At 44.5% G+C, this 60,000-nt stretch overlaps 1 protein-coding gene across 1 annotated transcript; it reads right to left on the reverse strand.

Annotated features, from left to right (window-relative positions):
• Positions 1 to 21,293: 21,293 nt before the first annotated feature.
• kif2c (kinesin family member 2C) lies at positions 21,294 to 36,875 on the reverse strand (the record flags this gene model as incomplete). The annotated part of the gene is made up of 20 exons (XM_084458318.1): positions 36,735 to 36,875; positions 36,470 to 36,567; positions 35,528 to 35,611; positions 35,010 to 35,052; positions 34,861 to 34,896; positions 33,695 to 33,811; positions 33,086 to 33,211; positions 32,677 to 32,786; positions 31,996 to 32,091; positions 31,811 to 31,865; positions 31,248 to 31,410; positions 30,945 to 31,035; positions 30,346 to 30,445; positions 30,096 to 30,187; positions 27,386 to 27,528; positions 25,992 to 26,196; positions 25,442 to 25,552; positions 23,207 to 23,274; positions 22,437 to 22,542; positions 21,294 to 21,317 (listed from the first exon to the last, which is right to left on the reverse strand). The coding sequence occupies exons 1-20, from the start codon at positions 36,793 to 36,795 to the stop codon at positions 21,294 to 21,296; spliced, it is 1,929 nt and encodes a 642-aa protein (XP_084314444.1). The 5' UTR covers positions 36,796 to 36,875.
• Positions 36,876 to 60,000: the final 23,125 nt, after the last annotated feature.

Raw genomic sequence — 60,000 nt, forward strand, 5'->3', positions numbered from 1 at the left:
AACCATATTTCACATTCATTGAGGGAATGCCCTTCAAATGGAGCAGGACGCATTTTTGCTTCCCTTTTGAGCGTGACAACTAACAACCCAACGTAGAGCTAAACCTGATGTAATGGCGAAGTAATCTGAACCAGACGTCTCTTATTGCTCTTTATTCATTTAAATACAAATAAAGAACATTGATCTTCAGTTCATTCCGTAATGGATTATTGTAAGAAAAGAAAAAGAAATTGGCTCATATTTTATATTTTTTCTGAAGTACACTAATTCAATAACAGTGTATCTGTGACATGCCGGTTGCCATGTGATGTCGTCCAACCACAACAAACAAACAAACACAAGCAAACAAACAAACAAACAGACACAACTAACTAATAACTCGTCCAGCAAACCCAAACCTAGACAAATACTAGTTAACATGGTGGCCAAATGTACTGTAGACACGGTTATAATACTGGTGTACTGGAGGTCTATCTGAATCTAGGAGAGGTAGAGTAGAGGTCGAGTGAAATACGTCACAGGTTTGACCAGATAATGGTTTGATTTGAATTACAGCAAAAAAAAATTGTGTATTATTTGTAAACTTCAAATAATATGGACCAGGGCCTAGTAAACTAGGGCCTATTTGCCTGTATGCAGATGTCACAAGAAGTAACATCTGTCTTCATGCTACATCAGTCTGAGGTAGCTGGTATTTATCTCCATGTCATTAGTGTATTAGCAGTATGAGGTAGCTAGTATTTATCTGTGTAGCATATGTCATCAATGCCCCAAGCCCCCCCCCCCCTCTGCTCTCTGGTTGCAGGTTTGACTGCCCTCTGCTGGCAGAATGGTAGAATGCAATGGAAACTATCCAGAATATCATTACTTTCTGCTCCAAACATGGAAGAGGCAGGACAATTTATTCTTAAGTCACTGCATTTTAGAATATGACAGGTAAAAAGTACGAGATGCAAAGACAGACAGATTAATAGGGGCGTGGCAGACTGACGCACGGACGTAGAGACAGACGGATGGACAGACAGACGGATGAACAGAACAGGAGAGATAGAGGACAGACGAAGAGAGGAGGGAGCAGGAGGAGGATGAAAGCATGGGTCAGTAGTGTTCCCCTCCCTCTCCTCTCCCCCCCGCTCTCCGCTCCATTCGTTCGCTCTCCTCCGCTGGACTCGCTGGGTGGTTTGTGTGTTTATTTAGTCTGTGGAGGTGATGGGAACAGTGTGCCGGCCACTGCCAATTTTCTCTGCACAGAGAAAATATTCATGTGGACAGCTGGAATCCTGGGAGCAGAGTAAAACAGCGCGAGGGCCAACAGATACAAGCCCTGCTTCACATGACACACAAACACACACACAAACACACACAGGCACACACACATCTACACACACATACACACACACACGCGGGCACACACTTACACACACGCACACACATACACACACACACATGACATTTGGAGGTCGTCTAGAAATGACATTTGAAGGTCGTCTAGAAATTACGTTTGGAGGCGATGGACAAACGTCGAATTCTGAAGTCTGCCAAGTGAGATCAGGTTACATACGCAAACAAACAAACACACACACACATACGCACCCCCTCCAGATTGAAATACCAGGACCTACAGTACCTCTGGCTTTCCTCCTTTCATTAGATTTTTGTTGTTGTTTTTTTGTTGCTACATTTCTGTAAAAACAGGATTCGTGGAGGTTTCCTGGTGAACACGGATCAAGTAAAGCAGAAAAGACTCATGGATGAAATCAGAGTAATATAGCAATCAGAATTTTAACCTGTTGAAGATGGGACGGGAGTTTGGCAAAAAAAACGGACGAACAATGACCCTTAGCTGTGATATAATAACAATATTGTGTAGGCCTTCAACAGCCTGTCGTGAGCTATTGCTTATCTCTCGCGTTCTGTTCTTCCCTTATGCTTCTCTCCTCACTCCCAATCACTTAGGTGTCCGTGTGTGTTTTTTTGTAGCTTTTCTACTCTGTAGGCTATTTGTGTCTTTGGTAGATATTCTGTCTACTCTGTTTGTGGTAGATATTCTGTCTACTCTGTTTGTGGTAGATATTCTGTCTACTCTGTTTGTGGTAGATATTCTGTCTACTCTGTTTGTGGTAGATATTCTGTCTACTCTCTTTGTGGTAGATATTATGTCTACTCTGTTTATGTTAGATATTCTGTCTACTCTGTGGTAGATATTCTGTCTACTCTGTTTGTGGTAGATATTCTGTCTACTCTGTTTGTGGTAGATATTCTGTCTACTCTGTGGTAGATATTCTGTCTACTCTCTTTGTGGTAGATATTATGTCTACTCTGTTTATGTTAGATATTCTGTCTACTCTGTTTGTGGTAGATATTCTGTCTACTCTGTTTGTGGTAGATATTCTGTGTGAGGCTCCTCTGTGTTTGTGTCTTTGGTAGATATTCTGTCTGTAGCTACTCTACTATCTTAACCCGATGCGCCAGATGGTTTGCTTTGCATTAACCATCTGGGAACTCACTTTCACTCGCGCTTTCAAAACTACGTAGAATACTTGGCAGGTGATAGGATGGACCATGAAACAAATCTGAAAAGGTCTATCACACGCTAACTTCAGCCACGCCTCGCTGTCATAAACTGTTATAAACCTTCCCAGTGTAGATGTTTGTAGATGTTTGTATTTCAAATTTCTCAGAACCAACTCTGATTGGTGCGATCGTTTTCCGATCGGGCTTAACATTAAATGTTTTCTCTATGGAGAGTATCCAAAGTAACAAAGTGAGCTCGCGAAATCAGGATGGTGTCCTGAGGCTAACTCTATCTACCAAAGACAAAAACAGACTAGCTACAGGCACACAACCAAAGGCACATATGGTAAATGGACTGCACTTATATAGCGCTTTTCCACCTTAGCGGCACTCAAAGCGCTGTACAATGGCCTCTCATTCACCCATTCACACACACACTCACACACCAATGGCGGCAGCTGCCATGCAAGGCGCTAACCTGGTCATTGGGAGCAATTTGGGGTAAGGTGTCTTGCTCAAGGACACTTCAACATGTGGACAGTCAGAGTTGGGATTCGAACTACTGACCCTTCGATCATTGAACGACCCGCTCTACCAACCGAGCTACAGCCGCCCCACAAATACAGAGTAGCTCTCTCTCTCTAGGTTGTCCTTGGACGAGCCCTTCATCGGTCCTTCTAGTCATCCCAATCTTCTATACATCTGGCTAGCTCACCGGTAGCCTACTTTCCACTCCTGCATTCTTCTTAAGTACGTCCACATACGTATATGTATACGTTAATGTGGGACTCCCACAGCACCAGTTTGCTGGCCGGCAGCGCCTGGTGTCTCTGGCAGTGACCAGCCTGACTGCTATTTTCTTACTCACCCTTGGTGACCCCCCATGCAGATGCTTGTTGGTAACATGCTCACGCTTGTACTGCACGCAGCATTCTGGTGTAGCAGCCATCTAGGGACATCTGCAGGGTGGGCTTCAGGGTCCAGCGGTCACTGCCATATAGGAGAACGGACTCTACCGTCACGTAGAAGAAGCTGAGGCTGATTTATCGGGGGAGGTTGGAGTTCCACACACTGGCCATGCTGTTCAGGGCCCTCCACGCAAGCGCCTTCCTCACTATAAGGTCTTGAGTTGAGTTGACCCATGAGACCAGGTATTTGAAGGCATTGACTTCCTTCAGAGCAGTGCCTCCTGTTGTTAGAGGTGGATGGTTCGGGTGGATGTTATAGGTGATTACCTCTGTCGTCTTGTCATTTAGCTGAAGTATCTTCATCATCATGCCCCTGTGTATCGAGTGACTCGATTCGAGTCACATTCCATGATTTGAAATCGATGGAACACAGCGCCGCTGTCATTGTTTTTCACCTCCTTGATGATCCTCCGTAAGGCCAAGATCTGGGCCACGGTGGTCCTCTCCTCTCCAGAACCATTTTGGTTCTCCCTCAGGTGAGGGTCGATGGCGCATCACATCCGGTTCAGTATCATGCGATTGTACATCTTTCAATGATATGTGTCAGACTGACGCTTGTCTGGTTTCGAGAGATGTAGGTACTGTGATGATGTTAGAGAGAGACCACATATCAGGTTGGTTGTTTTTCATCAGAGCAAGGTTGCGAAACTTTTTTTTTTGAAACCAATCACAATCGTCTTGAGCGGAGCGGTTGCTAGGTCGTTTCACGTAGCCTGGATTGAATCTGATTGGGCCGGGAATCAAATCCGTCGCTACTGATTGGGCAGTTATAAACCAATGACAAGGCTTATCCCCAAAACCTACATCCATTGAGTCAAGCCAGGCTGAACAGCTGCATCCCATTTATGTTCTATCTTGTTTGGTTAAGTAGGGCTCTTTTATTCATACTTTTCTTTGGAAACCTTTCAGTCCTCTTGTGACATATTTGTTTAGTGATAGAAATTATTGCACTTAAGTTCTGGTTCTTGGTTTTGTTTGCTGTTCATCCACATAACAGCCCCCTCATTATGTTTTTTTTAAGCCCTTATTTACCCCAGACAGAAGGGTCGTAACACACATACTTAACCAACAAAGGTACATTCTTTGACAAGTTCATGTGGGAGCAGTACACAGGCAGCACATAAAACATATTTTTTTCAATCAAACTAGCAAGAAAAGAAAAAAAAGAGCAAAGCCGCTTGTCATCAGAAACCAGGAAAGAATAACACCAGCAAAAAAAACAGCTGCTCTCTTATTAACCATTACTGAGTTGAGCAGAGTTCAAAGATAAAGAAAAAAGTTAGCATTTGTGGTTCTTATACAAGGCCACTGGAAAGTGTTTTGCACTGCGGGGCTTGCCTTCCCTGCATGTGAGAATGGGCAGGCCCAGTGACTGCTAGCCGACCAGGGGAGGGAGAGAGGGGGGGTGGGGGTCTGGCAGGGTGGGAAGAGGAGGAGGATACCACCCACTAAGCTAGAGGGGTTGGGAGGGGGGCGGACTGCAGTCATAGGAAACAGTTGTGCTGCTGGGCCTCACACCGAGCAGCCCAGGCCACCCAGTCACTGGCAAAATTTGTTTATTTTGATCCTTTGGGGAAAATGGTTGAGCGCAAGCTGTTTATTGGAGCTTTGATTTGTCATGTGTCAGCTTTTGCTTGCTGGGTATGTGTATACACAAGTCAGACTTGTGTATAGTTGGAGGTTTGGGGTCGCAGAGGAGAAAAGAAGGGTGGAGGAAAGGAGAGGTAAAAAAAAAAAAAAAAGAGGCCTCCCACAGTGATGATGGGTAGAGGAGAGGTGCATGATGGGCCATGGTCCAGCTGTCTTGTGTGATGTCATGGGGCCTAGAATGTGAAGGGGAATGTTCGTACAAGAGCAGAGCAATTTCAGCCTCCAGGATAACTATTAAACTTACATTAGTTACATTACTATTCATGGAAGCCACCACATTTTCAAACTTGGAATTTCAAACTTCAAACCAGTACCCATATTATAAACTATACACAAAGAGAAAAAGAAAATCAACCACAAAAAATGCATATCTAAACGTACGCCTGACAATGCAAGTAATTAGAAGACATACTAAATGAAATAAATGACAAGAGTGGTTAGGTCTGGTTCACTTTGTAGGCTGGAAATGTGCATTTCTGCCATTGTGGGGTGTAGTCCAAAACCCCCATGGGAAAAATGAATGGGATTTGCAGAAAATAAGCTCTGTGTTTAACAGACTCACAGAATAGAGTATGTTTTGTTCTGAAAGTGGAAATACATCATTGAAGATGCGTTTTGTGAATTTTGAAGCCCTTCTCATGTCTGTGTTGTTGCATTTTTACTAACCATGATTGAAACTGGACTACATGAGTCAGACGTCTTTCTGACATGCTGCCATTACCGGACTACCTTAAAAATGCATGTGAAGTTAATGTACGTTGTAGCTAAATCTGTCTACGGTTAACAATACAATAAAAAATCAGCAGCTATCTGTTACATTGTAACAGTTACAAGATTGAACTAGCAAGGCAGTTTTGTGTGGTATTAAATGCCACAGCCTCACCACGCAAATCCCATTCATTTTTCCCATAGGGATTTTGGACTACCTCCCCACGATGGCAGAAATGCTTTATACTTTTCAGCCTACAAAGTGTCAGACCTCACCACTCTCTACATGTATCGAATAACATGGACACATCCATTTATAGGGAGAAAACATAACTTTATTTTTAGTACAAATATTGATGAACTTTAAAATCACATTTTATTTAATTATTTAAAAAAAAATTGTATTTAAAAAATAAATAAATAAATAAACTATTAAAAACCACACATTAAAGTGAGTGAAATTAGTCTTCGTCAGCGGCGTTCCTCATTGGTCTCAGTGTTTGGGGCCATCAGACCCAGGCTCTCTCCGGCTCGTCTCTGTGGACACCATGGAGGTATAATATAAACTGGAGACGGCATTGAAAATGGCTACCTATTCATTTCAATGAAAGTTGCTCACCGGCGCATGAAGCCATTTGACGTAGTGGCCAAAGCTCGGTATTGCAAGTCACGTGACGGCATGCGGCCCAAGACCCTTATTTCCCATGGTTTGTGGATTATGATAGATAGGGCTAGAAAAGGAAAACAACATTTTTCTGGATATCATTCAGCATCAGAGACCAATCTAATCAATATAAACTTTTAATTCAATTGGTTTTTTTTGTTTTTGAAGCATAAAAATGCCATACATACCCCTTATGTTTTTTTTCAGGTGGAAATAATTAAATTTGTCACTGCTCGGCCTAGGACTGGACTAGACACACCTGGGTGGCAGATCTCTGATCAGAATGGCTTGTACTACATGCCTGTGAATGTTCATGAAGATTGTAGATAGAAATACATTTGGTCTGAAAAAAAAAAAGCCATACATACCCCTTATGTTTTTTTTCAGGTGGAAATAATTAAATTTGTCACTGCTCGGCCTAGGACTGGACTAGACACACCTGGGTGGCAGATCTCTGATCAGAATGGCTTGTACTACATACCTGTGAATGTTCATGAAGATTGTAGATAGAAATAAATTTGGTCTGAAAAAAAAAACGCCATACATACCCCTTACGTTTTTTTTCAGGTGGAGATAATTCGATTTGTCACTGCTCGGCCTAGGAATGGACTAGACACACCTGGGTGGCAGATCTCTGATCAGAATGGCTTGTACTACATACCTGTGAATGTTCATGAAGATTGTAGATAGAAATAAATTTGGTCTGAAAAAAAACCCGCCATACATACCCCTTATGTTTTATTTCAGGTGGAGATAATTAAATTTGTCACTGCTTGGCCTAGGACTGGACTAGACACACCTGGGTGGCAGATCTCTGATCAGAATGGCTTGTACTACATACCTGTGAATGTTCATGAAGATTGTAGATAAAAATAAATTTGGTCTGGAAAAAAAAAACGCCATACATACCCCTTACGTTTTATTTCAGGTGGAAATAATTAAATTTGTCACTGCTCGGCCTAGGACTGGACTAGACACCCATAGGTGGCAGATCTCTGATCAGAATGGCTCGTACTACATACCTGTGAATGTTCATGAAGATTGTAAATAAAAATAAATTTGGTCTGGAAAAAAAAAACGCCATACATACCCCTTACGTTTTATTCCAGGTGGAAATAATTACATTTGTCACTGCTCGGCCTAGGACTGGACTAGACACCCATAGGTGGCAGATCTCTGATCAGAATGGCTTGTACTACATACCTGTGAATGTTCATGAAGATTGTAGATAGAAATAAATTTGGTCTGAAAAAAAAAACGCCATACATACCCCTTATGTTTTTTATCAGGTGGAAATAATTAAATTGGTCACTGCTTGGCCTAGGACTGGATTAGACACACCTGGGTGGCAGATCTCTGATCAGAATGGCTTGTACTACATACCTGTGAATGTTCTTGAAGATTGTAGATAGAAATAAATTTTGTCTGAAAAAAAAAACGCCATACATACCCCTTATGTTTTTTTTCAGGTGGAAATAATTACATTTATCACTGCTCGGCCTAGGACTAGACTAGACACACCTGGGTGGCAGATCTCTGATCAGAATGGCTTGTACTACATACCTGTGAATGTTCATGAAGATTGTAGATAGAAATAAATTTGGTCTGAAAAATAAAACGCCATACATACCCCTTATGTTTATTTTCAGGTGGAAATAATTAAATTTGTCACTGCTCGGCCTAGGACTGGACTAGACACACCTGGGTGGCAGATCTCTGATCAGAATGGCTTGTACTACATACCTGTGAATGTTCATGAAGATTGTAGATAGAAATACATTTGGTCTGAAAAAAAAAACGCCATACATACATACCCCTTACGTTTTTTTTCAGGTGGAGATAATTACATTTGTCACTGCTTGGCCTAGGACTGGACTAGACACACCTGGGTGGCAGATCTCTGATCAGAATGGCTTGTACTACATACCTGTGAATGTTCATGAAGATTGTAGATAGAAATAAATTTGGTCTGAAAAAAAAAACACCATACATACCCCTTACGATTTTTTTCAGGTGGAGATAATTAAATATGTCACTGCTTGGCCTAGGACTGGACTAGACACACCTGGGTGGCAGATCTCTGATCAGAATGGCTTGTACTACATACCTGTGAATGTTCATGAAGGTTGTAGATAGAAATAAATTTGGTCTGGAAAAAAAAAAACGCCATACATACCCCTTACGTTTTTTTTCAGGTGGAGATAATTACATTTGTCACTGCTTGGCCTAGGACTGGACTAGACACCCATAGGTGGCAGATCTCTGATCAGAATGGCTTGTACTACATGCCTGTGAATGTTCATGAAGATTGTAGATAGAAATAAATTTGGTCTGAAAAAAAAAACGCCATACATACCCCTTATGTTTTTTTTCAGGTGGAGATAATTCATTTTGTCACTGTTCGGCCTAGGACTGGACTAGACACCCCTGGGTGGCAGATCTCTGATCAGAATGGCTTGTACTACATACCTGTGAATGTTCATGAAGATTGTAGATAGAAATAAATTTGGTCTGAAAAAAAAAACACCATACATACCCCTTACGATTTTTTTCAGGTGGAGATAATTAAATATGTCACTGCTTGGCCTAGGACTGGACTAGACACCTGGGTGGCAGATCTCTGATCAGAATGGCTTGTACTACATACCTGTGAATGTTCATGAAGGTTGTAGATAGAAATAAATTTGGTCTGGAAAAAAAAAAACGCCATACATACCCCTTATGTTTTTTTTCAGGTGGAAATAATTAAATTTGTCACTGCTTGGCCTAGGACTGGACTAGACACACCTGGGTGGCAAATCTCTGATCAGAATGTCTTGTACTACATACCTGTGAATGTTCATGAAGATTGTAGATAGAAATAAATTTGGTCTGGAAAAAAAAACGCCATACATACCCCTTACGTTTTTTTTCAGGTGGAGATAATTCGATTTGTCACTGCTCGGCCTAGGAATGGACTAGACACACCTTGGTGGCAGATCTCTGATCAGAATGGCTTGTACTACATACCTGTGAATGTTCATGAAGATTGTAGATAGAAATAAATTTGGTCTGGAAAAAAAAAACGCCATACATACCCCTTATGTTTTTTTTCAGGTGGAGATAATTAAATTTGTCACTGCTTGTCCTAGGACTGGACTAGACACCCATAGGTGGCAGATCTCTGATCAGAATGGCTTGTACTACATGCCTGTGAATGTTCATGAAGATTGTAGATAGAAATAAATTTGGTCTGAAAAAAAAAACGCCATACATACCCCTTATGTTTTTTTTCAGGGGGAGATAATTCATTTTGTCACTGCTCGGCCTAGGACTGGACTAGACACCCCTGGGTGGCAGATCTCTGATCAGAATGGCTTGTACTACATACCTGTGAATGTTCATGAAGATTGTAGATAGAAATAAATTTAGTCTGAAAAAAAAACCGCCATACATACCCCTTATGTTTTTTTTCAGGTGGAAATAATTAAATTTGTCACTGCTCGGCCTAGGACTGGACTAGACACACCTGGGTGGCAGATCTCTGATCAGAATGGCTTGTACTACATACCTGTGAATGTTCATGAAGATTGTAGATAGAAATAAATTTGGTATGAAAAAAAAAACGCCATACATACCCCTTACGTTTTTTTTCAGGTGGAGATAATTAGGGCCCGAGCACTGGCGGTGCGAGGCCCTATTGAAACTCGAAGGATTATTATTCTCCTTCTCCTTCTCCTTCTCCTTCTTCTCCTTTACTCCAAACAAATGCCTTTTAGGCGGCCTGAACATCGATGAAAACGGATGAAACTTTGCAGATACGTCAGTCCCGGTGAAAAATTTGATAATTCATGGGTGACGGAAATGGGCGTGGCAAAACGGCTCAAGAGCGCCCCCTGGAAAGTTTCAAATGGCGAGCCCCACCTTTCAGTTTGATGTAGGCGAACGAAATTCGGAGGGCATATGTATTTCATCGAGCCACACTTAAATGTCTCTTGGAGCTATACCCAACATGCAACAGGAAGTCCGCCATTTTGCTCTTAATGTGCCATTTTGTCCTTGTTTTGACCATTTCCATGCCTCGTACTTCGACGAACTCCTCCTACAGATTTCATCCGATCAACTTCATATCGGGTCAGCTTCATCTTAAGACCTTTGTGATCAAAAGTTATCAAAAAAATTGAGTTTTCACCAAACACCCTTGCCGTGGCGCCCCGCCAAAGTTTGACATTTCGCCATAAAACACGAAGTCCTCATAACTCCTCCATACATTATCCAATTTGTCCGATATATCTCACGCTTCATGACGGTTCTGTCCTGAACACATCTATGTGTCAGTATTGCATCATACTTATAGCGCCACCTATTGGTGAAACAGGAAGTCCTCATAACTCCTCCATACATTATCCAATTTGTCCGATATATCTCACGCTTCATGACGGTTCTGTCCTGAACACATCTATGTGTCAGTATTGCATCATACTTATAGCGCCACCTATTGGTGAAACAGGAAGTCCTCATAACTCCTCCATACATTATCCGATTTGTCCGATATATCTCACGCTTCATGACGGTTCTGTCCTGAACACATCTATGTGTCAGTATTGCGTCATACTTATAGCGCCACCTATTGGTGAAACAGGAAGTCCTCATAACTCCTCCATACATTATCCAATTTGTCCGATATATCTCACGCTTCATGACGGTTCTGTCCTGAACACATCTATGTGTCAGTATTGCGTCATACTTATAGCGCCACCTATTGGTGAAACAGGAAGTCCTCATAACTCCTCCATACATTATCCAATTTGTCCGATATATCTCACGCTTCATGACGGTTCTGTCCTGAACACATCTATGTTTCAGTATTGCGTCATACTTATAGCGCCACCTATTGGTGAAACAGGAAGTCCTCATAACTCCTCCATACATTATCCAATTTGTCCGATATAGCTCACGCTTCATGATGGTTCTGTCCTGAACACATCTATGTGTCAGTATTGCGTCATACTTATAGCGCCACCTATTGGTGAAACAGGAAGTCCTTATAACTCCTGCATACATCATCCGATTTGCACCAAATTGCTGACGCTTCATGAAGGTCACCTTCTGAACACATCTATGCATCGGTATTGAGTCACACTTACAGCGCCACCTACTGGTGAAACAGGAAGTCCTCATAACTCCTACATACGTTATCCGATTTACTCCAAATTGCTCATGCTTGATGAAGGTTGCATCCTGAACACATCTGTGCGTCAGCATTGAGTCATAATTATAGCGCCACCTACTGCTTACAGGAAGTCCTCATAACTCCTACATACTTTCTCCGATTTACACAACATTTCTCACGCTTCATCAATGTACCGTTCTGTACTAATCTATGCGTCGGTATTGAGTCACGCCTAGAGCGCCACCTACTGGTGACAGGAAGTTTCTCTCAGTACTGCACACCGAAATAGCACAGCCTTTAACGGCGCCACACCCCGACACGCGTGGGGTGCGAGGGCCCGCTCACTGCTGCTCGCAGCCCTAGTTAAATTTGTCACTGCTTGGCCTAGGACTGGACTAGACACACCTGGGTGGCAGATCTCTGATCAGAATGGCTTGTACTACATACCTGTGAATGTTCATGAAGATTGTAGATAGAAATACATTTGGTCTGAAAAAAAAAACACCATACATACCCCTAACGATTTTTTTCAGGTGGAGATAATTAAATATGTCACTGCTTGGCCTAGGACTGGACTAGACACACCTGGGTGGCAGATCTCTGATCAGAATGGCTTGTACTACATACCTGTGAATGTTCATGAAGGTTGTAGATAGAAATAAATTTGGTCTGGAAAAAAAAAAACGCCATACATACCCCTTATGTTTTTTTTCAGGTGGAAATAATTAAATTTGTCACTGCTTGGCCTAGGACTGGACTAGACACACCTGGGTGGCAAATCTCTGATCAGAATGTCTTGTACTACATACCTGTGAATGTTCATGAAGATTGTAGATAGAAATAAATTTGGTCTGGAAAAAAAAACGCCATACATACCCCTTACGTTTTTTTTCAGGTGGAGATAATTCGATTTGTCACTGCTCGGCCTAGGAATGGACTAGACACACCTTGGTGGCAGATCTCTGATCAGAATGGCTTGTACTACATACCTGTGAATGTTCATGAAGATTGTAGATAGAAATAAATTTGGTCTGGAAAAAAAAAACGCCATACATACCCCTTATGTTTTTTTTCAGGTGGAGATAATTAAATTTGTCACTGCTTGGCCTAGGACTGGACTAGACACCCATAGGTGGCAGATCTCTGATCAGAATGGCTTGTACTACATGCCTGTGAATGTTCATGAAGATTGTAGATAGAAATAAATTTGGTCTGAAAAAAAAAACGCCATACATACCCCTTATGTTTTTTTTCAGGTGGAGATAATTCATTTTGTCACTGCTCGGCCTAGGACTGGACTAGACACCCCTGGGTGGCAGATCTCTGATCAGAATGGCTTGTACTACATACCTGTGAATGTTCATGAAGATTGTAGATAGAAATAAATTTAGTCTGAAAAAAAAAACGCCATACATACCCCTTATGTTTTTTTTCAGGTGGAAATAATTAAATTTGTCACTGCTCGGCCTAGGACTGGACTAGACACACCTGGGTGGCAGATCTCTGATCAGAATGGCTTGTACTACATACCTGTGAATGTTCATGAAGATTGTAGATAGAAATAAATTTGGTCTGAAAAAAAAAACACCATACATACCCCTTACGATTTTTTTCAGGTGGAGATAATTAAATATGTCACTGCTTGGCCTAGGACTGGACTAGACACACCTGGGTGGCAGATCTCTGATCAGAATGGCTTGTACTACATACCTGTGAATGTTCATGAAGATTGTAGATAGAAATAAATTTGGTCTGAAAAAAAAAACGGCATACATACCCCTTACGATTTTTTTCAGGTGGAGATAATTAAATATGTCACTGCTTGGCCTAGGACTGGACTAGACACACCTGGGTGGCAGATCTCTGATCAGAATGGCTTGTACTACATACCTGTGAATGTTCATGAAGATTGTAGATAGAAATAAATTTAGTCTGAAAAAAAAAACGCCATACATACCCCTTATGTTTTTTTTCAGGTGGAAATAATTAAATTTGTCACTGCTCGGCCTAGGACTGGACTAGACACACCTGGGTGGCAGATCTCTGATCAGAATGTCTTGTACTACATACCTGTGAATGTTCATGAAGATTGTAGATAGAAATAAATTTGGTCTGGAAAAAAAAACGCCATACATACCCCTTATGTTTTTTTTCAGGTGGAGATAATTAAATTTGTCACTGCTTGGCCTAGGACTGGACTAGACACACCTGGGTGGCAGATCTCTTTTCAGAATGGCTTGTACTACATACCTGTGAATGTTCATGAAGATTGTAGATAGAAATAAATTTGTTCTAAAAAAACGCCATACATACATACCCCTTACGTTTTATTTCAGGTGGAAATAATTAAATTTGTCACTGCTCGGCCTAGGACTGGACTAGACACCCATAGGTGGCAGATCTCTGATCAGAATGGCTTGTACTACATACCTGTGAATGTTCATGAAGATTGTAGATAGAAATAAATTTGGTCTGGAAAAAAAAAACGCCATACATACCCCTTATGTTTTTTTTCAGGTGGAGATAATTAAATTTGTCACTGCTTGGCCTAGGACTGGACTAGACACACCTGGGTGGCAGATCTCTGATCAGAATGGCTTGTACTACATACCTGTGAATGTTCATGAAGATTGTAGATAGAAATAAATTTGTTCTAAAAAAACGCCATACATACCCCTTACGTTTTATTTCAGGTGGAAATAATTAAATTTGTCACTGCTCGGCCTAGGACTGGACTAGACACCCATAGGTGGCAGATCTCTGATCAGAATGGCTTGTACTACATACCTGTGAATGCTCATGAAGATTGTAGATAGAAATAAATTTGGTCTGAAAAAAAAAACGCCATACATACCCCTTACGATTTTTTTCAGGTGGAGATAATTCGATTTGTCACTGCTCGGCCTAGGAATGGACTAGACACACCTTGGTGGCAGATCTCTGATCAGAATGGCTTGTACTACATACCTGTGAATGTTCATGAAGATTGTAGATAGAAATAAATTTGGTCTGGAAAAAAAAAACGCCATACATACCCCTTATGTTTTTTTTCAGGTGGAGATAATTAAATTTGTCACTGCTTGGCCTAGGACTGGACTAGACACACCTGGGTGACAGATCTCTGATCAGAATGGCTTGTACTACATACCTGTGAATGTTCATGAAGATTGTAGATAGAAATAAATTTGGTCTGAAAAAAAAAAACGCCATACATACCCCTTATGTTTTTTTTCAGGTGGAGATAATTAAATTGGTCACTGCTCGGCCTAGGACTGGACTAGACACACCTGGGTGGCAGATCTCTGATCAGAATGGCTTGTACTACATACCTGTGAATGTTCATGAATATTGTAGATAGAAATAAATTTGGTCTGGAAAAAAAAAACGCCATACATATACCCCTTACGTTTTATTTCAGGTGGAAATAATTAAATTTGTCACTGCTCGGCCTACGACTGGACTAGACACCCATAGGTGGCAGATCTCTGATCAGAATGGCTTGTACTACATACCTGTGAATGTTCATGAAGATTGTAGATAGAAATAAATTTGGTCTGGAAAAAAAAACGCCATACATACCCCTTACGATTTTTTTCAGGTGGAGATAATTAAATATGTCACTGCTTGGCCTAGGACTGGACTAGACACACCTGGGTGGCAGATCTCTGATCAGAATGGCTTGTACTACATACCTGTGAATGTTCATGAAGGTTGTAGATAGAAATAAATTTGGTCTGGAAAAAAAAAAACGCCATACATACCCCTTATGTTTTTTTTCAGGTGGAAATAATTAAATTTGTCACTGCTTGGCCTAGGACTGGACTAGACACACCTGGGTGGCAAATCTCTGATCAGAATGTCTTGTACTACATACCTGTGAATGTTCATGAAGATTGTAGATAGAAATAAATTTGGTCTGGAAAAAAAAACGCCATACATACCCCTTACGTTTTTTTTCAGGTGGAGATAATTCGATTTGTCACTGCTCGGCCTAGGAATGGACTAGACACACCTTGGTGGCAGATCTCTGATCAGAATGGCTTGTACTACATACCTGTGAATGTTCATGAAGATTGTAGATAGAAATAAATTTGGTCTGGAAAAAAAAAACGCCATACATACCCCTTATGTTTTTTTTCAGGTGGAGATAATTAAATATGTCACTGCTTGGCCTAGGACTGGACTAGACACACCTGGGTGGCAGATCTCTGATCAGAATGGCTTGTACTACATACCTGTGAATGTTCATGAAGGTTGTAGATAGAAATAAATTTGGTCTGGAAAAAAAAAAACGCCATACATACCCCTTATGTTTTTTTTCAGGTGGAAATAATTAAATTTGTCACTGCTTGGCCTAGGACTGGACTAGACACACCTGGGTGGCAAATCTCTGATCAGAATGTCTTGTACTACATACCTGTGAATGTTCATGAAGATTGTAGATAGAAATAAATTTGGTCTGGAAAAAAAAACGCCATACATACCCCTTACGTTTTTTTTCAGGTGGAGATAATTCGATTTGTCACTGCTCGGCCTAGGAATGGACTAGACACACCTTGGTGGCAGATCTCTGATCAGAATGGCTTGTACTACATACCTGTGAATGTTCATGAAGATTGTAGATAGAAATAAATTTGGTCTGGAAAAAAAAAACGCCATACATACCCCTTATGTTTTTTTTCAGGTGGAGATAATTAAATTTGTCACTGCTTGGCCTAGGACTGGACTAGACACACCTGGGTGGCAGATCTCTGATCAGAATGGCTTGTACTACATACCTGTGAATGTTCATGAAGATTGTAGATAGAAATAAATTTGTTCTAAAAAAACGCCATACATACCCCTTACGTTTTATTTCAGGTGGAAATAATTAAATTTGTCACTGCTCGGCCTAGGACTGGACTAGACACCCATAGGTGGCAGATCTCTGATTAGAATGGCTTGTACTACATACCTGTGAATGTTCATGAAGATTGTAGATAGAAATAAATTTGGTCTGAAAAAAAAAAACGCCATACATACCCCTTATGTTTTTTTTCAGGTGGAGATAATTAAATTGGTCACTGCTCGGCCTAGGACTGGACTAGACACACCTGGGTGGCAGATCTCTGATCAGAATGGCTTGTACTACATACCTGTGAATGTTCATGAAGATTGTAGATAGAAATAAATTTGGTCTGGAAAAAAAAAACGCCATACATATACCCCTTACGTTTTATTTCAGGTGGAAATAATTAAATTTGTCACTGCTCGGCCTAGGACTGGACTAGACACCCATAGGTGGCAGATCTCTGATCAGAATGGCTTGTACTACATACCTGTGAATGTTCATGAAGATTGTAGATAGAAATAAATTTGGTCTGGAAAAAAAAAACGCCATACATACTATCCCTTATGTTTTTTTTCAGGTGGAAATAATTAAATTTGTCACTGCTCGGCCTAGGACTGGACGAGACACACCTGGGTGGCAGATCTCTGATCAGAATAGCTTGTACTACATACCTGTGAATGTTCATGAAGATTGTAGATAAAAATAAATTTGGTCTGGAAAAAAAAAACGCCATACATACCCCTTATGTTTTATTTCAGGTGGAAATAATTAAATTTGTCACTGCTCGGCCTAGGACTGGACTAGACACCCATAGGTGGCAGATCTCTGATCAGAATGGCTTGTACTACATACCTGTGAATGTTCATGAAGATTGTAGATAGAAATAAATTTGGTCTGAAAAAAAAAACGCCATACATACCCCTTATGTTTTTTTTCAGGTGGAAATAATTAAATTTGTCACTGCTCGGCCTAGGACTGGACTAGACACACCTGGGTGGCAGATCTCTGATCAGAATGGCTTGTACTACATACCTGTGAATGTTCATTAAGATTGTAGATACAAATAAATTTGGTCTGGAAAAAAAAAACGCCATACATACCCCTTATGTTTTATTTCAGGTGGAAATAATTAAATTTGTCACTGCTCGGCCTAGGACTGGACTAGACACCCATAGGTGGCAGATCTCTAATCAGAATGGCTTGTACTACATACCTGTGAATGTTTATGAAGATTGTAGATATAAATAAATTTTGTCTGAAAAAAAAAACGCCATACATACCCCTTATGTTTTTTTTCAGGTGGAAATAATTAAATTGGTCACTGCTCGGCCTAGGACTGGACTAGACACCCATAGGTGGCAGATCTCTGATCAGAATGGCTTGTACTACATACCTGTGAATGTTCATGAAGATTGTAGATAGAAATAAATTTGGTCTGGAAAAAAAAAACGCCATACGTTATGCCACGCCACCCTTATGTTAACCAATGGAGCATGTGTGGCGGTTGGGGGAGGGGGGTATAATTATTGGACAGGACACCCGACCATCATCCTCAGTGTTGATTGAGAGCTTGTGGTGGCTGTTTGTTGATCTCTCCCCATGTCAACCTAATGAGACCCTCCTTCATCTTCTTCCACAAGATAGACCGGCTGGCCCCAGTACGCTCCAGCAGACAGGACCAGATACACAGGTGAGGCTTGTCTGTCACGGAGCCACCGCCTCGCTCCGCCTCCGGTGTAACTCGGTTCTTCAGCTTGGCTGCGTACTTGATTGATGTTGCACATGGGTGATTGGAACTAAACTAACCTTGCGTTGCATTTGTCTCTCTCTCTCTCTCTGGCTCTATCGTGTCCACTCTGTTGGCGCTGATGGATGGGTTGGACAGTCAAGGGGAGCCAGCCAGTGGTCCAGTTCCAGTTCATGCTTGGTTGTTGCCTACTCACCTTCCCATCTCCTGCATCACCTGCCACCTGTCTCCGCTCTGCCCAGCTGCATCTCATCCCTCATTACTCTTAGCATTAATACCAGTCAATTTCCCTTGGTTCTCTGTAAGATCATTCAGTCATCTACCTAGTCTGCTCAGCTCTTCTGTCTGCCATATTTTGGAGTTGTTTATTGAAATTGAGTTAAAGTAGTTTGTATGAGTCAAGCATCCTCCAGTTTGTATGACTCAAGAACTGTTTACTGCCATGTATATGGTTCACACATACTAGAAATTTGGCTAGGGTAAAGGCATATGCTGTTGTAGACACAGGACTGGGAGCAGGACAGGACAGTGCAAAGACATGACAGTTTTCTTGCATGTCAAATTGGTCAGTTGGTGACATGTTTTTAATTGTCGTTTTGTGATCACTGTCTTTGTGATATTTTCTGATGACCAAGCCTTTGCACATTATGGAGGAACCATGTCCCTTTCTTTTACCGATCCCTGTGAGCAATGTGAATGTCCTGAACGTGACTTGCAATACCGAGCTTGGCCTGAAAGCCCATGGTGGCTTCATTGCGCCAAGCTGATCCTGGGGGCTTGGTGGACACAGCAGGCAGGGAGGCAGGTGATCAGCACACACCACAACAGTCTGTTGACTTTCCAAAGCAATAACAAATATTCATCTAAAATGTTAGCATCATATATTTTCATGATGATAAAAAAATCAAGACACCAGCCGTGTAAATATTTACAACAACCAAAAGCTATTGATGTAGGCTGCAGACGGTTTTAGATCCACATTCTGGTTACAGGGTAAACCAACAGATATCAACAGATGCAGAAACAGAGGATGGTTATTTTAACTGCTCCTTTAAAGTGAGCGGCCAGACCTAGTAGTGTTGTGGCGTATTCCACCATCTCCAAGGTGCCCTCCTCCCCATCGGCCCCAACAGCTCGACGGCTCTCTAATCAACACACACACACACGTTATGCCACAATGCCGTTGTACAACGTTGATGCTGACCTCTTGTGTCTAGAGGTGTGGGGGTGTTATGGTCAGTGGTTGTCATGTCTGTTTGGAGTTCTGTTATTCATGTTTGTCACCCCCAGGTGTCCATCCTGGGTGTGTCATTCCTCCTGTCAATCATCCTGGTCTCCCATCAATCAACCTCCCCACCTGTGTGCCATCAGCCAATCAGCTTCCCAATCATCCTCCTGTCCTGGTCGTCCAATCAGCGGGCGGCTTGCCCCCTACATATATATATATGCGTGTCATTGTTTCATGTGGAAGAGAGGAGTGTTGTCCTGATGTTGGAGTTAACTTGAGTTTTTTGCCAGTTGAGAACTTCTTTACAGCCTACCAGTTTCTTTTGTTAACCTACCTGTCTCAGTCCTAGTTTGTGTTTAGTTTGTGCTGGGTGTAGTCCTCCATTTTAGTTGGCTTCACCCTGGGACCCTATAGGTAAGACACCCCGGGGTACACACTGCAACACGTAGGTAATCCTCCGTCTATACACCCTAGGTAAGAGTGAGCAGCTGCCACGTCATCTTGTAGCAGATGGGTGAGGTTCCGGGTGTCTCAGATAGTTAGTTAGGGTTGATCAGTTTTCCAGGTAGGGCTGGTTAGGGTTCAGAGGTTAGAGGTGTAAGGAAGCTTAGGGCTGGGCTCCTTCGTGTCACCGCTCACAGGGCTTCTCCTGACCTCTGCTCCTTTGTCCGTTAGTCTTTGTTGTGTTTGTTAACCCTTGGGTTACACTGTGTTTGCACCATTTGACAAGAATAAATCGTTTTGTTGAGAAAGGTACCCTTGTTGTCAGGTCTTGCAGTTCTTGACAGCCCCACACCCCACCTTTTTACTGCCTGGTAACATGGGCCAATGCACAGGCTATTGAGCTAGCAAGGCCATTGTGTGTGTGTGTGTGTGGTATCACTGTATGTAGTTTGGGAAATGCCTAGATCTCACCATGCAAATCCCATTAATTTTTCCCATAGGGATTTTGGACTACCTACTCATGATGGTAGAAATGCTTTATACTTTTCAGCCTACAAAGTGTCAGACCTCACCACTCTCTCCATGTATCAAATAACATGGACACATCCATTTATAGGGAGAAAACTAAACTTTATTATATTTAGTACAAATACTGACCTTTAAAATCACATTTTATTTAATTATTAAAACCACAAAACGGTACATGGTTATTAGTTATGGGAACCGCCTGGATTTGGCGGTCTGCTCAGCAGCGTCGCATGTTGGTAGCGCCATCAGACCCATGCTCTCCTCATCCACCGTGGACTCCAGAGCGCGGCTCAGCTCTGTGGACGCAGGGAGGCAGGTGATCAACACACCACCAGTCGGTTGACTTTCCAAATCAATAAATATTCATCTAAAAATATTAGCATAATATATTTTCATGATGACAAAATAATTACGACGCCGGCTTAATTGTGTAACTGTTTACGTAAACCGAAAGCTATTGATGTACAGAAACAACAATCTATCAAGTCGATCAACAGATGCAGAAACAGAGGATGGTTATTTTAACTGCTCCTTTAAAGTGAGCGTCCAGACCTTGTAGTGTTGTGGCGTATTCCACCATCTCCGAGGTGCCCTCCTTGATGTCGCACCACCTCCTCCCCATCGGCCCCAACAGCTCCACGGCTCTCTAACACACACACACACACACACACGTCATGCCACAATGCCGTTGTACAACGTTACCAAGATGCTGACCTCCTGGGTCTAGAGGTGTGGGGGGTACCTTGTACAGTGTCTCTGCCATGTCGGCCACCTGGGAGATGGCCTCGTAGAGACTCGGCATGGGTACGGGCACAAGAGTGTTCTCCTGGGGACAACGTTGAAACACAAACTCTTGAGGTCAGACCACCAAACGCCTCCAATACTAGAAGGGTAACAGAAGTATTTGGTGAAGTATAGTACCACCAGGATCCTCCGTCTTAAGGAACTATTATATTTTTAGTTTGCTATTCTTGCACTTTGCCTTTAGCACTAGATTATGCTCTTAGTCAGTTGTTTAGAAAGGAGATGTACTTGTGAGTTCCGGTGAGTAGTAGCACACTGACTACCTACCTCAAATGCAATTATTGTAAGTAGCTTTGGATGAAAGTTTCTGCTAAATGACAAGTATTTGATGGCGGTGCGTGCTAGTTACAGTAGTTGTATTTGACGGCGGTGTGTGGTACTGTAGTTGGAGTATTTGACGGCGGTGTGTGGTACTGTAGTTGGAGTATTTGACGGCGGTGTGTGGTACTGTAGTTGGAGTATTTGACGGCGGTGTGTGGTACTGTAGTTGGAGTATTTGACGGCGGTGTGTGGTACTGTAGTTGGAGTATTTCACGGCGGTGTGTGGTACTGTAGTTGGGAGTATTTGATGGCGGTGTGTGGTACTGTAGTTGGGAGTATTTGACGGCGGTGTGTGGTACTGTAGTTGGAGTATTTGATGGCGGTGTGTGGTACTGTAGTTGGAGTATTTGACAGCGGTGTGTGGTACTGTAGTTGGAGTATTTGACGGCGGTGTGTGGTACTGTAGTTGGGAGTAATTGATGGTGGTGTGTGGTACTGTAGTTGGGAGTATTTGACGGCCGTGTGTGGTACTGTAGTTGGGAGTATTTGACGGTGTGTGGTACTGTAGTTTGGAGTATTTGACGGCGGTGTGTGGTACTGTAGTTGGGAGTATTTGACGGCGGTGTGTGGTACTGTAGTTGGGAGTATTTGACGGTGGTGTGTGGTACTGTAGTTGGGAGTATTTGACGGCCGTGTGTGGTACTGTAGTTGGAGTATTTGACGGCGGTGTGTGGTACTGTAGTTGGGAGTATTTGACGGCGGTGTGTGGTACTGTAGTTGGGAGTATTTGACGGCGGTGTGTGGTACTGTAGTTGGGAGTATTTGACGGCGGTGTGTGGTACTGTAGTTGGGAGTATTTGACGGCGGTGTGTGGTATTGTAGTTGGGAGTATTTGACGGTGGTGTGTGGTACTGTAGGTACAATAGTTGGAGCTGACCTCCTCAGAGGAGCTGCTCTCCATGGACTCCTCCTCCTCCTCCTCCTCCTCCCTCTTAGGGATGTCGGCCTCGCTGGTCTTGGAGGATCCGTTCAGCTCCTTCACCCTGAAGACATGATGGAGATCATCCACCACGGAGGGAAATGGGTATTTAAGACGCTATGCGAGTATAGTATGTGAGAGTGTACCTGTCTGGGTATGCGAGTATAGTATGTGAGAGTGAGTATAGTATGTGAGAGAGTAGTATGTGAGAGAGTGAGTATAGTATGTGAGAGTGTAAGTATAGTATGTAGGGGTACCTTTCTGGGTATGTGAGTGTGAGTATAGTATGTGTGTACTTGAGTATGTGAGTGTGTGAGTATAGTTTGTGAGTGAACCTGAGTATGTGAGTATAGTATGTGTTGTGAGAGTATACCCGAGTATGTGAGTGAGTATAGTATGTGAGTATAGTATGTGTTGTGAGAGTATACCCGAGTATGTGAGAGTGAGTATAGTATGTATTGTGAGAGTATACCCGAGTATGTGAGAGTGAGTATAGTATGTGAGTATAGTATGTGTTGTGAGAGTATACCCGAGTATGTGAGAGTGAGTATAGTATGTGAGTATAGTATGTGTTGTGAGAGTATACCCGAGTATGTGAGAGTGAGTATAGTATGTGAGTATAGTATGTGTTGTGAGAGTATACCCGAGTATGTGAGAGTGTGAGTATAGTATGTGTTGTGAGAGTATACCCGAGTATGTGAGAGTGTGAGTATAGTATGTGAAACTACCTGTCTGCGTAGCGCAGTGTGTTGAGAGTGTAGTCACAGGAGGCCATGCCAGGAGAGACCATGGCGATCTGGAGGAGAAGAAAAGAAGAAACAAAACTGAAAACAAGATGGAAACCTCAGAGACCCCCCCTCTGGACCAAATACTGAACCTGAGACCTCCTCTCTGGACCAAATACTGAACCTCAGACCTCCTCTCTGGACCAAATACTGAACCTCAGAGACCTCCTCTCTGGACCAAATACTGAACCTCAAAGACCTGAACCTCAGAGACCCCCTCTCTGGACCAAATACTGAACCTGAGACCTCCTCTCTGGACCAAATACTGAACCTGAGACCTCCTCTCTGGACCAAATACTGAACCTGAGACCTCCTCTCTGGACCAAATACTGAACCTGAGACCTCCTCTCTGGACCAAGTACTGAACCTGAGAGACCTCCTCTCTGGACCAAATACTGAACCTGAGACCTCCTCTCTGGACCAAATACTGAACCTCAGAGACCTCCTCTCTGGACCAAATACTGAACCTGAGACCTCCTCTCTGGACCAAATACTGAACCTGAGACCTCCTCTCTGGACCAAATACTGAACCTGAGACCTCCTCTCTGGACCAAATACTGAACCTGAGACCTCCTCTCTGGACCAAATACTGAACCTGAGACCTCCTCTCTGGACCTAATACTGAACCCGAGACCCCCTCTCTGGACCAAATACTGAACCTGAGACCTCCTCTCTGGACCAAATACTGAACCTGAGACCTCCTCTCTGGACCAAATACTGAACCTGAGACCCCCTCTCTGGACCAAATACTGAACCTGAGACCTCCTCTCTGGACCAAATACTGAACCTGAGACCTCCTCTCTGGACCAAATACTGAACCTGAGACCTCCTCTCTGGACCAAATACTGAACCTGAGACCTCCTCTCTGGACCAAATACTGAACCTGAGACCTCCTCTCTGGACCAAATACTGAACCTGAGACCTCCTCTCTGGACCAAATACTGAACCTGAGACCTCCTCTCTGGACCAAATACTGAACCTCAGAGACCCCCTCTCTGGACCAAATACTGAACCTCAGAGACCTCCTCTCTGGACCAAATACTGAACCTCAGAGACCTGAACCTCAGACCTCCTCTCTGGACCAAATACTGAACCTGAGACCTCCTCTCTGGACCAAATACTGAACCTCAAAGACCTGAACCTCAGAGACCTCCTCTCTGGACCAAATACTGAACCTCAGAGACCTCCTCTCTGGACCAAATACTGAACCTCAAAGACCTGAACCTCAGAGACCTCCTCTCTGGACCAAATACTGAACCTCAGAGACCTCCTCTCTGGACCAAATACTGAACCTCAGAGACCTGAACCTCAGAGACCTCCTCTCTGGACCAAATACTGAACCTCAGACCTCCTCTCTGGACCAAATACTGAACCTCAGAGACCTCCTCTCTGGACCAAATACTGAACCTGAGACCTCCTCTCTGGACCAAATACTGAACCTCAAAGACCTGAACCTCAGAGACCTCCTCTCTGGACCAAATACTGAACCTCAGACCTCCTCTCTGGACCAAATACTGAACCTCAGAGACCTCCTCTCTGGACCAAATACTGAACCTGAGACCTCCTCTCTGGACCAAATACTGAACCTGAGACCTCCTCTCTGGACCAAATACTGAACCTGAGACCTCCTCTCTGGACCAAATACTGAACCTGAGACCTCCTCTCTGGACCAAATACTGAACCTGAGACCTCCTCTCTGGACCAAATACTGAACCTGAGACCTCCTCTCTGGACCAAATACTGAACCTGAGACCTCCTCTCTGGACCAAATACTGAACCTGAGACCTCCTCTCTGGACCAAATACTGAACCTGAGAGACCTCCTCTCTGGACCAAATACTGAACCTGAGACCTCCTCTCTGGACCAAATACTGAACCTGAGACCTCCTCTCTGGACCAAATACTGAACCTGAGACCTCCTCTCTGGACCTAATACTGAACCTGAGAGACCTCCTCTCTGGACCAAATACTGAACCTCTGAGACCTCCTCTCTGGACCAAATACTGAACCTCAGAGACCTCCTCTCTGGACCTAATACTGAACCTCAGAGACCTCCTCTCTGGACCTAATACTGAACCTCAGAGACCTGAACCTCAGACCTCCTCTCTGGTACCGAGGTGTGCGTGTGGGTTCCTATGCGGGGGATGGGAGGTTGGTGTGTGTAGTACCGGGTACCTACCATGCAGGTCCGGGAGTTCTCTCCTATGAAGGAGTCTCGGAGCACCTGGGTCAGCTTGCTCATCCTGAACGGGATGTGGTCGCTGTTCTGGCCCAGAGAGCGAATGCACTCCTGCAGGGACACGACGGGACAGCGTTTCAACCGACGGAGGCTGCCATCTCAACCAGGAAGTACTATTAAACTGGAGTTATGGTGCGTTCGTTTGTGGTCGGAGGTGGCAAGTCGCAAGTGGCAAAATACCTACCTCCGACCTGTGTGCATTCGAGCTATATATCATTATATCACAGTTACCTAGTTATATCTAGTGCATTCGAGCAACTGGGAGCTGAGAAACATATCCGAATTTGCGACGAGGAAGTGCGAGTTCATGCAGTGTTTTATTTAATAATTCCTAGTAGCAAGTCGCAATTTGCCACCTCCCAGTTATAAACGAACGCACCATAAGTTGCAATAGTTAGCAAGCTAGCTAGTTTATCCGCTAGCTGACCTCGAGTGCCAGCGTCCTGTGGTAGTCTGGTAGCTAGTGAATTAGTGTAGGAAGTCAGGTGACCTTGAGCGCCAGCAGGCTGCGGTTGATCTCGGACGTCTCCACCAGGGTGGACTTGTCGTTGCTGCTGACGTCCGTCCCCCTCTCGTTGCCCGCCAGGTCGACCAATGAGAACTTGCCGTGGAGCTTGTTGCGGCGGCGCAGGATGACCTGCAGGATGGCGTGCGATCGAGACGAGTTGGGGTTGGCCGACGTCTGGCCAGACGTCCTGGAGAGGGAGGAGGAGAAGGAGAGGGAGAGAGAGAGAGAGAGAGAGAGAGAGGAGACAGGAAGGAGAGTTAGAGAGAGAGGAGACAGGAAGGAGAGAGAGACAGAGAGAGGAGACAGGAAGGAGAGTTAGAGAGAGAGGAGACAGGAAGGAGAGAGAGACAGAGAGAGGAGACAGGAAGGAGAGAGAGAGAGAGGAGACAGGAAGGAGAGTGAGAGAGAGAGGAGACAGGAAGGAGAGTTAGAGAGAGAGGAGACAGGAAGGAGATTGAGCGAGAGAGGAGACAGGAAGGAGAGTTAGAGAGAGAGGAGACAGGAAGGAGAGTGAGAGAGAGGAGACAGGAAGGAGAGTTAGAGAGAGAGGAGACAGGAAGGAGAGAGGAGATGGGAAGAGAGATTCTCTGACTTCATGCAGTCTTCCCCTATATTTCTGTATTCAGCGTTTCCCCTAGCATTTTTTTCAGGGGGGGGTTAGTTAGACCCCCCGAAACTACTAGTGTTGTTGCGGGGCGGGCATGTCACATGATGTCCACAGTGTCGTCATAGACGCGCACAGTAAGGCGTTTATCGGTGCATTTCTCTACACTGAGCTGAAATGAAACGAGTGCACATAAGTAAATAAATAATTACCAATATTTATTTACAACACATAACATTACTAGAAAAGCTTCTGCAGATAATGTGTGTGAATACTGGTAGGGGAAACACTGGTATTGTATTTAATGGTTTACCGTAGTCAAATGGTGGAAAAGGCATAAAAAAAAATATAATATCCCATTGATAATCATCAATAATCGAGAATCGTTTTGAAATCGAATCGTGACCCTGTACCGATTCCCACCCCTACTAATTACATGGTTTGCTGAGATTGACTATGAAGTGCACTAACACAAATTTGGGTTTGGTAAAATGTTGCCTTAAGTAAAGGCGTTTGACTGATGTGTCAAAGGTGTATTGACCACTACGTTGGGAGGTCAATGCCATGAAGGGACCGTTACAAGGGTCAACTAGGCAACCTGAGTTAATTAAATGGCGTTATTAAAGAATTCACTTTCACAGTGATAGTTTTCCCTTCATCCTTCCCAGCCCAGTGCTAGATGAACCTTTCTGAGTGTTATTATTCAAGCCGGTGTGCGGTCGGCCGGTCAGAACCTTTCTGTGAAGCCGACCCAGACGTGAGCGTGCGGTACCTGCAGGCGCTGCCCGCCTGGATCAGCCCGATGACGTCCTCGGGGCAGGACACGTCCACCTCCACAAGACCCACCACCTGGACCTGCTGCCGGTCGTCCTCCAGGACCCTCAGAAGGGCCTTCTTGTTCAGCAGGTCGTACACCTGCACGCACACACACACGGATACACACGCACACACACACACACGCACACACACACCAGAGGGCAGGGGGGTCAGAAAGAGCAAGCCCCGCTTGATGCGTCTCAAAATGGACCCTCCCTCCCTCCCTGGGAGAAACCACTGGCCTGGGGTGCGTTCAAATTCAGTGAACATAGCGAACGTTAGCAAAATATTTTCCGTTAGCTTTGTGTTCGCCGCAAACGTATGTACATACTAAACCCACGACTGGCCTGGTGTGAGTACATACTAAACCCACGACTGGCCTGGTGAGTACATACTAAACCCACGACCAACCAGCCCTACCATCTCTCCCATCCATCCAACCAGCCCCTCCATCTCTCCCATCCATCCATCCCTCCATCTCTCCCATCCATCCATCTCTCCCATCCATCCATCCCCTCCATCTCTCCCATCCATCCATCCCTCCATCTCTCCCATCCATCCAACCAGCCCCTCCATCTCTCCCATCCATCCATCCCTCCATCTCTCCCATCCATCCATCTCTCCCATCCATCCATCCCCTCCATCTCTCCCATCCATCCATCCCTCCATCTCTCCCATCCATCCAACCAGCCCCTCCATCTCTCCCATCCATCCATCCCCTCCATCTCTCCCATCCATCCATCCCTCCATCTCTCCCATCCATCCAACCAGCCCCTCCATCTCTACCATCCATCCATCTCTCCCATCCATCCATCCCTCCATCTCTCCCATCCATCCATCCCCTCCATCTCTCCCATCCATCCATCTCTCCCATCCAACCAGCCCCTCCATCCCCTCCATTTCTCCCATCCATCCAACCAGCCCCTCCATCCCCTCCATTTCTCCCATCCATCCAACCAGCCCCTCCATCCCCTCCATTTCTCCCATCCATCCAACCAGCCCCTCCATCCCCTCCATTTCTCCCATCCATCCAACCAGCCCCTCCATCCCCTCCATTTCTCCCATCCATCCAACCAGCCCCTCCATCCCCTCCATTTCTCCCATCCATCCAACCAGCCCCTCCATCTCTCCCATCCATCCATCCCCTCCATCTCTACCATCCATCCATCCCTCCATCTCTCCCATCCATCCCCTCCATCTCTACCATCCATCCATCCCTCCATCTCTCCCATCCATCCAACCAGCCTCTCCATCTCTCCCATCCATCCATCCCCTCCATCTCTACCATCCATCCATCCCTCCATCTCTCCCATCCATCCATCCATCCCTCCATCTCTCCCATCCATCCCCTCCATCTCTACCATCCATCCATCCCTCCATCTCTCCCATCCATCCAACCAGCCTCTCCATCTCTCCCATCCATCCATCCCCTCCATCTCTACCATCCATCCATCCCTCCATCTCTCCCATCCATCCAACCAGCCCCTCCATCTCTCCCATCCATCCATCCCTCCATCTCTCCCATCCATCCAACCAGCCCCTCCATCTCTCCCATCCATCCATCCATCCCTCCATCTCTCCCATCCATCCATCCCTCCATCTCTCCCATCCAACCAGCCCCTCCATCTCTCCCATCCATCCATCCCATCCATCCATCCCTCCATCTCTCCCATCCATCCATCCCCTCCATCTCTCCCATCCATCCATCCCCTCCATTTCTCCCATCCATCCAACCAGCCCCTCCATCTCTCCCATCCAACCATCCCCTCCATTTCTCCCATCCATCCAACCAGCCCCTCCATCTCTCCCATCCATCCATCCCCTCCATCTCTACCATCCATCCATCCCTCCATCTCTCCCATCCATCCCCTCCATCTCTACCATCCATCCATCCCTCCATCTCTCCCATCCATCCAACCAGCCTCTCCATCTCTCCCATCCATCCATCCCCTCCATCTCTACCATCCATCCATCCCTCCATCTCTCCCATCCATCCATCCATCCCTCCATCTCTCCCATCCATCCCCTCCATCTCTACCATCCATCCATCCCTCCATCTCTCCCATCCATCCAACCAGCCTCTCCATCTCTCCCATCCATCCATCCCCTCCATCTCTACCATCCATCCATCCCTCCATCTCTCCCATCCATCCAACCAGCCCCTCCATCTCTCCCATCCATCCATCCCTCCATCTCTCCCATCCATCCAACCAGCCCCTCCATCTCTCCCATCCATCCATCCATCCCTCCATCTCTCCCATCCATCCATCCCTCCATCTCTCCCATCCAACCAGCCCCTCCATCTCTCCCATCCATCCATCCCATCCATCCATCCCTCCATCTCTCCCATCCATCCATCCCCTCCATCTCTCCCATCCATCCATCCCCTCCATTTCTCCCATCCATCCAACCAGCCCCTCCATCTCTCCCATCCAACCATCCCCTCCATTTCTCCCATCCATCCATCTCTCCATCTCTCCCATCCATCCAGCCCCTCCATCTCTCCCATCCATCCATCCCTCCATCTCTCCCATCCAACCAGCCCCTCCATCTCTCCCATCCCACCAGCCCCTCCATCTCTCCCATCCAACCAGCCCCTCCATCTCTACCATCCATCCATCCAACCAATCCTTCCATCTATCCATCCAACCCCCCCTCCGTCCTACCTTGCCGTTGTAGATCTCAAAGAAGCTGACGTAGGGGGAGAGGTTCATGGCGGAGTACCTGCTCTGTCCCAGCATGGTGAACACATCGTCGGCTGGGTGGGGACACACACACACACAAACAAATAAACAACCACAACAATACACAACACCATGCAAGCGCAGTGCGTCAGAAGTAGGGACGATGACCCGATCGTTTTGGACATGAAGATGGACGAGATGGAGCTTGGGTCGAGGTGGAGAATTTAACTACCTGCTAAGGCGTAGATCCCTTCAGCGCTGTTCTGGCTCTTTCCGGACAATTCCCCTTTAGGTCCCTTCTGGCTCTTTTTAGTGAATTCACCCCCCATGGTCTGGTGGACAGAGAGAGACAGCGGTCAGGTGAACGTGTGACAGTCACGCTGCGTTCCATTCTAACGGAGGTCAGGATCTGGTGCCCGGGATGATGTCATATCCCAGTTAAATGCATTCCAGAAACAAAAAGGTAACAACGAACTATGCGCTATTTTGCGCATACGAACACTGTGGCAACATTGTCCACTGATAGAAGTTGGACACCACTGTGTATACGACTGATTTAATAGGACACATATAAGCCAGAAGCGCTAATAAAGTCTTTACAGCTTTCACTTTGCTCGCAAAGGGAGCAGCCATCTTGATTTTGACGTCAGCAGCTGACATCGATTAAGTTGGGGTCGATCGTTTACCCCGAGTAAAACGGTGGAAAAACTAGTTCAAGTGACGTATTTGATGCAGATCTTGACGTTGAACTCGCGAATCCCGATTTTCCCCCGATACAAACGTAATGCAGCATCAGAAACTAGGGAGCAGCAGGTGAGAACAGGGACTCACATGCGTTTTTCCACTTCCTGTTTGGCCGTAGGCAAAGCAAGTGGCCATCCCTCCCTCAAAGATGGTCTGGACCAGTGGCTTAGCAGAGAACCTATCAGAACAGAACAGAGAGGGGTTATTGGGCCTGACATGTGTAACTACAAAGAGGAACCACGATAGTCAACACTACACGCAACAGGACTTTGAGAGAAGATATATTAAGCAGATTTAAAACCACATCCTGAAGAAACTTCACAACTCTTGAGTTGTTTGGGTGACGGCGACCTCTAAAAACGAAAAACAAAGCCGTGGAGAACGGGCTACCTGTACACCAGCTCGTTGGTGGACGACTCGTCGAAGGAGTAGTCGAAGTGGAACACCTGGTTGTCCAGGTACCTGGTGAGGTCCACCTTGGTCTTGGGCTCATGGACCAGCAGAGCTCCGTCGCCAGGGATGGAAATCACGTCGATCTCGTTCCTGCTCAACTCTGGTGGCAGCACGAGGGACAGGGTGTTATGGCGTGTTGGTACCGGGTCAACTTGATTCTGCTTTACTTGCTTTAGGGTAACGGGGCATTAGACACAGGGATGCAACAGAACAGCATAATATTACAAAGTCCACTGAGGCCATGGTGTAGAGGGGTACATGGAGCACAGGAGGGCTGGTAAACGGACCGCATTTATATAGTGTTTATATAAGCTTTACAATGGCCTCATTCACACACCAATGGCGGCCAGCTGCCATGCAAGGTGCTAGCCTGCTCACTGGGAGCAATTTGGGACACCTCCGACGTGGACAGGAGGAGCCGGGAATTGAACCGCCGACCCTGCGGTCACTGGACGACCCGCTCCGCCTCCTGAGCCGGCAGAAGCTCAACGTAAACGTACCTTGTTTGTTCAGCGGCCTCTTTCGAACGCACACACAGATCCGATGAGCTTCGGCCTGTGTTAACCCAAAAAACAAAAACAAAGACAATTTGTTGGAATGTGTGTTTGAGACAATTAGTCGACCTTGAGGAGGCCAGTCCACAGTTCCATGGTCGAGGTGTGTGTGTGTGTGTGTGTGGTCTCACCGGGTCAGAGGGAGACAGAGGAACCTTAACCAGGGTTTCTCTGAACTCCTCAATCATCTGGCAGAACTGCCTGCGTGGCTTGTTGGTGTCTCCGAACTAGAGGACATAGAAACAGATGTTACAGAAAGAAAGACATTACAGAAAGGTATCGACACTAGAAAAAGACGTTACAGAAAGGTATCGACACTAGAAATAGACGTTACAGAAAGGTATTGACACCAGGGCTCATGGGGCTAATGTGTCTACCACAAGGCTAGTCCTTACCGCAGTGGCCCGGGTTCGAATCCAGCCCGGGCCCTGTGCTGCATGTCCCCCCCCCCCCCCCCCTCTCTCTCTCTCCCACCCATCCTGTCCGCCTACACTGTCATACAGTACATAATAAAGCAGAAATGCCGGCAAATATACATCTTAAAACTAAAAAAAAGAGTAAAAAAAGAAAGGTATTCACACTGACACGTCACGCTGTGTGTGTGTGTACTCCAGGCTTGTATATCCAAAAGTCAGGGACAGTGAGGATGAAGTAAGTTGTCGTAGTAAATGAATACACCAAGACAAGCAAAACGTTCCTCCTGCTTCTACACACATACTCTGACCTCCTGGACGAGGTTTCGTCCGTGTCTCTGCTCTCACCTTCCCACTCTGACCTCCTGGACGAGGTTTCGTCCGTGTCTCTGTTCTCACCTTCCCTCTCTTGTTCTGAGGGTCTGGGGGCGGCTTGAAAACGTGAGACACCCTCTTGTTTCCTTTGCTGGGCTCCAAGGGGACGGCCGACTTCTTCCTGCATGCGAGAGCTGGGATATAAAGCATTCTTATTGCAATGAGATGAGAATTCAATAACCTTTATTTATACGCGAAGGACACTGAGGTTGCCTTATTTAGTGGCGACGAGTAAAATAAATAAAATAGTGCTAAACCAAGAATAACAGAAAACACTAAAAACAAAGCATAAAATAGATAAGATAATAAGAACAGACTAAAACCACTTCAGTTAAAACAATTACAATTAGAATTAGATGTGCAATACTAACGGAGAAACGCCTCTCCGTTTGAAACAGAACAGTCAGATGATGCTACGTGTGGTTGAGCTGACCTGAGGGGACAAAGGGCGCAGGCTTGTTCTCGTTCTCCTTGAAGTCCTCGCTGATCTGGGGCAGGGCGGCTAACGACAACGTCATCCTGCTGTCAACCTTCCTCTGCGACCGACGAACTCCGCCATCTAAAACAGACTTACTGAAATAAAGATCACTTCGGCAGGAACACACGAGAGGGAGCGCTTGATCGTGGCTACGGCTAGCGCCACAAAACATGGGATAAGGGGCGGAGCGGAGTCCGGCTGTATTGGAACAGCCAATCGTGAAGGCCAATCAGCCTCCCCGCACAGCCCACCATCCGCGCGGGCCAATCATCCTCCGCCCACAAAATCCAAGTCTTCCCATTGGTGCCCATGAATATCATAGCTTTTCCCCAGACATTATTGCCACAGTAAGTATGTTTATGTTTAAGAGAATGTATATTTACTGTTTATTGCTCACAATCCCTATCACATTGTAATGCAATGTATCAAAGCGGAGTGATACTTTTACCTGTGATTTACCCGTTGGTGTAATGCGGTTATTGGCACGGCTTCGAATGCCTCCAATGCGCAGATGGAACTAGTTGTTGTATAGAGACAGAATGATGGGGCAGACTTGCTACGGACCTGGGATTTTGGGGACAGGGGCGGAGAACGCGGGTTCGGGCTGGGCGACCACAGGCTCAGAGACCGGCGCAGGGACGCGGAACACAAACGACTGCCGGACCCCCGACTTCCCGGGAACTGGAGGGAGAGAGAGGACATTCACCCATCTGCAGGCAGGACGTGGGGCTTAACTACTGTAGAGATCAATACAGTATTGCATTAACACTATTAAAGTCTATGGGCCTAACTGTTCATGCTACTGATCTGAACAATAAAGAAGGCAGTAGTCAGCAAGCTAAACCAGTGCTGTAAGCAAATTAGATATATTTCGACTATGTAAACCAGGAAAGCCATGATCAAAAGAGAGAGGGAGACTAGTTAGGCACCTCTTGCATCCAATTTAGTGCAGAAAAGAGCTCATTGCAGTCCCCTATCCCAACGGTACCATGCAATCGCCAGGTAACAGGGTTCCCACTCGAGTCAAATGTCAAATTCCCTTACTTTCAATGACTACAGGGTTTTTCCTGGCTCAGAATGGTCTTTGGGGCGTGATGCGCAACACATTTTTTGGGGGGAAACCTCTGTTTCATGCTGAGTAGCCTACCAGCGTATATAGGCCTATATTCTTTGCTGTGGTTCTGACTGAGCTCACTTTTCACAATCACGGGAAATCTCCCGACATGACCCAAAATGGATATGAAGACAAAATGTTTAAGATACTGATAACCTGTCTATTAATGATCTTGATTACTAGTGGTCCAGACCATGGACAATGCAAGAAAGTGGGATGGGCTGCACTTGAAACAAGCTATCAAACACATTTGGAGAGGATTTGAATTGCTATTTTTATTCTCAATTTTTAGCATTTTGGCACTGGGGATTTTCTTTGGGCTCTGGCTAAAATCTCTTTGGGGGGGGGCGCCAAAAAATCCTCTATGCAGGAAAAACCCTGGAGTAAAAAGTGAAGCTGAATTTGCATGACTAAAAAGCTGAATGTCCATGACCTAAATTGGAAATGGAAAAACGGCTAAATGAGCGCTAAAATTCCGACTCATTCCAACTCGTGGGAACCCTGAGGTAATGTCAGAACATTTCCACGAAAGCCAGGACCAGGAACCGTTAGGGCACCTAATTTAGCCAGCTCTAAGTGAAGGTGGCGACTGTCTTTGAGAGGAAGGCATGCAGACCTGACTCCTCAGGAGGGCAGACCGGAGCAGGGGAGGCTTAGGGAGGGAAACGTCAACAGTTAAACCCTCCCAGCATCACGTCACACAACCTGAGCCTATACTGCCATTAGGTAAGATGCCAACGGACAAATCCAACTTTCTATGCCTACCACTGGATGGCGCTGGTATCCTGGAAGACCGCAGGCAACGATTCTAGGGAGGAAAGGAGAGCAAGGGTTAGGGTTAGACCAAAAAACACAGCTATGAACAATGTCAGTCATAAAATACGACGATATGCGTTAATCAAACCATGGCAATATTGGCGGAGCCGGCAACCGGGGGGAAAAAATGAACGTAAACACAACTACACAGGCCAGTTTGGTTGACCTCGCTATGCTCGCCTCATAGCCATCTTTAATGACAAACCATGGCCATATCTCCCCAAGCGGCCATTCACCTCCATTCATTTGGACAGGGGCTCAGATCAGTTAATAGATAGATTAGATAGATAGATGTATGCATGCATGCATGTATGCATGTTATCTTTGTGTGTGTGTGTGTGTGTGTGTGTGTATATGTTTGCATCTGTGTGTGTGTATGTATACTATGTATTTGTGTAGGTATGTATGTATACTATGTATATGTGTGTGTATCCATTTCCCAGACCTGCCCGCAAGCCAACACTTACCCTCTCTGTAGGTTTTTCATTCAACGTAGACTTCATGTACTCCAGCAGCTCTTGGTTCAAAGTCCACAGTTCATTGATTTCGATCTGCAGAGCAGGAAGAGAACAGAAGTGACGACCGGCTAGCCAACATCACTAGCTATTATGTAGTCTGACTAGCTACCTTATTGTCCCTGCAATCACATATTGGCTATGGGCCTAGAGTGGTGTGGCGCAGCATGTGATCTCTTAATAGTACGGGCGTTCTGAAGTCCAGCTCTGTGCAGCTCTCCTGGAGATCCACGATCAAGGCTGGCGTCTCCTTTAGGCGGAGAAGGCTAGGGCCTCCAGCCTCTAAAAAGGGTTAACATTCTCCTTGGATGCACTACATTCCAGTGATAATAAAACCCAGACTTCTGGAAGCCCCCCCCCCCCCCCTCCCCGACGCACTAAATAGGCCTCCAAAAGTCCAGCGCTGGCCCTATCCACGATCATTAATAGCTGGAAATTTACTTTTAACATATGCATCATTCAACAACTGTACTGACGACATGCATCATAGGTGGGGGACGGCAGGTTCACTACCAGAGCAACCAACACATGCCTTTCAAACTAACGGTCCACTCTAGAGAACACGGTATTATTGAGATTAAACCAAAACGCGTTTGACCACTGCATTACCGTCCACCGTGCTCACGAACAGTCAGCCATGCGGCTAACTTAGCCAACACCAAAACACGAAAACACAGATCATATTCCTTGGATAGAAGGATAATGGTGAACTGAAATACTGATTCTGAAAGCAGTGTGAAATGTCCAGCTTACTGTGTTTATGCTTCTCTCGCCTCATGAAAAGTCATTTCTAACTTGTGACTGATGTCAGTGACATCAAATATTGTACGTGTCTAATTCATTTGAATGAAAACACGTCTATATATATATATATATAGAGAGAGAGATCCATACCTCCTTCCCACGGGCTTCTCCGGATTTCTCGTGCCACTCCACCATCACACTCCACTTGGACATGTCCACGGACTTCACGCTGGCCGGGTGAACTCGTCCTGAAACACAACTAAGTTACGTTTCGTTCATAGGATAAGCTTTTAAGAGACGGTAGCCTACTAGCTACTGACAGCTAGCTAGCTAGCTAGCTCCTGGAATAGGTAGCACCGTAGCACCAGGCTAATGCTAGTTTAATATCAGGTCACGTTAGCTAAAGTTATCTTACCATCACTCCGACTAATGTTGACCGAGAATCCAACAAGAACACTTGCATTGAAGGTGTCCATCGTGTTGGTCTATCTAAGATACAACCTGACTGACTGACTAACTGTCTATCTAACTAATGCTACTACTGCCAAGCAAAGTTGGTCCAAGTCTTCCAACCGCCAAATGGGTTTGAATTGATTTAGTAGGCAGCAAACGACTACGATTGGTCTTCTTCTTCTTCTTCTCTCAGTTTAATGGCGGGTCGTGACCCAATGTGAGGTGCATAGCGCCACCTATCGTACCGGAGTGCGCGACCTCAGGGAACATGACGATCCATCTGTGTCTGAATGATTATACCGTATATATATTATATTATATTATATATTATATATATATTATATTATTATATTTATACCGTAATATATATTATATTATACCTCCATGGTCTCAGCACGGATGTTGTCAGGAGCTTCGAACCTGCCCAATCATTGCGGGAAAAAGGTACTGCGGAATAAGGAATATATATACATAGATTATATGCATCAAATATTTAAATACAAGAAATATATATATATATATACAATATGTACAAATATAGGATACATTACATACATACATACATACATACATACATACATACATACATACATACATACATACAGTCTGTATAGACATATGTATAATAATATTCAAATATACATACATGATGCACCCATCCACAACACTCAGGAACACAAAGCACAAAGGAGCTTGATGTCACCAGCAGATCCTGATGTAGAGCTTGATGATGGTCACCACCACCACCACCACCAGCAACTCACTGCTGCTCAACTTTACCACCAACAACCTTCTTATTGTTACTGCTTTCCACCCTTATTTTATTGTAAAATGTTTTATCACTGCTGTTTTTATCTATGTAAAGTGTATTTGAGCACCTTGAAAAGTCCTATATAAATAAAAATGCATTATTATTATTATTATTATTATTATTATTACTACAGACTCCAGTTGAATAGAGGGATGTAATATCATCCAACACCACATGGTGGCAGTATAGGCAGGTTATACATGGAATACAATTAGAAAGAACAGAATAGAATTAGAATACAACAGAATGGAGAATTAGAATACAACAGAGCAGAATACAATTAGAATTACAATAGAATTAGAATAGAAAAGAGCAGAATAGAAATAAAATAGAACAGAATTGAATTAGAATAGAACAAAGCAGGACAGTTGGGGAACAGAAGAACAAAGGTGGCTTGGGGGAAGAACTCTAAATATGCTTAGCTGTACTGCTACTGTAAACAGAGTATGTGCAGGTGGATAATAAACAAATAAAACATTGCATGCAAATACCCAATTCATGAATGCGTGTCTTTTTATGGCCCTGCCTGCCGACCACAGGATTCCCTGTATGGAACTCCACCCAGCAGCTTGTGCCCACCATAATAACTTCATACACGTGAATTACTGTATGGCTAACGAACACAGCATGATGTTCAGCCTCTGTGATCATCAGCATCAGCACGTGTGTGTGTGTTCTCTCTCTCTCTGTCCTTCTCTCTTCCCTCTCTCTTTCTCTCCCTCTCTCCCTTTCTCTGTCCTCCTCTCTCCTCCCTCTCTCTCTTTCTCCCCCTCTCTCTCTACCCCGCCCCCCTCTCCCTCTCTCTTTGTCCTCTCTCCTCCCTCTCTCTCTCTTTCTCACCCTCTCTCTCTACACACACACACTTCAGAATTATGCAATCATACAAAATCCCAATCTTGAGGAGAGGTGCTGTTTCCCATTAGAGGGAACTCTGCTCTACTCTGGCTGTGGGCTCCGTGACAGGATGAGACCAGGCCTCAGCTCAGCCGCGGAAAGATCCAGAAACAGCAGCAGTGATGGGTGGTCATACACCCTGGCTCTGTTGCTTCCAGTAAAGGCGTGCCTGCACGGCTGGCGGAGGCAGTTGGCCTTGGCGGGTTTGGTTAGCGTGGGTGTGGGCCCTCGCGCTTGCTTGTGCGTGCGTGAGTCACTTTCAACTCACTGTGAGTTAGGCACGGTCTGTTGATGTTATCCTGGTGACTTGGCCTCACCCATTTGAGCTGTAGTCATGCAAAACGGACTACAATCGCTCGTGTTAACATAAAAACGTGAAAAGAAACTCACAGTCTATTCAGTTGTATGTTTACACTGCAAATTGTTCTGCACTTGCCAAGATTTTAAATGTTAGATTTGGAAATATAAGATTAATTATCTTGTTTTAAAAGTTATTTACTAGTTTTTATTAGAATCACCAATTTATTTTAAGATTTATTATCAAGTAAAATTATCTTGCTACATGGACAGAAAATTTCACTAGTAGGGCCTATTAAGTAATTTCTTCTCAAATTCAATATTCATTTCTTGTATTTAAACAAATGTTTTTTGCAGTGTATTTGTGTTTTTCTATGGGGTTAGTGTAGTATTGATTTGACATTTGCTCTCCAATCAAGTGAATATATCTGGAGAGTAGCATGACCTTCCGTGGGATCCCACGAGATGTAGCCTCCTGAACCTTGGCATTTTCACTGAGGCGTGAGTGGCGTTTCTTTGGTAGAGGAGAGACTGACTCGTTGTGTGGCACCTGAAGGCATAGACGGATCATGAAAAAATGGGCCCCTGGGCCTGGATGTGTAGAGGGCCCCCCCCCCTTCTACAGCCTCCCCCTCCCTACCAATATAGCCCACACAAGCTTCTCTCTTTTTTAAAAAGACGTGGGCCCCTATAAACTGTTCAAAATATTAATGTTTTTTTTAATGTTTGTGTAAGGAATCTCACTCTAAATTTCCATCGGTGTCCCTGCAACAGGAAATGCAAAGGGCCCCCTGAGGTCTTGGGCCCCTGGGTCTGCTATAGGCCCGTTCGGTAATATGTCTTTGCCCGAAGGACTGTATGACAACCATGCATCCGTCCCTAGCATGTTCCGACCACCTATTGTCGGGCGGTTGACTTAATTGGTGCGCTAAATCATCACTTTGAGATTGTTCTCTCAATGAGCAGTGCTTTATAAATAAAATGAATTATTAAAACATATATTTATTTTTTTCCCCCTGTGCTCGGCGCCCCCATTTGCCCCCCTGGGGCGCCTGTCTCTGTGCCTGTAGGACCGGCGTCTGATCCTCCCTGCGGATAGAAACGCTGAGGTAACGCGTTCTAATAACCCCACCGAAGTGCCCCGTCTGTGGGCATGACAGGACGAACCACAGCAGCTATATTTTCCGTTGGGTTATTTCACATCTCAGATACCCGTTGTATTTGACATTAAAGAGTGAGTTTAATGTCTTTCCTCTGCACAACATCGAAATACCATGTGTTGCATAAGCGCTAATGAAGACGGCATCTGTCAAGTGGGTTCTCTCCAACGTGTCTTTGGGCCACGTCAACAAAACAAAAGAGACATCGAAAACAGACATCAGTGAGTCAACAGGTGATTTCGTTTTCCTTTTCACTTTACTTTCGATGGGACTGATGCCCAGACGTTGCTCTCCTCTCCTTAGGCCCGCAGACACAGACAGACCGCCTGGCTTTGTTGTTGTCCATGCCACGTGTCGAGGACGGATGAGTTTGACGGATGACGCCCTCGGATGAGTGGACGATGAAAGTAGGCTAAGGATGGAGTAGGAGGAGGACAGACAGAACTCTGATTCTCCGCCAAATATGACTCATACTGTAATATGGACGTCAGTGTGTGTGTGTGCGCGCGTGTGTGTGTCCCCACCCAGTTTGTCTTCAAGAACAGTCTTTGGATGTTAAAGTGTCAAGTGCGCAGCACAGAGAAACGTGTCTGAGACATTAATTACCCTTCGCTTAAAGGATAAATGGAGAACACTTAACACATATAAGAACCGAGTAGAACTGACTGAAGTGAATCATACAGAATGTAAAAAGCTTTGGCCTCTTTAACCCAGAACAATAATTCTCTGAGGCAATTAACATCAGTCCTCCTCCTCATCCATATCCCTTCTACATATGAGGCACAATTTCTGAACAAGGATCAAACCCTACTTTTTCATTCACTTTGAAATGAAAGGCTTATGTGACGCGTGGTAGACTAAAGTAACAGATAATTACAGCCTGTGATTCTGACGTTCTTGAATAAGTGGTTCCCCACAGTCGTGAGTACATTTTCTTCAGAAGTTCAGACACTGGCAAATCCTTCTCATTTCCTTCACCTGGTTCTGAAGAGATTCTCTTCATGGTGGCAAAGTCAGAGAGTCCATTCCCGGGAGCAGTGTCAAGAAATTGAAGCGATATGGAAATAGCTTTCATTTCCTCTGTTCCACAGTTTAAAACGACAACATGTTGTCCCTCAGCTCTGTGAAGCTTGTCTTTCGAAATCACATCTGACATATTAATTAGCTTTTTTCTTCCTTCCGACTTGAATACTCTACCTGTTAATATCCGTTTGTTGTAGGCTACTCGCTCCGTATGTTTTAAAATACCTTGTTTACTCATTTTAAACCTGTTTGTCAATTATAATGTAATGTGCTGTGTCATTCCCCATTCTTTTATTTAAGTTTTAGACTTCTTCTTTCGTCTGTTTTTCTTTTATGTTGAGACTAAGGTTGTTAATTGTTGTCCTTGTCATGTGTTGTTTCTGTTTTGTCAGTGTTGTACATTAGATTGGTTCTGTTTGTGTTGTGTTGTGTATTTGGGTGGGACCCCCTCGCAAACGAGATGTTAGGCCTACATCTGAAGCGGTTTATCTCACATTAGTAAAGAATTTCATATTTATTAATTCCCTTAAGTTTTGAGGCAGTTAAGCTATCAGTCTTGTATAATCACTGAGCGTTCACAGCATATTTACCTGTGGAGACCATCTTAAAGGCCCATTCAGCCCCCTCATTATCATAAAGAAGGGCGTGGCTTCCATCTTACTTTCAAACATGATCTCATTGGCTGGCTACTCATATGTCAGTGGAGTGTGCCAAGTTGTAAGCGCCAGTGATGGCCACTCTGGCAGATATGAACTGAGTTCCTGGTAGTGTTATGTTGCGTGTGTGTTCATGATGTCTATTGGGACGACACAGCCACCTCATTATGTGTGTGTTTTCTTGTCTCTATCCAAACATCGTTTTGAAGACAGGAACTTGGCTCGTTCTACAGCCAAGAGGTAAACTGTCCCGTCTTCTCTTTCAGCTCGAGGGGAGGAGGAGAAGATGATACCGTCGCACGCAAATCCCCATGCCTCGATTCACCACACTTCAGGAGCAACAAATCCTCAAGCTTCAGGAGCAACGCTACCTAACCACGACAGCAACAGTCAGCTGCTAAGAATCGCTGTGAAACAAATCAATCTTCTTCACAGTATGTATCGTCACGGCAACCACTTGAGAACCAGGGGGAGCTTGGGCTGCAGATGATCCAGAAGAAAAGCAGACCAAATAATAATAATAATAATAGTTATTATTATTATTATTGTATATTGTATTTGTTATGTTGTTATTTGTGTATCCGTGTGAACTCGTCAACACTGTAAATGAGGGAAACCTCAGCGCTTCACAAGTATAATTAAAGGTTTGAAATGAAAGGAAAACTGGTTCATCAAATAGCACAGCTTCCACAGGCCTCTGCTCACATTGTGACCCGACCCTTCAGAGGTCAAAAACCCTGATGTTCACCTCAAAAGACGAGGCGAGAACACACTCACTCTGTTACACGTCCCGAGGATTCAAGGATGTTTATTTTGTCTCACAGTGTGTACAGTACAAGATACATGTGCCATGGTGTACAATGAAATGCTCGGAATAAATCTAGCATATTTGTCATATAATGTACATGATCCTTGTGGATATCATTTATAATGAAGTACTAAGCTTTGCCCGATGTGGAACCGGAACATACAGTCGGAACCCTGATGTTCTGCTCTCCTGAGAAGCCTTCAGTCTGCGACTGCGTTCTGAATCGTTTACTTCTACTTTTTACTACCAGTACGTACTACAGCTGCCCCTAGAAGGTGTGTACTTTGCTCGCAGTACGCATCCTATCGGGACATACTACCTGGTCATAACATTGCGCCTTGACAATTTGACCACATCCATCACTGTCCATGAAGCAACATTCGTCCAGAGCTGGACGTCATCATCATGACGTACGCTACACCTACCTTTGTACTCGCACATGTGACGTCATTTCCATTGCGCACAGGATTGTGGGTCAAAATAGCCAGAAAAGTGTGCTGGCTTGCATACTGCAAAATACGACCGGATGTAGTAGGACATCCTGGTATTTTTGCCATACTGCATGTGGCATACTCAGCGCCGGTGAATGGTGATGATGATTATAAGGGCCCACAAGCAAGCAGGGCCCACAAAAAAAACAAAAGGTCCCTCTTTCTATGACGAAATTATTCTGCATGTAGATCAGTCACACTAATGCTGCATCAGAATTCAAATTAAGCCACAAATAATACAATACAGATGAAAAAAGTTTTGAATGAATGAATGAATGAATGGAATGAATTCAAAAAAGTTTTAATTTCCTGAGCAATATCCCCCTTCTTAAATGGTTTGGTCCATGCCATGGTTCACGCTGGCAAGTCTCACCTCTTTTGACATTAATGTCACTATACCGGCAGGCTGTCAAATACTAGCACTAATATCCTAACGTTCAATCATAAACATCAAGCCCAAACATAAATACACACCAGAAAAGAGTGGAGAGAGAGGCCAGGAGAAAAGGCAGCAGAGCGGGAGCCCAGCATGTAAGCATTTATTTCCACAAGAAAGGTGAGAGTAGCTGTGTTAAGACGGTATTATATTATATTATTATATATATATATATATATATGTTAGAAAGGTGAGAGTAGCTGTGTTAGACGGTATTATATTATATTATTATATATATAGGCTATATATGTTAGAAAGGTGAGAGTAGCTGTGTTAAGACGGTATTATATTATTATATATATATATATGTTAGAAAGGTGAGAGTAGCTGTGTTAAGACGGTATTATATTATTATATATATATATATATATATGTTAGAAAGGTGAGAGTAGCTGTGTTCAGACGGTATTATATTATATTATTATATATATATATATGTTAGAAAGGTGAGAGTAGCTGTGTTCAGACGGTATTAAATTATATTATTATATATATATATATGTTAGAAAGGTGAGAGTAGCTGTGTTGAGACGGTATTATATTATTATATATATATATGTTAGAAAGGTGAGAGTAGCTGTGTTCAGACGGTATTATATTATATTATTATATATATATATATATATGTTAGAAAGGTGAGAGTAGCTGTGTTCAGACGGTATTATATTATATTATTATATATATATATATATATGTTAGAAAGGTGAGAGTAGCTGTGTTAAGACGGTATTATATTATATTATTATATATATATATATGTTAGAAAGGTGAGAGTAGCTGTGTTAAGACGGTATTATATTATTATATATATATATATGTTAGAAAGGTGAGAGTAGCTGTGTTAAGACGGTATTATATTATATTATTATATATATATATATATGTTAGAAAGGTGAGAGTAGCTGTGTTCAGACGGTATTATATTATATTATTATATATATATATATATGTTAGAAAGGTGAGAGTAGCTGTGTTAAGACGGTATTATATTATATTATTATATATATATATATGTTAGAAAGCTGAGAGTAGCTGTGTTCAGACGGTCGGTCAGTTGCCCGCGGTCTCACATTACCATGACAACGAGAGCCGTTAGCCTAGTGTGTTAGAAAGTGCTAAGCTAGGTGGCTAACGAGGCTAGTAAGATTATGTTCTGGTAACAACTCCATCTGGTTAGATAGCTGCTAGATAACGTTAGCTACCATTAACTAGACAGCTAGCTACAGTGCTAGCAACCAGCCAACTACTGTTCTGGTAAGATAGCTGCTAGATAACATTACACTACCATTAACTAAATGACAGATGAACTAGACAGCTACTACAGTTCTAGTAAGCGAGCTTTCACTAGCCAGCCTCAACCACTGCACTGTTCTAGTGAGGTCTACTGTTAGCTAGCTTGCCAGCTGGCACACTTGCAAATACTTCCTGTCCAAATAAATACATAAAAGTCCAGTAGCAGCAGCCAGGACACATGTTTCCATTCTCATGAATGCTTATATTATAATGTGCTATGTTAGCTAGCCAGTCCTGTTGACATGTCTTTTTAAAACCTTTATGTGCTGCTATACTCACAGAATCAGCTGTGGCCCCTCTGATCTAGACACCCACCCCCAGCCCCCAGAAGATGCTTTAGATGGTGAGTGAGTGACTGGTAGACACTGGTTGGGTATTAAACCTATTACTAAACTACTGTACTGCTATGAATAGCAAAATGTAGATGTAAGTTAACCCAGGTTAAGATAGCCTACATATGAACCAGTTACATTACATAAAGGAATTTATGGTTAATAAATAAATAAATAGTGTTAATTAATAGAAATTCATATAGAGTTGATTTCTTTGTAAAACCTTTATGTCCTGCTACTCACAGAATCAGCTGTGGCCTCGTCTGACCTAGACACCCACCCCCAGCCCCCAGAAGATGCTTTAGACGGTGAGTGAGTGAGGTAGACACTGGTTGGCTAGTTAAACTTATTACTGAACTACTGTACTGAATAGCAACATGTAGATGTAATCCAGGTTAAGATAGCCTACATATGAAACAGTTACATTACATAAAGAAATTCATGGTTAATAAATAAATTGTGTTGTTAATTCATAGAAATTCATATAGAGTTGATTTCAGTTTAAATGCTGATTTGTTCAGTTCATTTTTGTTATTTTAGAGAGGGTATTTGCTCTTGAAATAAGAGAGGCGTTTATTAGCCAATCAACAGCCGCCTAGCCAGCTTCCTGTAAACTCTACAGTGCTACATAGATTTATTCCCAAGTCTTAAGAAGACACTGTTCTGGTCTTACTGTCTACAGAGCCAGGTCCTAGCCAGTCAGAAACAGAGAGTGAAGGGAGTGAAGAGGCTCAGAGTAGTTCCAGTCATGAAACTGCTACAGACAGAGACAGTCCAAGCACAGATAATACACAATGCGTAATTTATTTATATAATTATACCCAGTGTCTATGGAGAGGTTAATTTGAAAAAGAACAGAGAAACAGAAAAATAATTACAAAATGATACATAATAAAAAAATAAAAATAAAAGGGGTCGAAAAAAGCGGTGACAAAAAGTCGGAGGGGTAGGGGCCCACACCAATATTCTTTAAGTGGGCCCAGAATTCCTAGCAACGGCCCTGGGCATACTATGTACTGGGACATACTACATTATTTTTTGGCATACTATACAGTAGTATGAAAGCATGCGATTAGGAACGCAGCACTGGTCTGGTCAGCCACTCTCCTCGACCTTCCAACCCTTGTTCTTCAGAGTCCATCTTCTTGCGTCGGTCTTTCATTCATGGTGGAAACAGTATATATAGTTTATACATCAGAGCTCTGGATGAGTCTACTGTATACTCAAGCCTACTGAATACTTGAGCCTACTGAATACTCAAGCCTACTGAATACTCGAGCCTACTGAATACTCAAGCCTACTGAATACTCAAGCCTACTGAATACTTGAGCCTACTGAATACTCAAGCCTACTGAATACTTGAGCCTACTGAATACTCAAGCCTACTGAATACTTGAGCCTACTGAATACTCAAGCCTACTGAATACTTGAGCCTACTGAATACTTGAGCCTACTGAATACTCAAGCCTACTGAATACTCAAGCCTACTGAATACTCAAGCCTACTGAATACTTGAGCCTACTGAATACTCAAGCCTACTGAATACTTGAGCCTACTGAATACTTGAGCCTACCGAATACTTGAGCCTACTGAATACTTGAGTCTACTGAATACTTGAGTCTACTGAATACTCAAGCCTACTGAATACTTGAGCCTAATGAATACTTGAGTCTACTGAATACTCAAGCCTACTGAATACTTGAGCCTACTGAATACTTGAGCCTACTGAATACTTGAGTCTACTGAATACTCAAGCCTACTGAATACTTGAGCCTACTGAATACTTGAGCCTACTGAATACTTGAGTCTACTGAATACTTGAGCCTCCTGAATACTTGAGTCTACTGAATACTTGAGCCTACTGAATACTTGAGCCTACTGAATACTTGAGCCTACTGAATACTCAAGCCTACTGAATACTTGAGCCTACTGAATACTCAAGCCTACTGAATACTCAAGCCTACTGAATACTTGAGCCTACTGAATACTTGAGCCTACTGAATACTCAAGCCTACTGAATACTTGAGTCTACTGAATACTTGAGTCTACTGAATACTTGAGCCTACTGAATACTTGAGCCTACTGAATACTTGAGTCTACTGAATACTTGAGCCTACTGAATACTTGAGCCTACTGAATACTTGAGTCTACTGAATACTTGAGCCTACTGAATACTCAAGCCTACTGAATACTTGAGTCTACTGAATACTCAAGCCTACTCAATACTTGAGCCTACTCAATACTTGAGCCTACTGAATACATGAGTCTACTGAATACTTGAGCCTACTGAATACTCAAGCCTACTGAATACTCGAGTCAACTGAATACTTGAGCCTACTGAATACTCGAGCCTACTGAATACTTGAGACTACTGAATACTCAAGCCTACTGAATACTTGAGTCTACTGAATACTCAAGCCTACTCAATACTTGAGCCTACTCAATACTTGAGCCTACTGAATACTTGAGTCTACTGAATACTTGAGCCTACTGAATACTCAAGCCTACTGAATACTCGAGTCAACTGAATACTTGAGCCTACTGAATACTCGAGCCTACTGAATACTTGAGACTACTGAATACATGAGTCTACTGAATACTTTAGCCTACTGAATACTTGAGCCTACTGAATACTTGAGTCTACTGAATACTTGAGCCTACTGAATACTTGAGCCTACTGAATACTCAAGTCTACTGAATACTTGAGCCTACTGAATACTTGAGCCTACTGAATACTTGAGTCTACTGAATACTTGAGTCTACTGAATACTTGAGCCTACTGAATACTTGAGTCTACTGAATACTTGAGCGGAGACGTCGTCTTTCTCCGGATGTTCCTGTAGTGAATACATCTGGAAAAACTCTGTTCCTGTGATCCACCAAGAGCACGGATCACAGGAGCAGTCTTCCTCCATGATACCAGGAGCAGCCTTCCTCCGTGATACCAGGAGCAGTCTTCCTCCATGATTCGAGGAGCAGTCATTATCTCCACACTCTTCCTCGCCTGTCTGGCCCGCTGGGGGATCGAGAGGGTCCGCCTCCACTGGCTGCTGTCATGATTAGGTGTACTGATTGGTCTCTCTCTCTCTGTCTCTCTATCTCTGTCTCTCTCACTCTCTGTCTCTCTCTATATCTCTCTGTCTCTCTCACTCTCTGTCTCTCTCTATATCTCTCTGTCTCTCTCTATCTCTGTCTCTCTCTCTCTCTCGGTCTCTATATATCTCTCTCTATCTCTCTGTCTGTCTCTCTGTCTCTCTCTCTCTCTGTCTCTATATATCTCTCTCTCTCTATCTATCTCTGTCTCTCTCACTCTATATCTCTATCTCTCTCTCTCTCTCTGTCTCTCTGTCTGTCTCTCTCTTGTCTCTCTCTCTGTCTCTCTCTCCCTCTCTCTCTCTTTCTCTCTCTCTCTCAGACTCAGTTGATCGCCAGTGATTATTGTTTCTGAAGCGCTGACGGTGGTTTTTCGGGGGTGTTATTATCTGTCTCAAGAGGGCGTAACTCCGGTTCCTGCTGAACTGAGCCAGTGCTTTACAGACCAACTGTTATCAGCTCAGTAGGCACAGGAGGTTGAGCCCAGCGGACTGCAATAGTCCGTCTTCGCCACAAGAGGGCACTCTCGGCAGGCTGTCCGCAGAGTCAAACAGACCGGCGGGTCCCTTCCGTAAGAGCATAACAGCAATCATCCTGATTATACATTGCAGAGACTACGTACATAATTTTGCTGCAAGTGTTCCCATGTATTAGTTTTGTTTACCAACATAATGAAAGGTGGTAATAGATAGGATCAGCTGTACCTTGTTTAGACTCATCATCGGCACGAAACTCGACACCGAAAACATGATTGAAAAAAACAAACAATGTAAGCAAGTCATTTTAATATTGTTTGATTGGGTGACACCATTTTAGAGATAGGCCTGCGCTGACTCACGGGATAGGTGTTTGTTTTAAAAAACATTTTGCATAGTTCAAAAGGACAAACGCTTGACACGTTCTACAGGCAAACTGGTTTGACGCTGTACATCTGAGCGAGCGGCAGTGTTGGCGGTGTGTGTGTGTGTGTGTGTGTGTGTGTGTGTGCGCAGTGTTTGATATCAGGAGCGAGGCTGAATGGCGATCCAGAGAGGCGTTTTTTGTCCGCCCCTCTCTACTTGACCACCCTGTCTGTTAATGGGGCCCCGGTCTCACAATCAGATTGTTACTGGCTCTCCCAATGGGACATTTCCTGCACTTCCTTCACACACACACACACACACACACACACACACACACACACACACACACACACACACACACACACACACAGAGTGAGTGTTTTGTATGGCCTCTCCTTCATGTTCACGATCCCCCTCCCCCTGCTGACGGGGGGTGTGTAGTGTGTGTGTGTGTGTGTGTGTGTGTGTGTGTCCACGTTCGTGTGAGCGCGCGTGTGTCTCTGAGGGGCGGAACTTAGCCACTGTGAACACGGGCTTTCAAAGATCTGTTCACAAAGTGAGCTAAGTCCTGCTCCTCACCAAACGCTGACCCCGCTGACCCCAACGCATCCAGATGTCCTCCTCCTCTTCCTCCTCTTCGACGTCATCTTCGATTCGACGATTCCCTTAAAACAATAGTTCAATACTCAAGCACATGGTTACGAGGCTCTGGCACACAGCGTGTGTGGGCACGGATGAACAGAGGGATGACAGCACGGATGAGCAGAGGGACGATGGGAAGAGATGGGCGCGGCGGATGATGTCGGCTGGCCCGCCGAGGGGCCGGGGTGGCGGTGGGGTGGTGAAGTGGGTGGCATGCAGCTGGTTGGAAATCCCTGGCAATGTGATTTTCTGATATCATAGTCAAATCACTCTGCCAGGAATCCCACCGGCTGAACCAGAGACGAGGCTGGAGGAGAGAGGGACACACACACACACACACACACACACACATACACACGCACACACACACACACACATACACACGCACACACACACATACACACATACACACACACGCACACACACTCACACACGCACACACACACGCACATACACACACACACACATACACACACACACACACATACACACACACACACACACACACATACACACATACACACACATACATACGCACGCACACACACGCACACACACACGCACACACACACGCACACGCACACACACACACATACACACACACACACACACACACAGCACACACACACAAAAGACAGAAGACGGAGAGAGACCTAGACAGATAGCAGCAGGTGCCTGTGCACATGGCACCAGTCACACACTCATCATCACTCTGTAATTAGCGGGACAGGAAACGGACGCACTCAGCTCCTAGTCCCTCCCCGTCATTACCCCCTACACACACACACACACACACACACACACACACACACACACACACACACAAGCCTTGTCTGCAATAGCGAATAAGGAGAGGGATCACATTCACTGATGCACCTGAGCAAACAGACACGAATACACTAAATCAACATGGCCGTCCAGAAGGCCGTCAGTCTGGCTGCGGTTAGTCGGTCGGTCCGGCCCGGTCACATGACCCAGACACGTGCCCGCACATCAGAACACGTGGTGCTGTTACTCAACCTAGTATTCTGTCCGTTCTGTACTTTGCACATTTTTCGCCATTGCCGTCATGTCATGTTTACATAAAGGCATGTCGTAGCCTAGAACATTGTGATTTACTGTTCCTTAATGGCGGAAAACATTTGACTTCAGATGAACGCGGACTAAAAGCCTCGGCCTGACTGTCACACGGCCTGATTTCCAGACTCCCAGAATCCTCAGGAGCAGGGTACAGTGTGTACGGCCGGCACTTTCGAAAAATATTTATTCCAACACTGTGATTTCTGCAGCAGGAAATACGAGAGGCCGATCCAGAATAAACAGCGATCTTCCTGGATCGTTTAGGGCCGGCGTTAACCCTTTCAGTCTGCCAGGGTCCGGCTTTCACACGCCAGCGCTCGTCTCTGACAAACCGTGGAGGTAAAGCACTTAGTGACAGATGAGAACGGAAAATTCGACACCATCATCATCATCATCATCATTTTGCCATTTGGTGTTTTGTGGGCATAGGGCTCGTTAACTAGGGAAGCCTTCAGAGTGGACTGAAGATCCGTGAAGTGCAATCATTGGGTATCTTGTAATTTTCCGTGTAACATTTATCAATCTGGACCCTTAATCACGCAAGCTTAGGTCATGGTGGTTATTAACGTGTAACAGTTCCAACGTGATGCAGACGGACCTCTGTTAGGGTAAGGGTTAGAGGTCAGGGCCTGATGAGGGACTGGGGGGGGGGGGGGTCCTAGGTGGGAGACTGGGGGGGGGGGGGGGCTAGCTGGGAGTATGCTTCACTCACATGCTGTCAGTGGCCATCTAGTTCTCTGTCTGTCTGTCTCTGCCTCTGTTTCAATTCAAGTCAAAGTGCTTTAGTAACATAGGTTGGCATTGGCATGGAAAAGCTGCATCTTACATTGCCAGAGCATACATTTAACAACAGCATGCCTCTCGTTTTCTGTCTGGGCTGACAGCTACATTAGCAGTAATCAGTCCAGAGAGAACCACTGAATAACACACACACACAACACACACACACACACACACGCTGAGTGACTCATGCCCCTCTCATACCACAGACCGACTCCTCCTCGAGACTCTCTTTTGTTCTTCCCTGCTTGTGTCTCGGTGGCGGTATCGACCATACAGAGCCCTGACTGAACAGAGAGGTACATGTCCATTTAACGCGTGAGCTTCTTGGAGATGTCTTTGGTTAAATGGATTCTGAAAATAGCAGATTTTTCATTCCAAATATAAAGAGCAGCCGTTTCCAGCATGTTGTTTTGCACACCCTTAGGTGTAAATATCATTCCAGGATAATTCTAAGAATAGGCCTAACTGATGTCAGCTTTGGTAAACAGGTACTGTACTGTCACGCTATTTCTTGCTTTTGCCATTTTCTCTTACAAAAAGTCTAGGATGGCGGAGAGATAAAAGCTTCGTCTGACATCTTTCAAAGAAACCGTGCCTGAGACTAAGACATCTAACTATCAAGGCAGGAATGGCGTTCAGCTGCTGTCTGTCAGCGTCACGATGATCTCCTGCACCCCCCCACTGTGTGTGGTTGACGTGTGTCAGGTGTGATTGCTCAGGACCCAAGGAAGTACAAGTGTGGACTGTGAAGCTGAGAACGTGTACGGTTTGGCTGGTTTTAATAACGTCCTCATATACTGCCGTGGAGCTCCGTCCGTACTTTCACAATGCGCTGCCCTGGCATACATATCTAATGCACCCAAGTCAAGCCGACCAATAGAAATACTGCTCTGAACCCCACGTGGTATGAAGACCATCTGAACATGTGGAGGCAGGTGCAGGATTGATTCTTGACTTTTCAATAGATGCATCATGTACTACGCTATGAAATAGGTGGTTAGACTTAGAAACATAAGTTCATAATTAGAATCATAAGTTCTGACTTAATTTTTGGCGCTCTGTTGACATTATTTCCAAGGGTAATGTAACTACTAGGGCTGACAATTTAATGTGTTAATTAGATCAATTAATTATGTAATAATGAACATGTTCATTTAATTAATGCAAATTAATAACAAGTATTATTATTATTATTTTGCCCAGCGGACCCCGTAGCCTACAGAGAGCAGGTAGCACAGAATGAGTAGGCTAAGTCTACCTCAGACAGAATGAGTAGGCTAAGTTTACCTCAGACAGAATGAGTAGGCTAAGTTTACCTCAGACAGAATGAGTAGGCTAAGTCTACCTCAGACAGAATGAGTAGGCTAAGTCTACCTCAGACAGAATGAGTAGGCTAAGTCTACCTCAGACAGAATGAGTAGGCTAAGTCTACCTCAGACAGAATGAGTAGGCTAAGTCTACCTCAGACAGAATGAGTAGGCTAAGTCTACCTCAGACAGAATGAGTAGGCTAAGTCTACCTCAGACAGAATGAGTAGGCTAAGTCTACCTCAGACACAATGAGTAGGCTAAGTCTACCTCAGACAAATTGACAAACTCGGTTGCAAAATGAATTGCTATGGACTGCAGGACAACTGCTATGGTAGAAGATACAGGCTCAATGGAAGTGTTGCAAATTCATCCAATGCCGCTACAAGCCGCCATCAAGAGGTACAATAGTTTTGAAAATCCAGGAGACATTGGCAGATATGTTACTCAGATTGATTGATAGCCTTACACATAACAAGATATGCAAATAATAATTTAATAAAACAATATATTGATTACTAAAGACACCTTTTGTAATGTCTATTTAATGCTTTGCTTATTAAATAATGATGTAATGTATTTTAATTGAAATATATTCATTTGGGGGCTTTTCCCAACAAAAAATGTTTTTTGCAATTAATTGGGTTATTAGATTAATTAATTACAGCTCATGTTATTAATTAGATTACTTTTTTTAAGCGATTGACAGCTACATATTGTTTTTCTCTTCAGCTCATGAACTGATGGGAAATAGAACGTTTCGGCGATGAGGAGGTCATACAGCTACAGAGTTCTTCCTGATTTGCTTCTGTGGTAGAGGTGGAGGGGTAGACTCATGAGTCAGTCTTCTGTGGTAGAGGTGGAGGGGTAGACTCATGAGTCAGTCTTCTGTGGTAGAGGTGGAGGGGTAGACTCAGGAGTCAGTCTCTAAAGGCCGCTCGGAAGTCTGTCATCACGAGACTAGTGGAGGGGGACGGCATTATCTAGCTAGCAGGCTATCTAACATTCAGCTAGCCAAGTCCACTTTCTTGACATCAAGCCAACTAGCTAGCTAGCTAGGTAGCTATCAAGATAACAATGGCTGATGACTTGTTTAGCTCAAATGTTATGTGGGCAGATGTATGTCAAGCTGTTTTGAACGGGCGTTGCACAAAAACGGTAAATAAAATTGGAGGAAAATATAGTTTTTCTCATCCCACCCTCAGGATTAATGTCTTCAATATGTCCAGGATTGCAGTAGCTTATTCTAAATCACTTCCAGTAAAGAGACCCTGAATTGGCACCTCTTTCTAGCTCTCTCTCGCATGCTCTCTTCTTTTCTCTCTCCCTCTCTCTCTCTCTCACGCTCTCTTTTTCTGTTTCTCTCTCTCTCTCATGCTCTCTCTCATGCTCTCTCTCTCTCATGCTCTCTCTTTCTCATGCTCTCTGTCTTTCTGTCTCTCTCTCCCTCTCTTTCTCTCTCATGCTCTCTCTCCCTCCCTCTCTCTCTCAGAGATGGATCTCATGTACAGATGTTCTGTCTGTCTCCCTGCCTGCCTGTCTGCTTACCTGATAAATCTCCCAATATGCCTCCCTGTCTGTCTCTGTCTCTCCCTGTCTGTCTCTGTCTCTCCCTGTCTGTCTCTCCCAATATGCCTCCCTGTCTGTCTCTGTCTCTCCCTGTCTGTCTCTGTCTCTCCCTGTCTGTCTCTGTCTCTCCCTGTCTGTCTCTGTCTCTCCATGCCTGCCTCCCTGTCTCTCCCTGCCTGTTTCCCCGTCTTTCCCTGTCTGTCTCTCTCTCTGTCTCTCCCTGTCTGTCTCTCCCAATCTGTCTCCCTCTCTGTTTGTCTGTCTGTCTCCCTGTCTCTCGCTGTCTGTCTCTCCCTATCTGTCTCCCTCTCTGTCTCCCTGTCTGTTTGTCTGTCTGTCTCCCTGTCTCTCCCTGCCTGTCTCCCTGCCTCCCTCTCTCCCTGTCTGAATAACAGTGGTGTAGTTGCTGTCCTGGCAGGGTAAGTAGAGCCAGAGGCCCTTCTCTCCCTGTCTCTCCCTGCCTCCCTCCCTGTCTGTCTCCCTGTCTCTCCCTGCCTCCCTCCCTGTCTGTCTCCCTGTCTCTCCCTGCCTCCCTCCCTGTCTGTCTCCCTGTCTCTCCCTGCCTGTCTCCCTGCCTCCCTCTCCCCCTGTCTGAATAACAGTCATGTAGTTGCTGTCCTGGCAGGGTAAGTAGAGCCAGAGGCCCTTCTCTCCCTGATTACCCTCCATAGCCTCAGCTGTGTTGTGGCTAGACAGCTCCTATGGGCCTGCCAGGGGCGCACGTGATTGGTCTGGCCCAGCTTCAGACGCCATTCGCTGTCCTCGCCAGGGGGAGGAAACGCAAAGGGGGCACACAAAGGAGGCATTGCATCCTGGGAAACCGTGGGCGGGTTTCCCAGGCTGATGCCGCGCGGATAAAGTTCTCTCTTTTTGAGAGAGAGAGAGAGAGAGAGAGAGAGAGAGAGAGAGCATGCAGCCCTATGGCAGTGTGGTGGTCGTGCTTAGGCAAAATGACGCAGACAGTCCGTGATAACTTCAGTAAGAGAGAGCGAGATGGAGAGAGAAAGAGAGAGGGATAGAGGGAGAGAAGCACAAAGAGACTCAAACAGCCCTTCTGTCTTGACGAGGAGCCATGTCTGCTTTATGTCAGGCCAGAAACACTGACAGCAGGATTAAAACCTCAAACTGTCAAACTACCTGGAGAACCCTTTCACCTCACGCTGGTTTTTTTTTCTCTCCAAATGTCTAAATGTCAAACGCATCGTCCGGCTCACACTGATACCGACCGCTGTTTCCTTTCAAACAAACAGCTCACTACTTCTCGTAAGAAGTTACCTGCCGTTTATCAGACTCCACTTTAATCAGCATAATAACACTTCTGAAATAATCACTCCAAATAAACGCTGTTCAAATGTCACTGTCGTTGATGTGCTACACGGTTCCCTACATCTTGATTGTATTAGTGGACTAACCAGTAATCAACCATCAAGAATATGATTTTCCACTTTCTCAGTGGATTCTCACTGTGACTTAATAGGTGCAGCAGGAGGCTATTCAGTGTGCTAATCTAACGTGAGTTGTCCCATCATGCATTGCATCATGGCGTGTTGAGACCTAATCTCAACCATCTTGAGGGAAAACGCCATGTATGGGCTGATTTGCTGATTGTCTCAGAACATCATGTCCATTTCACAATGTTACATTGCACACTACAATGAAAGGGATACTCATGTATCGTTATTATGATAGGACAATTATGATAACATGAGGATAATTGACATTCCTGTGTAGGCTACTGCGTGCTTAGCATAGTCTGCCTACTACAACATTAAACAGCTGACGTTCTTTATAAGAACTGATCATCAGCAATATGAAGAAACAAAACCGGAGGGAATTTATTGCAAATTCTCTTAAGATGGTTTACATTCGCGTGTGGCTGGAATAAACAAAAAATAGTAATAATGTCACGGCTAGCTGCCGCTGCCAAATGACTTCCGCAGAACCTCTCCACAGTCCGTATTGAGACGTCTAACCAGACCTAGCCTCGCGGGAAACAGCAGTCCGAGAAACCCTGGACTCTTTTTCTACCTCCAAACACGACAAGGAACACGTCGTGCTTAAAAGCACTCCCAGGACACCGAACCTGACTCAAACCAGAGCTCAGTCTGAAGCACAACTCGCACACAAGCCCTTTCTCCGCCTACACATCCCAGATGCGACTCAGCTCGGTATAAAAGGGATGCGATGCGCTCAATGCTTTCCCGGCCGGGTGTTGCATGACATGAGAATGCCTCAACAGTCCCCGCAAGCACCACATGACTCGCTGAAATCAGAGATGTTCCCGGAGACCTGGAGGCCCCAGACTCTGAAAGGCTTCTAATCATGGAATGATTGTAGGCATCCAGCCAAGCAGCGCATAGCCTACGCAGATACTCGCCTTATAAACCTCCGGGAGAAGCGATGCGACGGGACAAGTAGCAGCAATCACACGTTCCCACACATAAACCAAGGTAGGCGAAGCTAAGGCCCTGCTTTATGGGTCTTGGAAAAATGCAATAAAAAGTAGTTCTGTGAATGAGCCCATCTGTTGGGCCTTAGACGACTTCCTGTAAACAAGGCGGAGAGAACAAAACCTCTCACACTCTCTCCTCGCCAGCAATTGCTCTTTCATCTTAGAATTTGTTCTTTCTTTTGCCTTGTCTGCCCGCTCTCTCTTTCCATATATATACTGTTCTTCTATCTCTCTCTGTTCCCTCTCTCTTTCTCTCTCTGTCTGGCTCTCTCTCTCTCTCTCTCTCTCTCAAAACAAGTTGTTTACATAACAAAAAAAGGAAATAAGTGTCTCCGTAGGCCATAATAACATTGATATAAAGATGAATTATATAGATATAAATTCGCCAAGAGTGCTGAATTAATTGTGCAGTAATTCATTTTATGAACATACAGGGGGTGACCCTGCTAAATAATTCATTATTATGTCAAGGATTATGTTTTTTTTTAATTCCAAAAACAGAATTTAAGACTTGACTCATGTCAGTTCCTTACAGTAAACCAAACTACAAGGTCTGGAGACCATCTGAATAGACTGTCTACTGTAGACCATCTATATAGACTGTCTTCTGTAGACCATCTATATAGACTATCTACTGTATCCGCAGGTCAGGTGTGTTTTAAAGTGATGCAGCTGCTTCTAAATGTGACGTCTGTGTGTGTGTGTGTCTGTTCGTAGCATGAGATTTAGACCAATCAGGAGTCAGCAGTGCCGTTGCACCCTAGCACTAGGGGGCAGGAGAGATTTCTCATAAACCCGCGCTGCTTACTTCACCACCTGGGTGTGATTTTTGCACTGTGAATGCACTGATCTGTAGAACATCAGACAGATTCATCATGCTATCTGGCTAGCTGAGGATTCCCAGGTCAGACCTGAGGAGCGATGTAGAGCTACGCTATACGTCATTGGAGTACCCAGAAACCCACACCCTAGCGAGGACATCTTGGAAAAAGCTATGATATTCGTGCACACCAATGAGAAGACTTGGGATTTTGCGGGCGGAGGATGATTGGCCCACACAGATAGTGGGCTGTGCGGGGAGGCTGATCAGCCTTCGTGATTGGCTGTATCAGAAAGGTAATGCGCTGGCTCCGCCCCTACGCCCATGTTTTGCGGTGCTTGACTCCAGACTGTGCTATGCCATGCTGGGCTGTGAGGAGGCCAGCACACAGGTACAGCGCAGCATGGTACAGGGAACCTCTGTTGATGTAATCGCTGGGTGATGTCAGGTGGAAAAGATTACTTACATCCTCTGGCTGGGCCAAAACTCAGCCAGGGATGGAGAGAAGGAGAGAGAGGGATAGAGAGAGAGAGAGAGAGAGAGACAGACAGACAGACAGAAGGTCATGGATAAGTCCTATTCCCTGCCTTCATTATTGATTATAGTCATTACACTGTAACGTCTAAATCCAGTGCTTAACTTGTTCATTATTGCTTCAGATCCACAGAGGGCCAACAGGCTATGACTGTTTGCACTCTAACTGTACATAATTCATTTAAGTTTTTTCACAGAGCAAAATAAGTCTGACTAGCTCCTACTATCGGCCTCGTGTACGAGCCGGGAGGGCGAGATCATGTGAACTTTTTTAAGCAAATCATATCCTACATTTTTCTGAAAGAAAATGTTGGTACAATTCCACTAATTCACCCATTAAGAATAGAAGGCCATTTGGTAAGAGGGTCTGGGAGAGTTATTAGTTAAGAGGAGTAGGCCCACCACCGTGCCAACTGTTGCTGCCTGTATAAAAATGGAAAGTTAAAGGAAAGATTTCTTTCTTCAATTTTAACCATCTCTTTGATTAACACAATTTTGAATTTATTTTCTAGGCGATGGTCAAGTGGAAAGTATTAACTGTGGAATATTATTAATAGAAAAAAATCCTGTTTAAAGACAGATTTTAAGGGTATTTGCGTAACATTATCTAGATAGAAATTAACTACTTTGGATCAGAAATGACTAGATACATTCATTTTGAACTCCCTAAAACTCTGAAGTTACCTGTTTGCTATTTATCCCCATTGAATGGACGTGGAAAAATGTTCTAACACGCTTCTTCTTAATGCGTGGAAAAACATGGATCAGGGTTATAATGTTAGGAGGCTATCTGATATATCATATTCATAAAAACGGTTTGTGCACTGAAAAAGTTTACCTCAGGAAATATTGAAATTATACTCAAATCACTAGAGATGAATTCTTTTTCATTCATCCCATGTGTGGATACACGCTGTTTAAGACACACAGGTGAGCAACAAGGGTGCGTCACACCTTCTGGAGATACTTCCTTATATAACGATGCTGTCAGCACTCAAAGCGTTAATGGCATTAAAATATCATTATAATCCCAAATTCTAACATAATTTCAAACTCACCGAATGCAGCTAGTTAGACGTAACTGTAGCGCGTACAATTCGCCATCAGAATTTGAACAGAACTTCCAAAGGGTTTAGAAAAAGCGCTCTCTTACTCACGCACACACAGTTCTGCCGGCTCTCATTGGTGATTGATTGTCTCAAAGCCCGGTAAGCCAGTATAGAGGAGAGTTCCGGAAGCCAACGGTGCCCTATGGTAGAGAGAGAATATAGCAGCTCATATGCACTCTCTCCATATCTCCAGCCCAGCCCAGCCCCAACTCCAGTTCCAAGTCTGAACCCCGGCTCCAACTCTAACTCTGCTCCAGTCCGCTCCCTCCTCCTCCTCCTCCTCCTCCTCCCCCTCCTCCTCCTCCCCCTCCTCCCCTCAGAGAGTCAGTGGCCTAGCCTACGCCATTCACAGGAGTTTGTGTTAGTAGACCACACCCAGACCAGCAACGTAGAGAGGAGGGACATTTTCCTTAAATAACACGAGAGCTGAGGAGGAAACTTCTGGTTCTCGTTCGCTCCCAACCCTCAAATAAGCGAGCAGTCGGCTGCGCGTCGACAAAGAAAGATGGCGACGCCATGTTTTGATCGTTTCAGGATGTTTATTCTACATAGAGGATTTGAAGAGAAGCCGTAGGTGTATAGTGGGCCTAGTCTTTAAACCACTAGATTACAGAGACTGTGTGTGTGTGTGTGTGTGTGTGTGTGTGTGTGTGTGTGTGTGTGTGTGTGTGTTTACATACATGTAACCTTATATGAGCAGCCACACGCACAGTACAGCGTGGTAGTGGAGGGTTCCCCTCGTCTCCGCGGTGATGGTTAGCAGCTGTTCCTCCAGTCCCTCTTGTGTGGCCATGCC

The sequence above is a fragment of the Borostomias antarcticus genome (assembly GCF_949987555.1).
Source record: "Borostomias antarcticus genome assembly, chromosome: 24".
In the NCBI taxonomy this organism is placed as follows: Eukaryota; Metazoa; Chordata; class Actinopteri; order Stomiiformes; family Stomiidae; genus Borostomias; species Borostomias antarcticus.